The 72,089-nt window shown below is 43.1% G+C and overlaps 1 protein-coding gene and 1 pseudogene across 4 annotated transcripts; one reads left to right on the forward strand and one right to left on the reverse strand.

Moving 5' to 3' along the window:
• Positions 1–13,043: 13,043 nt before the first annotated feature.
• Positions 13,044–42,895, reverse strand: LOC147465387 (uncharacterized). 4 transcript variants are annotated; one of them, XM_086519821.1, is made up of 5 exons: positions 41,539–42,895; positions 14,611–15,446; positions 14,298–14,532; positions 14,022–14,207; positions 13,046–13,450 (listed from the first exon to the last, which is right to left on the reverse strand). In XM_086519821.1, the coding sequence occupies exons 1-5, from the start codon at positions 42,472–42,474 to the stop codon at positions 13,085–13,087; spliced, it is 2,559 nt and encodes an 852-aa protein (XP_086375947.1). In that variant the 5' UTR covers positions 42,475–42,895; the 3' UTR covers positions 13,046–13,084. The 4 variants fall into 4 exon arrangements, with proteins under 4 accessions (XP_086375955.1, XP_086375947.1, XP_086375969.1 ...); XM_086519843.1 differs by having other exon boundaries at positions 13,316–13,450; positions 13,931–14,207; XM_086519829.1 differs by lacking the exon at positions 14,022–14,207 and having other exon boundaries at positions 13,044–13,450.
• A 17,087-nt stretch (positions 42,896–59,982) lies between these two features.
• Positions 59,983–61,442, forward strand: LOC147465388 (uncharacterized; annotated as a pseudogene).
• The last annotated feature ends 10,647 nt before the right edge of the window (positions 61,443–72,089 follow it).

Here is a 72,089-nt window from a genome sequence, read left to right on the forward strand (position 1 = left end):
GAGCCACCATGGCTGCGAGAAAACATACCGCGCACACACCGGGTGGCCGTTGGGGGGAAGACATTGCCTCAAGGCAAGGGAGCTCTCCCCACACGACAAGATCGGTAACCAATGGAAGAGGAAGAATCAGAACAGGTTGCAGAACCAACCCCTAAGCATGTAAACAGACGCACGTCTAAGTTTTTCAAGAAGCCTTCACGCCGCCCACCAGCAAATGTGCAAGTGCCCCCAAGACAACCGCAGCGGCGCCGAAAAATAGCAAGGGCATTTGCAGAAATCCGCCACTACCAGAAAACGACGGAGCTCTTGATTCGACGCGCCCCCTTTGCTCGCACTGTGAAGGAAGTGCTTCAAAGCTATGGAAATCAGTATAGAATGCAAGCAATAGCGCTAGAGGCTATTCAAGAAGCTGCAGAGGCCCACATCATTTCAGTGTTGGAAGATACCAACCTATGTGCCATTCATGCAAATTAAGCGAGTGACAATACAGCCAAAAGATATGCAGCTTGCACGACGATTGCGACGAGACTTCGAGCATTAGCCGAAGTTACCCCTCTTTTTGTATTGCACACCCTTATCTTTGTAATGATTTGACTTTCCAATGACAATATGATCAACAGTTGTGTCTACTCTGTCTATTATCTTTGTAATTTCAAGTTCTGTATGTAATTGTAGTCAATTTCAGTAAATTTGTGCATTTTAAGTAGCCTTAGGGGTAGATGAGCCTACAAGGGGCAGAAAAAGGCCTGGCCACAAGGGCACGCAAATGGCCCATCCAAAACTGATGGATGGGCCATTTGCGCGCCCTTGTGGCCAGGCCTTTTTCTGCCCCTTGTAGGCTTATCTACCCCCAAGGGTACTTAAAATAACCAAATTTACTAAAACCTATTGGTTTTGCATCAATATTTTATATGGATCCTTATGGACACCTTTTTTTGGTCATTTCAAGCTTTGAATTCCTTATAGGATATCAAAACTAATAACATATTGTGAAACCAAGTGTCCAATGTAATTTGACTTTTTGGTACAAGGGTGTAGTAGGTAGAGCTAAAGCAAGTGATAGTTTGCTGGAAACTTCATTTCATAATTGATTTGAGCTTTTCTAGTGTCCTTGAGTGTGAACATATACTGGAATTGCCATAAAAAGGTTGCATTTAAATGAATGATGCAAAACCAATCCATTGCAATAAATTTGTGCTTTTAAGGTACCCTAGGGGGTAGATTGGCTTATAAGGGGCAAAAAAATGCTTGGCCACAAGGGCGCGCAAATGGCCCATCCAAAACTGATGGATGGGCCATTTGCGCGCCCTTGTGGCTAGGCCTTTTTCTGCCCCTTGTAGGCCTTTTTCTGCCCCTTGTAGGCTTATCTACCCCCAAGGGTACTTAAAACAACCAAATTTACTAAAACCTATTGGTTTTGCATCAATATTTTATATGGATCCTTATGGACACCTTTTTTTGGTCATTTCAAGCTTTGAATTCCTTATAGGATATCAAAACAAATAACATATTGGGAAACCAAGTGTCCAATGTAATTTGACTTTTTGGTGCAAGGCTGTAGTAGGTAGAACTAAAGCAAGTGATAGTTTGCTGGAAACTTCATTTCATAATTGATTTGAGCTTTTCTAGTGTCCTTGAGTGTGAACATATACTGGAATTGCCATAAAAAGGTTGCATTTAAATGAATGATGCAAAACCAATCCATTGCAATAAATTTGTGTTTTTTAAGTACCCTAGGGGGTAGATTGGCCTATAAGGGGCAAAAAAATGCCTGGCCACAAGGGCGCGCAAATGGCCCATCCAAAACTGATGGATGGGCCATTTGCGCGCCCTTGTGGCCATGCATTTTTTGCCCGTTATAGGCTAATCTAATCCCTTAGGGTACTTAAAAATCACAATTATACTCAAATTGACTGCAATTACATACCTTGAAATAACAAAGTCAAAAAACAATTCATATCACCAATTGAAACAATTTTCAAGATTGACAAATCAGATTGAAAAGAATTTGCAATATAGAGAGACAATTTCAAATATTTTTTATTCCTTCTAGCACGGTGATTTTACATCATGTATCTGAGGAGTTCAGAATTTTTTTGACCATTTCCTGGCGCCTATTTTGCGCGTAAGGCAACTCCCCAGTCAAGAGGGACTGCGCTATGGCATTTGGGTCAGTTGAGCCAATGGAAGCATGTATCCCTATCTGGGCAAGCACTTTACCACGAAAACCAGTGCCAAACGCTGTGCATACAAGGGATCTACGCACTAGGAACACTTGATGCGCAGTTTGAGCAATGGTACTCAAACACAAAAACTTGCTCAAAGCTTTTAACGAACAAGTCATAAAATGGGCTTGGGGAGTAAATTCATTATGGATAATGGCCACATCGCCAGGGGGGAGTTGTCCGAGGTAATGCGCAAGGGAAGCTTGAGGTCCAAAGCCCGTCCGCTTGCCACTCGTCCTTGCAGCAAAATCATCAACCTCCACAACATCCTGTCATAAACCGATGAAGGTTGAGAAAAAAGACAACGAAGGATAAAATAGTAACATGAAAATTAGGATACAGTTTACCTCCTGCTCCTTGTCATCCTCCTCCCTGTTGCCCTTTGCATCCAAGTCAATGGTCCCATGCACCACAGATACAAGCTTTGGATCATCAGATGGGAGGTTGCATAATGGCATAGGCATCCTAGCAGCCTCAACCCTGACTTGCGTGGCTTGGAAATCTTCATCAGCCACGTGCAACTGCTCTGCTGCCAGGACCTCCGCACATACAACTGCAATAGTGTCAGCAACAGAGTCCCCATCTGGCAAGAGCTTGCTTTCTAGGGCATCTGGCGTATTGTCTAAGGGACATTTGCTGCTATTGCATAGCACGCTTAAGCATTCATCCATGCACAGGCCAAATGCTTTTTCCAAATCATGCAGGAACACAAACTCCTCCCCATCCACTAACACTGAGGAGAAGCGGCTAATTTCTACCTCTGGGATAGCCACATCCGTCAGTGGTAGTGGCACTGGAGTGTCACTAGGGCCAGCCGCAACTATGAATTTCTCAACCACTTCCTCAAGACCCCTAGGGTACTCGAGCTGGTGTGCTTTTCCTTCCGCTGCAGGGTTCATGGGGATAACCTACTGCTCCTTGGTGTCCTTGATAAAGGACCCAACTTGAAGGTGTGGTAAGCGGAGCTCCTCCAAATCAGGTTCCTCGCTCACCAAGAAGATAAATGTTGCGAGCCGAGAAAGGTACTCCACCCCCAACTTGCGCTTCTTGAGCGCTGACACCCCAGGGGCTTGCTCGTCCAGGTAATGGCCTGCATTGGTTGCAATTTCTTGGAATCGTTGCAACTGCTTGGCGAATGGGCGATCACCTTTGTGTATATAGCGCAAAAGATCGCAAGGCACCCAGATCCCTGCATGTGGGGGGATAGATACAGAATATTTTATGATGTGCTCCTCCATGAACGCAGAAATCTCCTCAAATGCATCCATGTGAAGGGCAACTGTGGCGTCAAGGTCAGGGAGACGAGTAAAAAAGGTGTGGAGGTCCAACTTCCCTTTGTATTTGGTGTCCTCGAGGAAGAGGATGAAGCGTGACAAAGGGGTGGATGTGGGTACAGATGTAGAGGCTGTGGCAGCATCCATGTTTAGCCTGGGGTGTGGATAGAGAGTGGAGGAGCTCAGGAGTTGCAAAAGTAAAAATAGTGAACGAGTTAGGTGGCCCCCCTTTTATAATGTACCCTTTTTTTAAGACATTTAAAAAAAAAAGGCACTTTCACCAAAAAATGATTTCTCATCCCAATGCAAAAAATTATATTCAAAAGCATGATTTGCCGAAGCAAATCATGTTGATTACAGCGGGGATCAATATAAAAATTGCAAGAGTTACAAAGTTATAAGATCGATAGCATAGTTCCATCTATCCCCCAGTCCTCCTCGACCTTCAATTTGTCTTCCATTCTCTTCCCAATCTGCGGACATTCATTACAATAAGCATCTAATGATCGACAAACCATGATGTATTGAAAATATGGTGGAAGGATTCTCACCTTGTGACCTTGTAAACGAAATTGTGCTTGTTGAAGGGCCTCAAAACCCATAATAACCAAATGTTCTCGAACATTACTGAGAGTCCAATGCTTGTTCACTTGGACTGCCTCCAAAGCATCGTTGGGCATCTTCACTGCAATGTCAAAGCTTGCAATAGCGCCATCTACACTCTGTAAGGGAGTCCACACTCCAAGCTTGCACATCCAACGATCATAGTGAAATCGTATGTACAAGGAGGTGCGGAATTTCAAATAGCGCATTCCAATACCTGAAGCTCCAACCTTACAACGGTACCGGTCCCCGTTGTGCATGCCCTCCACAAAACCCCAGTCCTCTTCTAAAAGCCTTCCTAATTTCTCGTAATGCGCATCTTTACATACAAGCATTGTGGTAGTCTCCACAAATCCAAACTCTTTAAAAATGTGCACAAAACAATGAATAGGCAAACACCAGCTCAAGCCCACAGACCTAGAAGCTTTAGAGTATTTCAAAGAGTTTTGGACATCCATTATCATCTTTTGCTTGAAAGATGCTATCGACCACAAATCTGGGACCGGCCACTCCATACTTAATAAGGAAGTTACTTTGATGGGTTCAAGCGTTCCAAATGCTTGTGTAGAAGTAGGGACAATATAGGAGGGAGAATAGAAGAAAATCCTTCTTTGAACCAGTTTGGTTGGGCAAAGATGCGCGAACATTATTGCTCCAATATCCGAATGTATAGCATTGAATGTGCCGGAGAGACTATGTAGTGGCTGCTCCTCCACCAACATGGATGGAAATATGACTATAAATGCATGACAAATGTTAAGTATGAATCCATAATAACATTACACTGTGATTTCACACCTAGCTTTGTATTCTCAAAACATGTACTTACAATGTGTTGGAAATCGAGGTGGTTGTTGCAAGTGCATGGTTGACATTGAGAAAACATGTTGCACAATGGCTATGGTCCCCTTGTCTTTGCGGTTCTTGAAGCCAAGGAGCTTTCCTTTCCAATGAAGATCCAAGTTTGCACTATTCCACACACGATAAGGGCCAACAGCAAATGGTTGCATGTATACCCAAGTACCTTTGGTGAACTCTTGTGGCACCCACTCATCATCTACACCTCTAGTGTTGTGGCATGCAAGTGCTGTGACCTCATCCTTTGGTCGCCTTTGCGAAGTAGAGTTGGCCATGGTTGAGCAAAGCAAACTAGGAGGAGGAGAAGAACCTTGCTTGTTGCTACAATGTAGGTGTGATAAAGTGATATGAGAAAATGGTCAACCCTTGTGGCAATGGGAGGAGAAGGTGGACAACCCTTGCTTGGTGCGGCACTGGGAGGAGAAGGTGGATAAGCCTTGCTTGGTGTGGCAATGGAAGGTGGTAGGGGAGGAGAGAGGAGCTTCCTTGCTGCAGCAATGGAGATGGTGTAAAGAGAGAGAGTGTTGGAGTAAAGGATGAGTGTGATGGTTGCAACCAAAGAGGGGTTGGAAAAGGGGTTCTAGAGAGAGAAAATTCCTTTTTGCCTAATAACTAATTTTGGGGGAGCTCTGGATAGCAAAAAAAGATTTTTTTAAAGTTTTTTAAAAATTTTAAATTTTAGGGTTTTTGGATGCACGTTTTGACTTTTTGAGATCAAAAAATGCTTTTTTGACCATAAAATAGTTTTAGGGGGGTTTTCAGAAGATGAAATTTGAGTTTTGAAATTTTTGAAAAATTTCAAATTTTTGGGATTTTTTCAAAACCGGATCAAAAAGGAGGGAAGTTGGAGGTTCCATATGCCCCCCCCCACCCCACCTTCTCACTAGGTAAGAGCCCATTTAAAAAGTGTAAGACTACTTTGTCCCTCTACATTTTTGAGGACATAGAGTGTGTCCACCACCCTCTTCTCATTGGCTGGCCTCTAATTAACCTTAATCCCAAAGGGCCCCTAGAGGGTTCATATTTTTCCTAATGCTTAAGGTCAATAATGAAAACTCTCTCTCTCTCTCTCTCTCTCAAATACTAGCTCCCTCTAGCGAAACAAGTCTAGAGTTCCAAATTGGTTGGATAGCCCATTCACGTTTCTTGGGGTCTTCCTTTTTATTATTGTTCTTTTTCTTATCTCTCCTCGTCGAATAGATATTTAAGATCTTTCGTTGTGTCCAACGCCCAAGTGCTATGACCAACCACCCATTCCACTCGCTATCAGCAAAACACTAGGCAATTTTGTGGCCAATCAAGCTCTCACATGGCAACATTGCTTCACTCATTGTATGTTTTTGTTTGAATCTACCAAGAGTTGATTATGAGGTCTTTAGAGATTTGCTCGATATAGTGGAGAAATATTAAGTACATTGTAGCATAGTCTATTCACAATATATAGTCAAATAATGAGCAATAGATTGTTCATTTTTTAGCACCTTAGAGCGAACCAAATATCGATACCTTAAACAAGCAATGTGTATGGCTTTCTAATCACGAAATCAAATCTCCTAACCTACTCAAAATTGAAGTAGCAAACAAGAGGCATCATGATATCATCTAGCATTGTGCACAACCTCATGCTTGCATGTCACAATTAAGAGCAACTAGAAATTTATCTGATCATCTGCACTATTATTAGTTATTCAAGCATGCCATCTACCACGAAGATTGTGCAGTAAACTGATCCAACAAATTTGTTACACGAGGTGCATATAAATGTTATTTCATACCATACAAGTCATCATAACACTACAAAAATAAATCCGATACATTAAGTGTATGTAATTACTTCATACTACACCCATCATCTTGACATTAACGTGTGCATGAATAAATCAATCCACAAGTGATATAAACATGTATCTAATTGTAACATAGCATTTCAATAAAAGCATTTAAATAAGACATGTTTGAACTACTTACTAATATTTAAAAGTAACAATAAAAGGTGCTTTTCTTCCATCCCAACACAAACATTGTAAAAAAAAAAATCCAGTTGGTTGACGCATGATATGATACTCACATATTGAAAAATAAAATGCATTAGTAGCAAAATTCTCTTCAAAGACTCCCTTGCTTGTTGTCTCTTGGGGGAAGAGTCCCGATAGATTCCCCAAGGGGGAACATACTATATGTGCGCCATAAACACACGTATAACACATAACAATGGTTCGCAAAAATGGATAATTGTATGTATCAAATGCAACCTTGGTGGAAGCTAAGAGAATACAAGTCTTTTTAATTCATACTTACAACATCAAACCTTACCCAACAATTTTGCAATCATATGGGTTTGTCTATACTCCATAATACATAATGCAAAGAGCCGTAATCTAGAGAATGGATTGACTTGCATAGGTCGAACCTCTTTCAATCCCCATCCAATGCTCTTGGGAAATAATGTTAAGTTTCTACTCATTCGACTCCCAATATGTGTGGCTCTATCTTTGATTTGGGCAATATGTGATGAGTCCAAGACCATCACATAAAAGAGAATCATTGTCAATTGCAAAGAATCCACTTAAAAGAGTATGTACAAAGGGGACTACGAGCCAATTGACCTAGCTACCAAAAAACATTGTTGGGATCAAGTATGGACTACATGCAAACTAAAGTCGCTACCAAAGAACATTGTTGGGATCAATTCTCACATGCACTAAGCCTCCAAAGAATGAACCATGAAGTGTTTCTAAAGTACATCCAAACAGAAAGCTTGCACAAAAGACTCTAACTTCACTCATAGACTTACGAAAACTAGAAGGGTCACAAAATGCAAAATTCCATATCATTCCAAGTCTTATCCATTAAGGCAAGATTAAATTTCCTCTTAAAGGGCAAATTGCAAAGGCAAAGCCTACCCTTTAGAAACAATATGGAGGATACTTGTCAATCATAGTAACAAGAAACATATTTTGGGCCAAGCCTACCCTCTTCACAAAGGTCTGAGAGACACATGTCCATGAACAAGAAAAGACTACTACTACTACTATGGGGGAAGAAAGGACATAGTCACAAACGAATAGGAAATTGAACTTGCTTGACCATCCCTACGTAAGCACAACTAAGAGGTGGAATGATGTAGCGACATTAGAGCTACGTAGGGCAACAAGGGAGAGATTAAATCTTGGAGCAGCTAGCTCCATAAAGCAAACTGGCCTTGTTGGAAGTGATATTGAAAAAGGAAAGTGGATTGGAAATAACAGCAAGGTATAAGGGAGAGCTTATACATGCCTTAATATGAAAGTTTAAAGTGAGGGAGGTGAGATGAGAACAACACTTTCTTGCCAAAATAGCAAGCAAGCATAGCTTATGTCACAAGTAGATGACGTGGCATAACCTAGACAAGACCTAAAGAGAGGATCGAGAATCAAGCCGGACTAGCATTGAGGCAAGAGACCAAAAACAATATAGACAAACCCATGATTTGTGGTAGGATTGGAGTCCATTTATTAAAAGCTAAGAGTTTTAGAAAAGTAGAGAATGGCCTTGAGGGAGTTATTTTCACTATGCTGACAGTTGTATCTATGAAGAGCAATGATCAAGAATAAAATGTAAGGGGCACACAATGGGGGGGCAATGCATCCAGGAGTACAACTCCACCACTCCATGTCTCATCTGAAGTGCGAAGCTTTCTTTCTATTTCAAGTGTTTAAAGTGCTGAACTTGTTTCTAGTTGTTATTTTTCTGTTAGCATGTGGTGCCCTTCCCAGTTACAAGGTATAAGAGTGTCAACTGTTTGCTTCTCCGACAAGCTTGCTTTTCAGGCATCTTCAACACAATTTGTCAGTTCTACTACTTGATGCCTTCAGTTATGCCTCCAAGTGTCGAGAGCTTCTTCCCATTGGCAGGCAAATTCTGTTATTCCTCATGGTTGTGTTTTTCATTAGATGGTGGAAAGACCTTCTGTTGCACCACCTTTGCCTTCACCTCCCACATTTCACAATCGGAACCATCATGCTTAACCTATATTATCCTCCACCACCCCCGCCGCCAAAGGATTTCAACTTTCAAGGACGATGGAACTATAGTCAAGTTTGGAAATCTCTTATAGTCAAGTTTGAAAATCTCTTAAACAGACAAACTTGCATTTGAGTGCTGTATAATAGACGTAACTTGAAAATCTGCTATGCAGGTAGACATAGGTCTAAGTACCTTACAGATGTGAATGGAAAATATTATATGCACACACACCTTAGTAAAATTCAGATATGCAAGAGCTTTATGTAGTCATGTTTACATGAATGCATCTATGATATGTAAATTTGTGGTGTTTGGAATTAGCATTAGCATGACATTCTATAGCCTTGTTTAAGCATAGGGTGTGCAGTGTGCACATGCACAGCGTTGAGGTCTACTCCCAGTCAAAAAGAGTTGCATGCCCACTAACACGTCCGCACACCCCTGTACTCCTTCACCATCTTCCCCACCATCGCTATAGGAATGTCACAACTGCATACTAACCATTTGACACCGACAGCCTGCCATTCGCGATGGAAGCTTGCATCTCAATGACAAAAAGTTCCTGATTTTGTGGGCATGCAATCCCGCCATCTTCAATCGGAGCCTGTCGGAGGTTCAAGCTGTGCATGTGCGTCTACCTGCTGTCGATGGAGGCCAAGATACCATCCCCCTTTCAATCGGCTGACTAGGTGCATGTGCGGAGGCTCTCTGAGTGCATCAAAAGTTTCGAGCTAGATGAGATATACTAGATGTGTGGTCTTAAAGCATCAAGACATCTGTGAGAAATCAATGAGATGAAGAGGTGATGACTGAGGTCGTCACTATTCTAGAGCAGCGACAAATGTGATGAGGATGAGATGACTAGATAGATTTCATTGTGGAGCTAGATTTAATGTTGATACATGCTAGAGAATGTACTGTCTAGTGGGGATGATTATTAGCAAATATGCATTGTCTGCTCAAGAATAGAATTGATTTTTACAGGTATAATCACCACAGAGCGTATATCACACCTGGATAACGTGGGCGGAACTGCACCGAACCTGAAGAGAGCCCCAACAATCATCCGGGCCTGACATTGAGGCAACAGAGCAAAAACAATATAGACAGACCTGAGATTTGCAGAAGGATTTGCACCACGTTTTGAACTAAAAACATGGTCTGACATGAGCTAATGTGGCAGTCTTAGAAAAGCAATTGACTTCTTGGAGGGTAGTTATTAACAACTGATTTGTAAAAGCACATGCCAAGTGCCGATAAAAGAACAATCTCGGGGGAGTTACTTTCACTCTGCAATTTGGCGAGTGGCTCACCCCAGCAAATGTGTCTGTGAAGAGCAATCATAAAGAAATATCGTAAATGCGCCTAACTAGGGGTTGGTGTATCTAGAAGTGGAACTCCGTCACTCCGTGTCTCGCCTCAAGCCTGAAGATCTCTTTGCATTTCAAGAGTTTAAAGTGCTGAAGAAACTATTTTCCTCTCGGCGCATGGTGCCCTTCCGGTTACAGCTTAGCAGTGTTAAGAGGCCATATAAAAAGAGGCAATGCATCAGACTCGCACCAAAAAAATCTGTGTATTTGTGAGGATTCTAGGTACTAATCCTCTATTAAGTACTTAAACTCATGAGTAAGACTTAAGAAACTGAAACTGAACTTAGAACAAGACTTAGGAGACTCTGTGCTTGATTGATTGAATGTGTGATACAAGGGCTCCTTATATAGGAGACGAATAGACACAAATGAAAAGACACGTCTCTTGGTGAAGAGACGTGACTTTAGACGTAAAGACACATCCTTTCGGCGAAGAGCTGCAACCATTGGGCGAAGAGTCGCACCCATAGAGCGAAGAGGTGTGACCAGTTGTCGAAGGAGTGTGGCTTTTGGCGAAGAGGCATGTCCTTTGAGCAAAGAGTCGCAACCATCCAAGCGTAGGGGTCCTCCTTGGCATGGCACTTCGCGTATCTGCATCAACGAGTAAGTATTGTAATGTAGTTAAGTCACAAACGTGACATTCCCTCCCTCTTAAAATAAAACTCAAGGTAGTTGTAGAAACTCCGGGAGGAGGAAATGTATTGTTGTTGTGCTTCTGCATCCAAAGCTCTTTTTGTTAATTCCTACGTCATGGCACTATTATTGATCATGACTATTTTGCCAAACTGAAAACTGATCATATCTACAACTTGTCTCATCTTTTTTAAAAGTATCAGTATCACATCTGCAACTTGATTAGTGCTTTTGTCAAAGTCATTTGTAACTTCGAGCTTTGTCCAATAAAAGATTGAATCTGTATCTGCTTCGAGTGAAATTGGTAAACTGACTTGCGTTTTTTGTTGAGTGACGACCAATGGTTGGAAATTTGTAAGATATTCCATTGGTTTGTTTGGAACAGTAAAATCCTCCTGAAGGGATGTTGTAGACTGAGACATAGTAGTGTTTGGAAGTACGTCCATCTGTAAAGGTTTATCTCTGAAACAAGTTGTGTCCAAATATTCAATTGCAGCGACTTAAGTCGTGCTGCAAGATTTTGTATCCGTTTTATCCTTTGTATCATTGAAGGTAAGAATTGGTATCTTCAAGTTTGAAGAATTATCATTCACCACAGCATCAGTTATCTCTTCAGAAACGAAGACTTCATTCTGCAAGGGCGGTGACGAGGCTTTTGTTTTTGCCTGGACCATAATCAAAGAAGTTGTGTGCGTTTGGGATGCCACACATGAACTAAAATCTCTTGAATCTTCAGCTTTATCAGCGGGTATTAAGGCTTCCAGAGTAAGAGGAGCATGGCATGGCTCGCAAGGGGGAACTTGTTCAGCGTTGCGGCGTTCATGACCGAGTACTTGACTAGGGTCGGAAATATGTGCCACTATGTGAGCCCACTTCGAAGAGATTGAATGCTCTTCAAGGGGAGATCTTCCGAAAGCTTCATGTTGCTGCTTTTGCCGATGATCATTTTGAGGTTGAGGCTTGTTATAACAATCATGCTGCAAAGAATGTTGCCTCTGATCATGTTGTTGCTGAAGCAAAGTGAGTTTGTGTTGGGTTGTCTCTGAAGAAACATGCTGAGGGTGAGACATAGATTGCTGAGAAACCTCGAAAATTGTTTGATACCAAAAGGTTGTTGAAATTGTTGCCGGAGAGCCTCCAATTTCACTGTAAGTGAGGAGATGTCTTGTTCCAAGGCGGCTACCCGATGCTTCCACAATGAGAGGTGAGAGTCCATACTCGAGCATGAACCGTTAATGAAAAGGAAGGCTTTGCTCGGACGCCAATGAAAGGGGTTCCTTCTTGTTGAGGGGAATGAAAACTGTTCACCACAGAGGGGGCTGAAAAAGCATGTAGTACTCAAGCATTAGAAAGGGAGATTGATAACCATCACTCCTGGGAGGTAAAAGTGGCGAAGAAGATCATTCGGTGCTGAAAATTGAAGTATTTTGCTACTGTAATTTCTAGACAGCCATGCAAATCCGCCTTCGAGAGCACACCGCGAGCCCACATCACGCGCAAGGAGGGGGGAGGGGACTGGCTGGTGATGAGGCGCACCCAAGGAAGGGAAGGGGGGTTGGTTTCTTGCGCGCAATCGAAGAGGGGAGGGGCTGATATGCTCGCGCGTCAAAGAGGGGGGCTGAAAAAATAAATTATTTTTTTTTCCATTTTTTGAGGTAGGAGAGGGTGCCCAATGGTTAGGTTTTTTAAAAAAAGTCCAGGGTCACTTTTTTTTAAAGAAAAAGGTCATTTCCATGTGAAAGGGCATGTTTTAAAAGTTGTGTCCTTTCGAAGGGGTGCATCACTTGGAGAGGCTCCGAGAGGGTAAAAGGGACATGGGGGGGCTAGTTTGAGTACCTCCACGTGTCACACGGGACAGGGCACCGCCATCAATGCCATGTTGAACCTCCGAGACTTTAAGAGAGCATCTTGCATTACACTAGTGTTGCCCAAAAGTGGTAATTTAACACATGTGCGGGGGAAAAAGAGGGAAAAATCTTGGCAATTTCATTCGTTCTCCTTCTTCCATACAACTCCGAGAAGGAGGGGGGAGAGGGTAGCGACGAGGGTGAGAGGCTCACAACCTTCGGGTCCCGAGAAAAAATTTGCTCTGATACCACCGTGAAGATTCTAGGTACTAATCCTCTATTAAGTACTTCAACTCATGATTAAGACTTAAGAAACTGAAACTGAACTTAGAACAAGACTTAGGAGACTCTGTGTTTGATTGATTGAATGTGTGATACAAGGGCTCTTTATATAGGAGACAAATAGACACAAATGAAAAGACACGTCTCTTGGTGAAGAGACATGACTTTAGACGTAAAGACACATCCTTTCGGCGAAGAGCTGCAACCATTGGACGAAGAGTCGCACCCGTAGAGCGAAGGGGTGTGACCAGTCGTCGAAGGAGTGTGGCTTTTGGCGAAGAGGCATGTCCTTTGAGCGAAGAGTCGCAACCATCCAAGCGTAGGGGTCCTCCTTGGCATGGCACTTCGCGTATCTGCATCAACGAGTAAGTATTGTAATGTAGTTAAGTCACAAACGTGACAATATTAACATTCATAACTCACGAGATCACACATAAGTCTGCACTTGCATCCTTCAGATCCTACCACTTCTTTAGAGATTCATTACAAGAAACCAGGAGGCCACCATCAGCTTTTGTAATAAAACTATAGCTGAAACTGCCTAAAATTGAAAAACTGATTTCCAGGATAAGCCGAGTTGCAATCGGCATGTAGACATCTAATCTGAAGCACCGAGACACATCTATGAAGAAAACAACTAATGCACAAAGTCCTAATCTCTCCAGCACTATGCACAACTATAAAGAGAGCAAACTAATGCTGATAAGGTGGGCTATTTGCAGTAAAAATCTTGCTGTCTGGATAACCCTCAACCCTCATGGTAACCCTCAACCCTCATTGCAAAACCCTCCAAATTCACCAAGATTGTCACCCATGTCTCTGAAGGCATTAACCTGTTTTCAATGGGCTGCATCAGGAGCCTCTGTGCAAAGCAGAAACTTCTTCAGCAAGAGTGAAAGACATCTGTCTCAACTCTTCACTTACAGATGCATTGACATAAACCCTTTGAAGCGATGATAACAGATCAATCAGGACGGATCCATGGACATTGCTCGTTAGCGACTCATTTCCTCTCGATGCACGGATTCCTTTTAGCACACTATAGACCATGTGCAAAACAAGCTCCATTATATCTTTGTTACGTAAGACCAGCTCATCCTCGAGCAAAGCCTGTAAATCAGTGCAGCCAACAACAACATAGCTGAAAGCACAAGCATATTGCTATTCCAGAGAAAAAATAGCATGGAAGGGAGTGCTCACCTCTACCAAGCATGCCGCTCCATGTATATCATGTTCCAAAGCCTTTATGCCAGCCTCGCTGTTCAACTCTTCAAAGTCTTGCATGTATCTTAATAGCTTTGAACCCTCAGGAAATTCAGCACAGCCACTCTTAAGCAGTGACCAAGGGGCGTTCAAGATCATGTGCAAAAGCTTTCCCATGAGTGCAACAACCAGTTTCCAGTTCTCAGCCATTATTAGAAGTCTTGAAAGATACCTGCCATACAAATATAAGAAAGATCGTACGAGGGACTGTTGATTTATAGGAAGAACAAGAAGCTATCTCAAAGCATACATCACATGGCTCCTTGATTGAAAATTTTTTAACTGAAGAACCTCCCAAACCTCTCCCCATTCTTGTGACCACCTCACCACATCCAATGTATGGTCCAGCAGAAAAGGCAAAACACAAGGTAGTGCAGATTCAAGAGGTTGGTGAACCTCAGCCATGACAACATCTGCAAGACACGATATGAGTTCTGAAAGGTTACTCTGATCCTCATAAGCTTGCTCACTGGGGCCACTAAAGCCTAGACCATTGTTCAAAAACCCTTTTCTTACACCCTTCCCTTCTAAAGCTGAAGCATGTTTTGTACTTCCAGGTGAGATTATGGGGCTGCTAGAAGCAAGCTGAAAATGAAGCTTCAGGAGAAGGGGAGCAAAGACTTTTGCTTCGAGCAAAATTGCTTCTCTTGCTGCTAACGATCCTTGGCGGGAACCTGCAGTCAGTAGAACACTAAGCTGCACCAGACTGTCCACCACCTCATTCTCTGATACCAGCAAATCAGTATGTTCCCCATTGGCAGGCTCGAGATTTCCAGCCATATCCATAATCTTCTGCAGGGAGTTCAAAGCTAAAAGTGGTCTCATCATAGATTGAATCAGATATTTTGCAGCAAGCTTGGGTTCCAAAGCAAAAATTTTGCATGTCAACGAAACAGACGTATGAAAGATGTTGTTTAGAGTTGCAAGAGAAATCTCTCCCAACACTGAATCTCTTGGTTTATGCCTGAGAAGAAGAAGTGGAAGCAACTGTGGGCATAAGGCTTTCAAATACTCGTCTGTAGTAGTGACCGACTTGGGCACCTTGGCCAAATGACCTGCCACTTTGTCGTATGATTCAACACTGCCCTGGAAAGACCGAAGAGTTTCAACGCCATTACCAATTTACCACAACAGTGAAAACATTTGTGCAAGGCAGCCAGTTTGTATTCTTGAACGCAAGTTAACAAAGGTTGGGGTGCCTATTGGCACATACTCTTTACCCAAAGTAAGATCAAAACAGAGATACACAATTAAAAAGGGGTTTCTCTTGCATTGCTATCAATAAACAAAAACAAAATGGATCTTCCATTCACAGATAATCATGAAGATTATATTGTTGCACAATTCAAAAGTCTCCTTCTCATCTGTATAATACATAACAATTGCAATAAAATGGATAGTTCCTAACGCAATAGGCAACAAACTGAAATCATCGAAGTCATCAGTAATAAAAAATTGACGGAACCAATGCTTTAGAAGGACATCAAGACGGAACTTGATGGAAATGAATGCTTGAGAAGAAATTCTAACTAGTAGAAGTTTTTGACCTCAGCATTCCAGGAATAACCAACCCAAAAACTTATATACCCCTGCCCCCGCTCCCTCGCGCTCTCCCTGCAAGAGCCCAACCTAGCATAGAGAGAGAGAAGGGGGGGAAACTTCCGTAGAGAGAGAGAAACAGAAAAGCGTAGAGAGAGAAAGAGAGGATTTTTTCAAGCGTAGAGAGAGAGAGAGAGAGAGGTGAGAAGCGTAGAGAGAGAAAGAGAGATTTAGCCGCGTAGAGAGAGAGAGAGAGAGAGAGAGAGAGAGAGAGAGAGAGCCGCGTAGAGAGAGAAAGAGAGACTTAGCCATGTAGAGAGAGAAAAAAAAAAAAAACGGGGAGACTTTCTACCTCTAATGAGGCGGCCTTCCGACCATGAGGAAGCAGAGTGACAAAGATGACCCGGTGGAGGATGCCATCCAAAAATGCAAAGAAGAACTGAGCGAGTCCATTAGCATGATCAACCGCCACCTCCTAGGTACTATCAACATACTTAACGCGCACATGGCAACACAGGAAAACATGATAAATACACTCGAGGATCACGTGAAGGCTCAAGAGGAGGAAATCGCACTACTCAAGAAAGAGCTTGCCGAGGTGCGATCGCAGAATGTCCTCGAAGAGGGAGAGCTTCAACCCTCAGTAATTGAAGAGCTTAACACGATTAAAGAACAAGTGCAGGCCATTGTCAAAGGTGGGGAGCAACAAAAAGAAATGACGACCTCGTGGGTAGATGTCATCACAAAGACCCAACAAAAAGCAAAAAAGGCCGAAAAATGGATCGAGATTGTCAAGAAAGGGAAAGGTGAGGAAATAACCCCCACCCCCACACCAACCATCATCAACTTGACACTAGAAGAGGAGCAAAGGAGACGTGTGCGGGCCTTACACGTAAGGATATGTGGCCTCAAAGACCAAGATAATGTGGAGGAAGAGGTGAAAGAACTCATGGCTCTGATGGGGGTCAACGAATAGACGCATACGAGGGCCTGGAGAGTGGGCACAAAGAAAAGCGGAAGCAACGGGGAAACCTCGAAGGAAAGGGCACTCATTCTCCGTCAGGGTTGTTCTCGTCCGTCGTACGGCTCGTCCCGTCCGGTGTCGTCCCGTCCGTTCCGTCCGGCCTTTTTTTTTTAAGTCTGTTTGACCGGCTTAAAAAACGTTGACTGCGCTTTTGACTGCAAGGAATTTACGTGACGAGGAGGGAAATCTCCTTAGTGAGGGAGATTATGACACACCACAATCCGATTCATGTGAGGATGAAGATGACATCGATGAGCATAGCTCACAAGAGGAAGATGATGATGATGATGAGAGCGGAGAAAGCTCTTAGACTTTAGTGTCTCTCATATCTTTTTTGACCCTACTTCCACTTTTTGCACGATTGAGGCTTAAAAGGCTTACTTTTTTGTATCATCTCGATTATCAAATCTCAACTTAGCTTTTTGATTTATGACATATGTAATGCGAATCGCAGTTCATACCCATTGTGTCTCATTGTCTTGATTCTCAACTCTTGAGTGTTGGCACTTGGCACTTGCAAGTTGCATTCTTGTCCAATGTGATAATCAATTGTCTATTTGTCGTAAGTGTAAAATCTAGGGTTAAGAATTGCGTGTTTTTATTTTTGAACGTACGTAACCATGTCGTACGACATAAAATTTTCTAGTTCGATGAGTACCGTACGTCTTCGTACGTGGACAAAACGTACGTGACCGTACGAGACCACCCTGTTCTCCGCTTCCCATCCATGGAAGCGAAGAAGGATTTCTTGAAGAAGAGACCGACTCTAAAGAAGACTGGCATCTTTCTTGGAGATGACCTCACCCTCTCGCAGACTGCTCATATGCAAGAAGTAATGCCAGAAATTAGAGCAGCAAGGGAAAAGGGGAAGATTTCTTTTTACAGAGATGGAAAGGTGTGATATTGGAGCGACGTCCCGCATGACGGTGCGAGACCCATGGGACCACACTAAAGATGGCAACCTGAAATTGTAACGGTTCACTTCGTCTTGATGTAGGGGCCTTTGAGGATAGCTTCACAGGGAGAGACATCATCTTCTACTCGGAGACGCATCAAGCCCCTGGGCAATCCATGCCACAGGTGAGCGGATATAGGTGGGGGGCAGCCTCCAGACAAGAGACCAGATCGGAGCATCGAGGACGAGGCTCAGGGGGAGTGGCAGTTTTATTTAGGGAGGAGTTGCAACCATTGATATATATAGCGCGCAGGGATGAGCATGCTCGGTACATGTGGGTGAGGCTCAGGGCAAAGACGGGAAAATACCTCTACATTGCTATCTGTTACTTTCCTCCTAGTACGTCAGTATATGCATCACCTAGGGGACAATCTCCCCTTGCTATTTTGGATAATGACATATGGGAGTTTTCTAAGGATGGTGGCATTATCATACTTGGGGATTTCAATGCTAGGACTGCCCACCACCAGACAATATTTTATGATACGTCCGAGGAAATGCTTAGAGAGCTGGACGATACAGAGATGGGTCTATCCAGATTATCACAAGATGAGGAATACACGGAATATGGCAGATACTTGATAGATATGGGAACCGCACATAGATTGGCCATTTTAAATGGCCTACAAAGATTTTCGACAGCTGGAGGTTTTACTTGCTTTCCACACCGACATGGTGCCAGCACAGTGGATTATGTTATGACCCAGCCAAGTCTCATTCCATTCTTTCAAGATTTCATGGTGGGCACTAGGCCATTTGGAGTAGCAGTTGATCATGCTATCTTGTCCTTCACCCTGACGTTTCAGTTCAGCACAGCTCCATTAGGAGAGGTCCCTACACACATCCAGTATACCTTCAGGGGGACGGACTCTGTGTATATGGATGAGATACACACGAAGCTATGCACCCAGGAACCAAGACGGCCACTAGATGAACTCACTCAGATACTGACAGAGACGCTCCATGATGGAGCATCCGAAGCATACCCCCACAACCAGCCTACACGGAGACGATCTGGAAAAATGCCCCAGAACAGTTGGTATGATGAGGAGTGTAGAGAGATGAGGATCAAGTTACAGAGGGAAGTGTTCATGGGTATTACCACACATAGACAGTCACGGATTATCTTTCGCCGCCTAGTGCGACGAAAGAAAAGGGCTTATTTATCCCAGCTAGAGCAAGATCTGTATCAGTTATTTATAAGTCAAGACTCGGGGGAAGCATGGAGGCTATTCCACGAACATTCACCACCACCAGCGGTCACCTCCACCGAGACATGGGGGGAATATGCCACATCTCTCTACACAGCACCAGGACAACCACCTCTACCGGACCCACTAGAGACATGCCCGGAGACATGTTCTTTCTTTACTGCTGAGAGGGTAAGGAAAGCTATTGACAAGATGAAGACAAGGAGAACGCATGATCGTGATGGTCTGGTAGCAGAGCACTTCATCCATGCCAAGGATATGCTCGCAGAGCTCCTAGCTATGATGTTTAATCGAGCCATGTATGAAGGCTTCCCTGAGACTTGGAGTATGTCCACGATTGTGCCTATTTTTAAGTCAGGAGATCCCATGATTCCCGGGAATTATCGCACCATCATGGTTGGGCACACATTAGCTAGGCTGTATGCATCCATTCTTGAACAAGAGCTGAGTAGATGGGCAGAGCGAGAGGGCATAAGAGCACCAAGGCAAGCAGGTTTCAAGAGAGGTTTCTCCACTCTTGACCAGATTCTGACACTCAGAGCTATTATTGAGGAGGGTAGACACCATGGCAAGAAGATCTATTGTTGCTTTGTGGATTTCCGCAAAGCTTTCGACACAGTGCCGAGAGCCAGACTCAAACGCAGATTACAGGGCATGGGTGTGCCTACAGAGCTGATTTGGGGGATTCTGACTCTATACAGGACAGTGATGGGGCGGGTACACACCACTAAGGGAATGTCGGACATGGTTCTCTCCAATATTGGAGTAAAGCAAGGATGCCCCCTATCCCCGACTCTTTTTGGGATGTATGTGGATGAGTTTTCGGACTATGTAGAGCGTCAGGGGGACAGGGGGGCTCAACTAGCAGGGACATGGATTCCGCTGTTACTATATGCTGATGATATTGTGCTGATCTCTGACTCACCAGAGGGGATGCAGCGTCACTTGGATGCTCTGCATACATTTGCTCGTGACAGTGGATTGTCTGTCAATCTAGGGAAAACCAAGGTTATGGTGTTCAACACCACACCACAGTGGGTCAGGAGGTCGGCACCCACATTTATGTATGGCCAGGAGACTGTGGAGTACACAGATGCATATACTTATCTTGGGGTAGTCTTCGGTGGACCTATGTTTTCACTAAGGAGAGCATCAGAGACTAGACTGACGAGAGCATATGCAGCTTTGGGAGGACTGGAGAGGATGTGTTCGCAGGTTCAGTTTCAGGAACCGCGAACAAAGCTTTGGCTTTTTGACACTCTAGTGACTCCAGCTATGCTCTATGGAGTTCAGGTATGTATGGGGACCCTCAGTATACCACCATGGGAGATCTGGCAACACAGATGGATGGAGATGTATGGAGAGGCCTCTAGTCTCTATGATCGCTCAGATGATTTGGGCTAAGGCCTCAGTACCACATGAGATTATCCGAGCCAAGCTAGCCGCCCCCCCCCCCCCTCGTGGTGGAGGCGTTGACGAGATCAGTTTCTTTTATGCACGGTCTATGGGATCTCCCAAGGACAGATACGCTCGGCTTGCCTTGGAGTCATCTCGACAACTAGCTCTACAAGGCGATACAGCATGTTGGTATGGACAGATGACAGCATGGTTTCAGTCGCATGGTCTCAAGATGGATAGATTACCTCCGCTTCAATACTCTCTGGATGCACCCTCCCTATCTCTCACACGGACAGAGATCACCAGACTCATACGTCAGGATCTGATTCAGCTAAATACCAGGAGCACATGGATACAGCCGACACAAGAGTTGGACACGAAGATGGCCTTCTATAGAGAGCATCTTCTCCAACTCACGGAGGACGGCTTTGTGACTAGGCCTGCATACATGGACACACACTTATCTCATGGGATAAGATGCGCTATTGGACAGATACGCACATCCTCACATCAGCTCCAAATCGAGACTGGCCGATTTCGAGGGGTGCCGGCAAAAGCTAGGATATGTCACCTATGCAACTTAGAGCCAGAGACAGAGCTGCACTACACATGTCACTGCCCGGCATACTATGAGATATGCGGCCGATTCCACTGCCTGTTCAGAGAAGGGTTTGGACCTTTTTCTAGAGTCATGAGATACAAGGATCAGAGGTGTCTCGGATTGTTCCTGCTAGAGCTGCGCAAACTTAGGGAGAGCTTGCTAAGAACATCAGAGGAAAGACAGTCTCATAGACGAATCACAGATTTCTTTACACCAGCCACAGGAGAGCCAACGGAGCAGTCATTACAACAAATCTCAGAGCCTACTCATACTAGAGGTTACACTACCTGATCGAGCCACCGAACTTGGCAGATCTAGACGTTCACGATCTCGGGGGGTCTCCCACTACAGACGAAGGCTGCAACAAAAGATACAGATCACTCTAGCTCGACATGCAAGACGCCCTACCAGAGTATTGACCATGGAGGAGGTCGATGAGATCCGACAGCGACCAATGAGAAATTTCATCTGAACCCACAAACACCCCCCCCCCCCCCCCCCCCCCCCCAATTTCCTTTCTCCTTAGCGTCTAAGTGTTAGTTCTTTGTACCTCAGTAATTTCCGTACTCAGACATGGTATCAGATTCACCAATCGTAACTTTTTTAGTCTCATAGGCCATTTTGGCCTTTTGCAGACGTTAATATAACATTTCATTTCATTTCTCTCTCTCTCTCTACACACACACACACGGAGCGCTTTATTATATATCTATATATATAGACACACACACACACATAGAGAGGGAGAGAGAGAGAGAGAGAGAGAGAGAGAGCTTTATTAACATCTTCTAAAGACTAAATTCTACCTATAGGATAGAATGGTCGATACGTGTGTGCTCTCTAGGTATCCTGAAAAAAGGACAAACTGTTGATAATATAACAAGCTACAATATGAATCAGACTGTCATAGGAGTTTGAATACATTTGTAGGAGGGATAAGAAGGATGGAGCTCTAGCTCTAATGGATGTGAAACTATATGTACAAGGGAGTATAGCAATGAAATGCAAAAGTTTAGCTAAGTCCATCCAAGACCAAACTAGGTGTAGAATGGTATGCATACGTGGGTAGGGTGTTAGGTGCAGCGGAATGAATGTTTGCGCTTTGCTCAAGATGAGTGCTCCAAACTGTGCTCAAGCCTCAAGGTTCCTTTTGTTCTTATGGAAGGTAGAGCCTTCCGTTCTTAATGAGAGAATGCTATGATCACAAACAAAGTGAATGGACACTGCGTGCAAGTGAATGAGACTGAGAGATAGAGAGAGAAGAGAGATACGACACCAGAGACAACGTAAAACCCTCCTCCGAAGGCCCCACTCTCGTCGGCGAGAGTGGTCTACTATTGATTGCACAAAGTGGTACAACGATGATGCATGGAAACTGATGCAACTTGGAACTATGCCGGTGACGACGACGGGAATGACGACGACAACTTAAGGGCTGAAATCTGTGGTCTTCTATCTGCTGTCCATAAAAACGCTATGGCTGAAAATAGGGGACTGATTCGGGCTGCTCAAAACGCTGGCTTTGGCTGCGTTTTGAGAGGCTGAAAATGATGATCTTCTGCAATGTCTAGGGCTGAATTTGCTGCTGTTCACGAATGCTGAAAACGCTGGTATAATGGCTTCACCGAAGGCTGAAAATGAAAACGCTGAACTTGACTTGTAGCGTTAGTGAAAACGCCAGACCTGTGGGAATGTTGGCGATGAAGCAAAGCTGAAAACGCCAGGCTAGGGAAAGGTGATGGTGATGACCAAAACGCTAGGCTGATGCTTGGGGAAAACGCCAAGGCTTGTGGGTGTTGAGGGGTTCTTGCTGAGAGAGAAGGAGTACCTGCTGCCTGAGGGCCTGTTGTGCTCCTTGCTCATCTGCCCAAGAGTGCTACCTTTGGTTTGCTTATATATTTTCTTAGCAAAATTGTCCTACGTACTTTTGTTGGAAAGTCACTTAAATTAATAAGTGAAAAATGTCAAAAATAGGGAAAATAGGTTAAATGCACTGTAAAATTCCCCTGATGGAATCTGATGGATTCTGATGGGAATACTGATGATCATGTTGTGTGCAACCAAAGGATATGCATCTATACTAAGTGACTGGGCATGCACGGTCTACGAATAGACTCACAAAAGTGCCAGATAACTTCTAATCTAGACTGACTGGACTGACTGAACCCTAATCATGCTATAGCTTGTCCACGGACACATAAGGTTGGATGTGTCACGTGACATCCCCTCCTTTTCAAAGTGAGGTACTGGTACCAAACTGTATGGCGTCGAGGGAGATCGCCAATAGCATCCGGAATCCTGGAAGGGACTCTTCGCCGGCCCACTCTGATGTGTGGGTCGTGCGGTACTTGAACTTCATAAAGGTCTGCAACGCTTGCTTCTTTGGGCCGCGCCGAAAGTGACACAAAGTCTTCTGTGACTCCTTCAATGCTTCAACTTCGTCGAGAGTCATGCGTCTTTCTTCTTCAAGAATCTCCATGGCTGAAAATTCCTAAAACCATTTCCAACACAAACCCATGAACATACCTATGCCATGTAAAGTGACTAGAAAAAATCTTGTCTTCCTCAAAGACTGTGCATACAATGTAGATGAACAAATAGACGGAGTGCCAAACCGTTTACCACACACACGTAAACAATGAGATCGAATCTTTCTCTTATGATCTAGAGCAATCAATTGTGGCAAAACACAATGGAAATGTCCACGCTTGGTGCTCAGACTTTCATGTGCTCGTTCGGCAACTCGTTGGGTTAGACGAATACATCAAGTTTGATGTCGAAGTCTTTGACCCCGCGGATCTCAATAAGGCGGTAGCGATCGCTCTCTCCCAAGAGATGAAGCACAACAAGGAAAAGCCTAAGGAAAACAAGTCTTCTCAAGGGACCTCTCAGTTTTCTCAGAACCCTCAGAACGGTAAGAATGGTAAGAATGGTAACTCTTCTAACCAATCTTCCAACAGTCTCTCAGAAAAGAATTCTTCCAATGAATCTAAGGGTAAGGCTAACACAATTACTAAACCTAAGCTTACTCTAGATGAAAAGGTAGCACAAGGAATGATAGGAGGATACATCACATCGGAAGAGCAAAGCACTTATTCTTAGGAAGGTCATTGTTTTCATTGTCACATAAAAAGAACATGTCCTAAGCTTGAATCGAATGAATCTAAAGAATCCACAGAACCCACTTCCTCTATCAATGCTATTAATGATAACACGAGTGTGTCCCAAGTTTCTCATGACCCTCCCATTGATTATTCTCTCATTAAATGTTATGGTCGTACGTCGGGGCAGCGTTTTGTCATATTGTTTGACCCAGGTAGTATGCATGATGTGATCAGTCCCTCTCTTGTTGAGAGAGCCCGCCTCGAAGTTAGTCAGAGATCTCCTATCGAGGTCTCTGGCTTTCTTCCCGGTATGGACGCTCACATCACGGAGGAGTGCCTTGATGTGTTGTTTGCAATTCAAAAAGCCGCCTTTACTAGAAGATTTGTTGTCTCTCCTCTATCAGGATGTGATACGATTTTGGGCATTCGATGGTTTCGTGATACTAACCCTCTCATTGATTGGGAGGCTAACACTTTCACTCTCAATGCCAAAAGTGATTCTCCCATTGTCATTCATGGAGAGGACATTGTTTATTCTCCATCTCTCATTGCTAATATGCTGGACAATATTGCACGGATTCATGAGAAGGAGACTCTCTCAGTCTCTTCTTCTCCAAAGCATGACACACAGGATTTACATGATTGTGATCAACATGATGATTTGGATGATAAAGACAAGCATGAGGATTTGCATGATCAAGATGTGATTTCTCACAAGCATGATGAGTTGCAGGAAGAAGATGTGATTGTTCACAAGGATGAGGTGTTAGTTGATGCTTTTTCTAGCGAAGCTAACCTCGTTGCAGATTCGATTATTCACGAAGGATCGATCTTGGCTCTCGAGCTTAGATGCAAAGAATCCTCACAGGAAGTATTATGTGTTAGCATGATTGATACGCACCCATTGTTCGAATGTTTCATTCGTGATCGTTTCCTATATTTTAGTCAGCATCGTTGTGATCCTTTTTCCTAGGCATGACATATTGTATGTTGAGCACGTTTCTCTCATGGATGAGCACGAATGTATGCGGATTTTTCATGAAAAGCTGAAAAGTATGTATGTAAGGAAGTCACATTCCATGTCTCTTCCTTGGCATGACACAGTTGCCGAACGAGCACATGAAAGTCTGAGCACCAAGCGTGGACATTTCCATTGTGTTTTGCCACAATTGATTGCTCTAGATCATAAGAGAAAGATTCGATCTCATTGTTTACGTGTGTGTGGTAAACGGTTTGGCACTCCGTCTATTTGTTCATCCGATTTGCGTAATTGAGTACCTAGCTGCAAAACACGATTAGAAAAAGACATAACCGGCATACCATTTTGCTTGAGAGCACACCAATTGTCCTTCAATCGTGCGAGGTACTGAGGTGGCATAAACCACGCCTTAAGCTTGTCTTGGAAATCAGCCCAATTAAAGGAAAGGGGCGTGAATTCGTCGGCTTCCTCTAGGTGCGCGGCTAGCTATGCCTCTTGCCATGCGTGGTACCAATTGACGGCATCATCGGCAAGGTACATAGCTGCCGTCAAAACCTTGCTATTTCCTGTCTTCTTAGTTGTCGCAAAATAAGCATTAGATTGATGCAACCAAGAATGAATAACCGTAGCATCCATCTTACCATCATACTTACTGAAAGTCAACTTCTCTGTGACTGGATGGTTGGAATCTGCATCGTGGCTTGTGCCACTTGAGGAACTTCCACGATCTTTGGGTGGTTCAGACTTCGAGGCTAGCACTTGTCGAAGCAATTCTTGAGTGCGTAGCTCTCTTTGAGCTTCACGCTCGGCCTCCCTTTCTGCTTTTCGTTCATTTCGTTCATCGCGCTCGCGTTCGAAAGCAAGGCGATTTGTTTCTTGTTGTGCCAACACAACTCGATTCGCTTCTTGTTGTTGTATTGTATTTCTTTCATTGCGTTCCAAAATAATGCGAGTCGCTTCTTGTTGTGTCAGCATCATGTCCATCATTGACTTGACCATCATATCATTGACTTGACCATCATCTCCATAGAAGTTAGTACAACTCGTGGCGTAGATGGCGAAGGGGGAGGGTCGAAAAAATCTCCTGGTGGGGAAAATTCTTTCTCGCCTCTCTCATGCTCATCACCTGTATGCGAAGTATCCATTCCGCTTCGGGTGACGACCATGCACTAGGATCTTTGGTTCGTAAGTTCACGAGGAACTTGGATTCTTGAGGGTCTTGGGTTCTTGGGTTCTTGAGGATCTTGAGGTTCTTGAGGTTTCTTTTCGCTTGCAAACCGTGTTTGAGAAGGATCTTCTCTTTACCCGAGTTCTACTCCTTTCTACGGGCGCACCCCTTGGCGGCCTTGCGCTCACACCAAGGTTGCTTTTTCCCACCTCACGTCAATTGGCCGGCCGCTAAGTACACGGTCCGCTCTCAATGAGTGAAAAGAGACACAAGGGGAGGCTGGACAAGCCCTTCTTTCCTTGGATTCCTGTCACTCTTCAAAAACACGATTAGGAATCGACACGCCCAAGCGAACTTAGGTTCGTGCGACCACAACAGGCAAAAAAAATCTTGTGATTCTTGTGGTTCTTTCCTTGAGTGATACAGAACACTGTCAAAGCTCTGATACCAATGTTAGGTGCAACAGAATGAATGTTTGTGCTTTGCTCAAGATGAGTGCTCCGAACTGTGCTCAAGCCTCAAGGTTCCTTTTGTTCTTATGGAAGGTAGAGCCTTCCGTTCTTAGTGAGAGAATGCTATGATCACAAACAAAGTGAATGGACATTGTGCGTGCAAGTGAATGAGACTGAGAGATAGAGAGAGAAGAGAGATACGACACCAGAGACAACGTAAAACCCTCCTCCGAAGGCCCCACTCTCGTCGGTGAGAGTGGTCTACTATTGATTGCACAAAGTGGTACAACAATGATGCATGGAAACTGATGCAACTTGGAACTATGCCGGTGACGACGACGGGAATGACGACGACAACTTAAGGGCTGAAATCTGCGGTCTTCTATCTGATGTCCATAAAAACCCTATGGTTGAAAATAGGGGACTGATTCGGGCTGCTGAAAACGCTGGCTTTGGCTGCGTTTTGAGAGGCTGAAAATGACGATCTTCTGCAATGTCTAGGGCTGAATCTGCTGCTGTTCATGAATGCTGAAAACGCTGGTATAATGGCTTCACCGAAGGCTGAAAATGAAAACGTTCAACTTGACTTGTAGCGTTAGTGAAAACGCCAGACCTGTGGGGATGTTGGCGATGAAACAAAGCTGAAAACGCCAGGCTAGGGAGCGGTGATGGTGATGACCAAAACGCTAGGCTGATGCTTGGGGGAAACGCCAAGGCTTGTGGGTGCTGAGGGGTTCTTGCTGAGAGAGAGAGAGAGTACCTGCTACCAGAGGGCCTGTTGTGCTCCTTGCTCATCTGCCCAAGAGTGCTAGCTTTGGTTTGCTTATATATTTTCTTAGCAAAATTGCCCTACCTACTTTTGTTGGAAAGTCACTTACTATAATAAGTGAAAAATGTCAAAAATAGGGAAAATAGGCTAAATGCACTGTAAAATTCCCCTGATGGATTCTGATGGGATCATGCTGTGTGCAACCAGGAGATGCATCTATACTAAGTGACTGGGCATGCACGGTCTACGAATAGACTCACAAAAGTGCCAGATCACTTCTAATCTAGACCGACAGGACTGACTGAACCCTGATCATGCTATAGCTTGTCCACGGACACATAGGGTTGGATGTGTCACGTGACATAGGGAGTGAAGAGTCCTTGTAGCATAGCAGCAACTTGCAAGGTCTAAGAACCCTGGTATCCTAGTGCTCTAAGGCATCGAGGGATTCTCCAAAGTTAACCAAAACACAAAACGAACGGCGACGGGACCCCCGCGAAACGGAGGAACAGCAGAGGGGCCCAGAATGGGAACGGCACCGAACAAAAGGCATAAAAACACCCAAATAATACAATTTTTAGTTGTGTGTGAACTCAAGTAGTATTAGAGACCTTTGACTCTGATACTCACAAAAACCTCAATTCAAAGACCATTCAACCTCCCTATGACTTGAATGCGTCATGCGGTGATGTGTGGTCATAGACAACACACAGAATGCTCATACACATGCATTTACAGATTAAAGTTCTCAAATAACTGCAAGAGTAGAATTTAAGAGACAACACTTGAGTCATAACATTGAGCAAAATTTAGTTTTCCATATATTTTGGCTGACAAGGCTTGCCCGGGCATTACAAAAAAGAGACTCAAGAGACTAGAGAAATATAGAGTGCCAAGGCCAAAAACAATATACCAAAGTCTAATGTAACACAAAAAAAAACCAAACGTGGCATACACCATAAAGAGACAACAAAGGGGTCAATACAAAAAAGTATGAAAGTCTGCCACTAGCCTGAGTAGCCTCCCAATTAGTAGTAGTCAGTTGCATGTCATGCACATCCTCCCATGCCTCATCATTGAGCTCTGGCTCCTCGACCTTGGCCATGAAGGAAGTATCTTGTGTTTGTGCCTCTGTACCTCCACCTGCCTGAGGAGCCTCTTGCTCCATCTACCACCGTGTAAAAGGATCTGTCCTCTTGCAAAGCATTTTCAAGTTTGGGCTAACAAAAACAAGACATTTGACTTCTCTACTCCAAGCCAATTCCTCTTCTTAGAAGCAATGTGGCTAAAGATACTCCACATAAAGCTTATCGAGCCGCAACAAAAGGAATGTGATCGTGGTAGAAGAATCAAGCAACGAAAGCATCCACCTCTTTTTTCTTTTTTGGGTCCCAAGAGGTGGCAAGAGTCCTTTGGCGACGGGTGGGGCCATAGGAAGTGCCAGATGTCATGTATTTGCGCATATCGACGACGGATAAAGAGCCACTGTGTAGAGTGGAAGAGGGGACAATGAGGGTGCCTTTGGGTCAATAACTTTGCATGCTTGGAGAATTTAGGGTTGAATAGCCAATCCTTTTCCTCGAGCTCCTTCTTCTTCTCGGCGCTTATGTTTGGTGCAAAATCTCACCTCATGCCCTGGCACTTGAAGTATGTCCTCGCTTTGTCGTGGCCCCCTTTCCAATGGTAAGAGCATGGCTTGCATGCCCATGCGCAAGCATCTCCCGCCACTGACAAGGTGCCCTCCGAAGTAACCTCCTCCCACCATGACTATTCCGTTGGCTGTTTGGTGTTGCCCGCATGGATGGAATGAGTCGTACTAGAGAAGGCCATGGATGATGGGGAGGATCGATGGAGAAAGAGAGAGAGCTTTGAGGAAAAGGACTCCACTCTCAAGCAATGAAACCTTGAGAGGGAGAGAGACGAAGGAAAGGGAGAGAGCTTGAGAGAGAGAGAGAGCTTGTAGGCTTGAGAGCTTGAAAAAGGCTAGACCTTGAGAGGGTAGAGCTTGAAAGCTTGTGTGTACTATGAAGGTAAGGGGTGGGCGGAACGAGGCAATTTTTATAATCTGCCCGTTTTCACTATTGGCCAAAAATATGGCTATTAAATCCACTTCGAACGTCCGGCCAGCTGCCTGGTAGTCCGAGTGTTCCATGCCATTTCTTGGCGTTCTTACCGTTCCGGTATCACTTGCAACTCTCAAACGTTTGGCCATTCCGGCACATTCCCGGTAACGCTGATTCTAACATCTTTACCTAAAGAACTTTGTGGGGGGGGGGGGGGGGGGGGGGGGGGGGGGGGAGAGAGAGAGAGAGAGAGAGAGAGAGAGAGCTTGTAGGCTTGAGAGCTTGAAAAAGGGCTAGACCTTGAGAGGGTAGAGCTTAAAAGCTTGTGTGTATTGTGAAGGTAAGGGGTGGGGAAAGGAGCATTTTATAAGGGGGAGTCTCACTATAAAAAAAAAAGGCAATTTTAAAATCTGCCCATTTTTCACTATTGGCCACAAATATGGCTGTAAAATCCATTTCGATCGTCCGGCTAGCTGCCTGGTAGTCTCGACTTTCCGGGCCGTTTCTTGGCGTTCTCACCGTTCCGGTATCACTTGCAGCTCTTGAACGTTTGGCCATTCCGACACGTTCCCGGTAACGTTGATTCTAACAATCTTTACCTAAAGAACTCTGTAGGTTGTGACTATCACCCTCCAATGGTTTGTGCGGGTGACTACTTCCCTACGTCTTTCAATCTCTAGTAAGAAGTGACCGTATGCTCTCATATGTTGGACATCTACATACCAAGTGCTCTCATTCTCCAACCCAACCCCACATACTTTGCATCTCCTCAATTTGTGCCTTCCACCCAATCTCCATCTCGACTAGGTGAGACAAGACTCTTATCTACCAAATGTCCGCTTTAGCATTGATTGGCATATATGTGTCCATATATCCAAGCCATTGGATGAACCCATCCTCTCAAATAGTCATAAAGTTTCATCTGCAAGATGAAGCCATCGTCTAGAATAGTCATGGAGAGAAATGAAATGAAATGATATATTAACGTCTAAAAAAGGCCAAAATGACCTATGAGACCAAACTGATTACAATGGTGAGTCTAGTACCAAGTCTGGGTACAAACAAAGAAAACTACAAACTAAAAACTGAGATAGGAGTATTACCGACTCCTATGGGTGGCTGGTAAGCTGAGCAATGGTATAATGCCACAAAGGTACAAAGTGGGGATAAGTGTCACCATTAGCATGAAGCCTATCGTGATCGACACTCTAGGTGTCGTGCTAGAATCCTATGGATCCTCTGCCGCAATCTCCGTCGGTGCTGCGTGGCTCCCCTCCTCATTCCTGGTCTTGATCTCCCCAACTATAGGGCTCGATCAATGAGAGTACCACTGGTGTGTGTATGGGTGGGAACCGAGCTCTATGGTGGTGGTGGCCCCTCTGCCTCTGTGGTACTCGGACTGAAGAAATCTGAGATGCGTCTCTAGGACTGTCTCTGTCTATGCCCTCTCAATAGAGAGTTTCTATGTCTCTGTATCTCAAGTAGAAATAATCCGAGACATCTCTTATCCTGATATCTCATGACTCTATCTAACAAGTCAAAACCATCTCTTGATAAACAGTGAAAGCGTCCCCGAATCTCATAGTAGACTGTGCAGTGACATATGAAGTGAAACTCTGTCTCTGGCTCTACATGGCATAACTGACATATCCTCTTGTCTGCTGGTATGCCTCTGAACCTACTTGTCTCAATCCCAAGCTGGTGTGAAGATGTGCGATCTGGCCTATGGCACATCGTAACCCATGAGATAGACGTGTGTCCATCTAGCTGGGCTGTGTGACAAATCTGTCTGTCGTGAGTTGGAGCAGATGCTCTCTATAGAAAGCCCTCTTCGTACCCAACTCACGTGATGGCTATATCCATGTCCTCCTAGTATCAAGCTGGATAAGATCCTGCCGAATGAGCCTAGTAATCTCCATCCGTGTAAGAGCCAAAGATGGTGAATCAAGAGAATACTGGAAAGGGGGCAAACTGTCCATGTTGAAACCATGCCTCTGAAACCATGAGCTCATTTGTGCATACCAACATGATGTATCTCCTTGTAATGCCAGCTGTCTGGATGACTCAAGAGCAAGCCTAGCATATCTGTCCCTGGTGGAGAGAGAGAGAGAGAGAGAGAGAGAGAGAGAGAGAGAGAGAGAGAGAGAGAAATGAAATGAAATGAAATGCCCAGTATCGGGCATTGTTCAAGAAAGTATTGCATCGGTTGCTAAAGAGCTTCGTCAATGTCCGCCTCTATAAATAGTCGTATTGGGCGTCTCCCATGTTGTGCTAAAATAGTCATGATCCTCTGATGGAGCCTCCATCGATGTCGTATAGACATGGGCATCTAGCTCTCCCGAGCTCAATGGCTTTGTCAACTAATATACCTCTGATATAAGTGGGCTTTGAAGTCTACAGTGAAGCATGCTCATCTACCTGTTGAGTCCTTACTCTGAAGAAAACAGTAATCTCCCTCTGTGAATGTCTCCCATTGCCTGATCTCCTCAAGAGACTCTCCCTATGTCTGCGCACCTCTAGCAAAACAACTCGAGGCATCTCTAATCCTGATATCTAGCCAATGGTCCAAAGCCCTCTCTGAATAGATGTCCATGTACACATAGGGTTGGATCATTGATGAAGCTGAAGTCATGGAGCCGGAGTAAGTATTGTTGCATCGGTTTCGCCATGGTTCAAATAAGCAAGTGAGACAATACTTTTTAAAGTTCAAAGATCGCAGAACCCACGAAGCAGTGTGGGTAGACGAAGAGTTGTTGTAGCGGAAATGAATGTTGTTCTTTCTCAAGATGAGTGATCCGATCGTGCTCAAGGTTCCTTTTACTTACGGAAGGGAGAGCCTTCCGTTCCCTTAATGAGAGAGTGCAAGTGATCACAAACAAGTGAATAGACACTGTGCGTGAAGGTGTTGAGACTGAGAGATAGAGAGAGAAGAATACGACACCAACAAGTTGTCAAACCCTCCTCCGAAGGCCCTCCTCTTGATGGCGAGAGAAGTCTATGCTATTGATTGCACAAATCTGGTACAAGTGCCGATGCAAATCTAAGTGATGCTAAAAACTGAATGCTGCGAGGACGACGGGGCCGACGATGACGACGCTATCTGCTGTTGTGACTTTGCATGCTGAAAACGCTGTTTTTCTTGCTACCAAAACGCTGGTTCTCTTGCTTGGAATCGCTGGTTTTACTGGCTGTCTTTACTTGCACTGGAAATGTTGAAGAACTTGCTGGTTTGACTGAGCCTGCAAGCGATATTGAGTGGGGCTGCTGGAGGTGGATGCTGAAAATGCCAGGTATGGGCTGAAAACGCTGGAGTTTTATTGTTGAAAGCGCCATGCTTAAGGGGGGTGGTTCTTGCTTGAGAGGGGGAGAGAGATGCATGTTGCAAGTGGATTGCCTGGTGCACTTTCTCCTCTTCTGCCAAATTGTACTAGCGCTAGGTTTGCTTATATATTCTCTTAGCAAATTTGCTGTCACAAAAATACAGAAGCGTAAACTGACGTTTAATTGCACTTCAAATACTCAAGAGAATTAGAGGGAGAGAGAAAACTTGACACTCCATTGGGGACCAGAAGATGGGCTGGTCCCCCCCCCCATAAAGAGAATATCTTTATTACTAAAGGAGAGTCTTTACAAGCACAGGAACGGGGCATACGCCCGTCCTCTATTCTTTCTTCTGTTCTGTTCTGACTACTGACTGAGAAAGTGTTTCCACTTTCTTTCTGCTTAGGGGATTTCCCCTCTTCTGCGAAATTGGTTGGACGCTCTCGAAAAGAGAGTCTATCTTCCAAAACAGCTCATCGGAAGCTCTCACAAAGGAGAGTCCATCTTCCGTTATGTGTTGCCTTCATGCTCATTCATTCATGCATCGAACACAAAAGAGAAACAAGCAAAATGCACACGCACATGCTTGCTGTAATTTTCTGCACATAACCTGAAATTCTTACCTGTGCACAACCCTACGCCGAAACAAAGGTCTTCTTCGCGATGGAATCGCGCCAAACTTGATGTAGACTTAGGATAAGGAGAGAGAAGAGAATTTCTATGGCTGGTCTGCTGAAAACAGCCCTAATCGAGGTGATTAGGGGTTGAAGACGGAGAATTACAGCAGCCGCACTCTACTAAGAGAGCGTCTACGACAGCTTCTCGCGATGAAACTTCACCAGAAGGTGTCTATGACTGTGAGATCCCTTGTTCTTGACAATGGGAGCACAAGGCTACCACATATGTCGCAAGGGGTTGCTCTCAAGCTTCAATGGAGGGCTCCACCGCATAGAGCACGCTCACATTAGGGGGGATAGGTGCATTGCCAACCCTGAAAATGAGGGAGGGGGGGCTCCTAAATAGCCATCAGGGAGAGGGGGCGCTAGGAAGAGAGAGGGTGAGAGTGAGAGAGAGAGAGTTAGTTTGCATTGGTAAGTGTGCCACTTGGCACACTTACTTTAAAAACTTAAGAACCATTCAACTTTTGACTTTAAAAACTTCTAGCTCATTAATTAAAAATGTGCAACTAACTAACAAATGCTGCCAATGATTCTTTTATGAGAACACCAAAGGTCTGCCGGCACAATGCCGCACTGGCACTGCATCGCCTTTACCTGTTCACACTTGCCCGGCCGCCTGCCCGGGCACGGACCGTTAAATTTAATTTAACGAAACTTACCCTAAGGTTTTATTAACTTTATTAGCCTTAGGGTCACTGTTCTAAGGACCCCATGTCATTCATGTGCTTGTACTGACGCGCGTATTTTTCCTGAGCCTAAAATCTGAGGCTACTGCTTACCCCTTTCTGAAGACCCGATTTCCCAATCACTAGGGCTTCAGGGTAATTTCTGCTAAGGTCCCTCTGAGGTGTTGTGGCCCGCATTTAGGCTCACCTGAGGCCTTAGAACTGCTAGGTCTATTCTGGTGTACACGCAACTAATTAGATGATTCTGTTCTCGTAAATAAATTAATTATTTACAAAGTCTGACTTAGTTACATCCCTCTTGGTTCTAAACAGTTGACCTCAACTGTAGAGCGTCAACATAATTGTGCAAGATGTTAGGGTAGTCCTTAAGATCGGACTCAGTCATCCACTTGGCATCTAAAGGAGTGTAATTCTTGAACTTGACTAAATACTTTCGATGTAGACTCCCCGACTTGAGTTGTCTCTCCGAGTGGTGTATTATCTGTTCAGGTTGAAGGATTTCCTCGGTCTCTTCGACTTCTGGAGGATCTTCTTGTACGGGCGCCACTAGAGGAGGTCCAACATATGGTCGGAGGAGACTGACATGAAAAGCATTGTGGATGCGCCAGTTAAAAGGCAAATCCAATCTGAAAGTCACATCATTGACTTTATCTACAATTTTAAAAGGACCGTAAAATCTATGGGAAAGTTTGACAACTTTCCCTTTGCCGACCCGCTTTTTCAATCTAGCTTTCTCAAACCAAAGCAGGATATATTGTCCTTTTTCAAGATTGAGATTCCTTCTGTGCTTGTCTGCTTTTCTCTTCTGTTGCTCTTGAGTACGAAGAATCGCTTGCTTTACTTGTTGATGGGCAATATCAATATTGCGCACAAATTCATCTGCGGCGAAGATGTTTTCTTTGGTCACTATAATAGGAAGTAAGAGTGGCTTCCCATAAATAATTTCGAAAGGGGCTTTACCAGTTGAGGAATATATGATATTATTATACGCAAACTCAACTATTGGTAAGTAAGTACTGTTCCCATTCGGATTGTCGTTCCGAAACATAGCACTTGAGGAGATCTAAAACAGTGGCATTAGCGATTTCGCTTTGACCATCTGTTTGAGGATGATAAGCTGATGAAAAATCAAGCTTAGTTCCCAAGTTTTCGAACAATGCCTGCCAAAATAGACTAGTCATGCGGGGATCTCTGTCGCTCACAATAGTCTTTGGCAATCCATGGTGTTTAAAAATCTGAGCTAGAAATATTCTAGCCATGTGATCAGCTTTGATCGTCTTCTTTACTGGAAGAAAATGGGCTTGCTTACTGAATCTGTCTACTATAGTCCAGATTGCATCATTTCCATTCTTGGATCGAGGAAGATCCGTAATAAAATCCATGGCAATACTTTCCCATGGCGTGTTAGGCACAGGGAGCGGCTGAAGCTTGCCATAAACTTTATGTCTGTCATATTTTACCTTTTGGCAGACTAAACACTCATGTACATGTTTTTCAATGTCCGCACGGAGTGTTGGCCAAAAGAAATACCTTTCGAGGGCACTAGTGGTGGAAGCAATTCCCCGATGCCCGGCATAAGGAGAATTATGTGCTTCATCCATCACCTTTTGTCGTATGGGCTGAGCTATGCATATTGCTTGTTGACGATAGAGTGTATTATCCCTGATAGAATAAGGTGGCTTTGAGTGACCAACTTGAAGATCTGCCCAAATTGTGGCGAAGTCTGGATCTTGAGGATACATCTCGCTGAGAGATTCTAGTTCCTCATGATAAATTGTTGTTAGTGCATTGATCTTTGGACGCCTGGAGAGAGCATCTGCAACTGCATTCTTTGTTCCAGACGTGTGTAAAATCTGAAAATGAAACATTGAAAGAAAGTTGGCCCATCTCATCTGCTTTTCTGATAACTTTCTCTATGTGAGAAAGTAGCGAAGACTTTGATGATCTGTCTTGATAATAAAATCAGCTCCTAATAGATAGTGTTTCCAAATGGAAAGAGCATGAATTACTGCCATTAGCTCTTTTTCGTATATGGAGGCATGCAACTCTGCATCTTTAAGGCGTCGACTTTCATAGGCTATCGCGTGACCCTCTTGGTTCAAAACTGCTTCTACACAATCTCCAGATGCATCGAAGTATACCTCGAAAGGTTTGCGAAGATCAGGGACGGTGAGAACAGGTCCGTGACTGAGTAGATACTTAAGCTTTTCGAAAGCTTGTTTTTGTCAAGACCCCCAATGGAATGGAATCCGCTTCTTTGTCAGGTCATGGAGGGGACCTGCTATCGCGGCAAAAGCTCGAATGAAACGCCGATAATAAGAACAGAGGCCAAGGAAACTTCATACATCATGTACCGTAGTTGGCGTAGGCCATTCTACAACTGCTTGAATCTTATCAGGGTCCATTCTCACCTGGTTGTGAGATACTATATGGCCCAAATAGTGGATTTCTTTTAGAAAGAACTCACTCTTCTTAGCATTCACAAAAAATTTGTGTTTGTGTAATTCTTCAAACACTAAGGCGAGATGCTTATAGTGTTCGTCTTCCGTCTCTGAGAAGATTAAGACGTCATCAAAGAAAACGCCTGTAAAGCTTCTGTATGAGTGGAAGATTCTATCCATCATTCTGTTGAATGTAGCTGGTACATTAGTGAGCCCAAAAGGCATCACTAGAAATTCATACAACCCGAAGGTTGTTCTAAATGAAGTCTTATGCACATCCTGAGGAGCTATGCGGATTTGATGATAACCGCTCTTCAAGTCTATACGACTAAAGACACTGGCTCCTTGTAACTTATCAAGAATGTCGTCAATCCGAGGGATTGGAAATCGATTCTTGATTGTGATCTTGTTTAGAGATCTATAGTCTATGCACATGCGGAATGTGCCATCCTTTTTCTGTACTAGCAAGACAGGTGAACAATATGGAGAAGTACTAGGCCTTATTAAGCCCTTCTCCAAAAGTTCGTTAACCTGCTTGAGAATTTCCTCTTGCTGCATTATACTGACTCGATAAGGGGCTGATTTGGAGGAGAACTTCCTGGGATCAAATCAATTGTATGATCCTCAGGTCGCGAAGGTGGGAGTTCATTTGGAAGTTCATCTGCAAAAAAATCTTTATATCTTTCTATTAACTTAAGTCTTTTTTGCTCTAAAGAGAAAGAAAGTTGTGAAACAGACACATCTCTCTCTCTTGCAAAAATCAAGTACGCTGAAACACACTTTTTCATTTCTTTCTTGATGGCAATGTGATTGGTCTCACTCTATCTCTCTCTCTCTATCTATTTCTCTCTGTTTCCTCTGGCTTCAGTATTAAGTGATAAATTCTGTTTATCCGAGTGTATTTTATATTGTTATGCGCTCCCGTTTGTGACACAAACCAACGATGAAGTCCATGGAATTACTCTGCCACTTGGCATCTGAGATTTCCAATGGATGTAGCAGGCCAGCTTTCCTAAGGCGCTCTGCCTTATTGACCTGACACTGAACGCATCTCTTCACATAGCTCTCTATGTAAGAGCACATCCTTGGCCAATAGAAATATCGCTTGACCAAACCCAAAGCTCTTTGAATGCCTGGGTGCCCAGCGCTAGAAACATCGTGGCATTCGCACAAAATCCTTTGTCGAACCTCATCGATTTCCGGCACGTAGACTTTACCATTTTTGAACAATAGTCCACCTCTAATGGAATATTGTCGCTGTCTCGTCTCTCCAGCACGACTCACTTGGGTCTCCGGATCACCCAAGCCTGCACACGAGTCATGCCCCGCTTTTACCTCGTTCCATATCCTGCCAAAATGGCCATCGAAACGACATAGCCCTCGGGGAGAGAGAGAGAGAGAGAGAGAGAGAGAGAGAGAGAGAGAGAGAGAGAGAGAGAGAAATGAAATGATATATTTACGTCTACAAAGGGCCAAAATGACCTATGAGACCATCACGGTTACAAAATGGTGTATCTGATACACTGTCTCTAGAACTGAAGAGAGAGAGAGAGAGAGAGAGAGAGAGAGAGAGAGAGAGAGAGAGAGAAATCCGTCGAGATTTCAGCCATAGACAAGGCATTAACCTCAAGAATCCTGCTAAGTGCATCGGCAACTTGATTGCTAGATCCTTCTCTATAACAAATCTCAAAGTCAAACTCTTACATAAGTTCAACCCATCTAGCCTTCCGGCCTCTGAGATCACCCTGATTACCGACATAGCGCAAGGAGTGGTGATTTGTCCATGCAACAAACGTAGAGCCATACAAGTAGTGCCGCCACTTCCTCAGGGCGTGGACTACAGCGTAAAGCTCCTTCTCATATGTTGGTTAACGCATCTCAGCATCAGAAAGTTTCTTACTTTCAAATGCAACAGGACGTCCATCCTGGTATAAGGCCACACCAATGGCATAATCAATAGCATCCGTTTCAACCACAAACGATTTGCTAGGATCCACAATGTGCAGTTTTTGGTGCAGTAGTCACCAATACTGCTTTAGTGTATGAAAGCTCTCATCGAGACACTCATTCCAGACAACAGGGGAAGTCTTCGGCCCTTTCACCCCCCCTTTTAAAAGTTGCGTAAGCGGAGCAACAACTTTAGAGTAATCCTTGATAAATTTGTGAAAGAATCCTGTAAAGCCTAAAAAGAACTTTACTTTGCGCACATTCTTCAGAATGGGCCAATTTCGCACATTATTCAACTTTTCAGGGTCGACGCGAATTCCATCGCGAGTAATGATGTGACCCAAGTACAGAAGCTCTTTCTTAAAGAATTCACACTTACAAGCTTTAGCATAAAGCTTCTCAGTTCTCAGTACTTCGAGAACAGCGCGTATATGCGCTAAGTGCTCAGACAAACTTCGGTTGTAGATCAAGATGTCATCGAGAAATACAACAACGAAGTTGCCTAGAAACAGTCTCAGCAGCTCATTCATCATTTGCTCAAACGTAGCTGGAGCATTGGTCAAACCAAAAGGCAAGACCAAAAACTCATAGTGACCATAACGCGTATGGAAACCTCTCTTAGGAATATCTTCCAGTTTGATCCGTATCTGGTGATAGCCTGAATATGAGTTTGAACGCCACCATCATAGGGTTGAGAGTAACAGCCCTAATGTGGCACCTTGCTAGCAAGTCACGGCCACCATGGTGCTATGCAAAACCGCTCTAAGGCTAACTGTCGGTGCAATAGATGTGCCACTACACAACCACTCCTAGGGCTACCAAAAACCAAACCCTAGTTAGATTAGTGCTAGGCAAAGGGCTTGTATCTGCTGCCACAAGGGGCCAATACAGCTGCCCTAATGTTAATATGAGCTGCTTCATTTGCTTCAGTGTCTGCTGCACACCCTAATGAGCAGTAGCTCCCAGAATGGCCTCCGCATTGAGCTTAGTCACGCCCCTACTTATATCTTCGATTAACTAGAGAAAAACCATTTGAAATTTTAAACATAGTCTCAAAAAACGGCTGTCACAATCAAAAGTCCACTATTGTTGTCACCCGAATATATTACTTCCCCATTGGGAGTGATTTTTTGGACATTTCCTAATCACCAAACTCCCAGCCAAACAACTATAATTGAGGGTGCAACTATATTGTAAGGTGCAGCGGAATGAATGTTGTATTTTCTCAAGATTAGTGATCTTTATTGCTCAAGGTTCCTTTTAGTTCTTTAGGGAAAGAGAGAGCTTTCCGTCTTGTAGAGTGTTTTGGTCACGAACAAAGTGAGTGGATATTGTGCGTGCAAGTGAATGAGACTGAGAGAAGGAGAGAGAAGAGATACGACACCCGAGAGGTTGTAAAACCCTCCTCCGAAGGCCCCACTCTCGTCGGCGAGAGTGGTCTACTTTGATTGCACAAATGTGTACAATGCGAATGCAATGGACTGATGCAACTTGGACTATGCCGATGACGACGACGGTGGTGACGACGACGACTCGATGCCTGAAATCTGAGATCTTTTATCTGCTGATTTTCATGGTCTTCTTAGTGGCTGAAAATGACTGTTTTGGCTGCGTTTTTCGAGGCTAAACTTGGGGGAACATCTGCAACCGTCTAAGGGCTGATCTGCTACTGCGTCTATGGCTGAATTCCTGCGTTTTGTCACTGCTGAATTGCAAGTTTCCTAGCGTTAGTAGTTGGGGCTGAAAACGCTGGAAAGGCTGAGGTCTTGCTGTTGGTTTGGGCTGAGGATAAAAAACGTTGGATGGCTATGTCTCTTGTCAAAACGCCAAGCTAATCTACATCTTCAAAGCAAAAACGCTGGCATGGCTGAACTGTGGGAAAAACGCTAATGCTGATGATCTTTGCGATAGCAACAACCTGCTAACGCTAGTGTGTTGAGGGTGATGGCGAGGACTGCTAATGAGGAAAACGCCAAAGATGGGGGTTTACTGCTGGGAACAGAAACACTAGGGGTCCTTGAGGGGGGTACTGCTGAGAAGTTGCCTGTTGAGCGGGACGCTCCTGCTGCCTCTTCTGCCAGAAAGTGCTAAACTTGGGTTTGCTTATATATTAACTTAGCAAAATTGCCCTACCTACTTTTGTTGGAAAGTCACTTAAAAATAATAAGTGAAAATAACCAATAAATAGGAAAATAGGCTAAATGCACTCGAAAATTCCCCTAACTGATGCTAATGGATTCTGATGGGAATTCCGATGATCATGTTGTGTGCAACCGGAGGATATGCATCTATGCTAAGTGACTGGGCATGCACGGTCTACGAATAGACTCACAAAAGTGCCAGATCACTGCTATTCTAGACTTGACTTGACTGACGGGAACCCTGCTATGGTGTAGCTTGTCCACGGACACATAGGGTTGGGATGTGTCACTTGACATATATAGTGCTCTTGAGGACAAACATCAAAGCCACCTACAGGTGTGCTCAATTGCCATGTAGCTTTTGCTAACTTTAGCTTCCACACACTAGAATCTCACGGTACCATTCAACCAATAGCTTCTCTAATACAAATCTTATGGTGGATTTTAATCATAACAATTCTATTCATTCACAGCTCGAGAGTGTTCTCTAAGATCCTATTGTGGTATTGGAAACTTGACCAAAAACTTAATGATAACAACAGCGTATAATAAAAAATGAACTCCAAGATTGGCATATAAGGCAAATTCAAGACATGCTATGTGTTCATTCTTTAGATGCAACATTAACATTCTCCCTATTCTTAGTTAGAGCTCCACAAAAGGTCAAAACAATTGAAAAAAAACAAAAAGGGTATGTACCTTAGGTACTCGACCCACCAACTCCTGTAAAATGGTGACCAATCCTTCTTTTCGCATAACAAGATTTGAAAGCTGTTTTCCAAGTTCGGCCCTTATCCATGGTGGGGGCGTAGGCGAATCACGATTGAGTAGCACAAATGAAGCCACAACCATCTGTTCCACAGGAGCATGTTCCACCATGTATTTCAGTCGGACTCTAGCTTGGTGACTGATGTCTTCATCCGTTTCACAAGAACCGAAGCCTAATTGTAAGTATGCAGACATGAGATCCCACAAGAAGAACTTCATGGCAAGCTGTCTGGTAGAAGGAATTTGCAGAAACTGAATTTCATCCTGTAAATTTCCCGCCATAGGTGGACATGTGATGTCAAGCGGTGATGTCTTGGTCCCATCTAGCCTTTGCTCTATGGGAGATCCAAAGGTGTCAGATTCACGAATCAATGTTTCTGCTGACTTTCTGTGTGTTGTATATATCAATGTCGCACAGGTACTGCTCATCCAAAAAAAGGAAGCAAGAACTTCTGCACACAAGAAAAGGAGAGGCATGCCTGAAAGAGGTGCTGCAGACGAGCTTTGCAACCAAGCGGTGGAAATGGAGAGGCCTGACAAGTGGAAGGAAATGTTGCTGCAATCATCTTGATGTTTGTCTCTTAGGATGCCGACGCCCGGACTGAGATGAGGAGAAATGCCCAGCCTTATGAGGAGCTCAAGCAGGGCCTTCAATGTTTTCCACTCTGAGGAGGAAGGGTCCAAAGGGAACGTCTCCCTCACAAGACAACGTTGCAAATTTTGCAGCAGATGGATGGCGCAGCAAAGAGTTTCTGCTGCTTGCTCGGTATTTTGAAAAATATTACCCTTGAGCTTCCTGCTGTTAATGCTAGCGAGAAGGGACCTCGCTCTGCTCAAAAAATCTTCTTTGCTGCCGCTGGCTGCCATAATTCCTCGCTAGAATGTCTGGACGATTTTTTAAAAATCGTTGAAAATTGGTGGAAAATGGAAATCTGCCTGCGTGCTTTCCCGCCCACCGATAAGTTGCGGTGGGCCGTCTCCTCGTAGCTCTGGAGGGTTCTGGAGTGCGCTAACCGACCCCTCTCTCCTCTTATGTCCTCGGGCCTCGACGCACTCTCTCAGCTGGCTGAAGGGGCGAATTGCAGGCAGTGGGACATAAGACGGACGCAGCTCACTCTGTGTCTTGCAGCAAGGTGAGCTCTCTCTCTCTCTCTCTCTCTCTCTCTCTCTCTCTCTCTCCGTGTGTGTGTGTGTGTGTGTGTGTGTGTGTGTGTGTGTGTGCGCGCGCGCGCGCGCAGGGCGCTCTTTATAAGCTGTTGACCCGCAGGCTCAACAGAGGGACGAGGCAGTGTTGGAAAAAAATTAGAAAAAAACCCGGGTTTAGGTAGCGTATTTTAACCGGCTGAAATTATAAAATCCCGGTTAGAGTTTGAGCTTGCCTTTAAGAAAACCGGCAAATTTACACTAGTTTTAGTGTAATTACGGGCAAAAGCTTCAAATTTTGACCTGAAAACCGGGAGAACTTCAAGTGTCCCCTTATTTTGTTCGGTTGGTAAAAATGTGTTTTTCTAGCCCTGGCCCGATGAGAAGGCAAGGGGGCATGTGGGCGAGGCAAGGGAGGTGGGGGGAGTTTGCAGAAGGGGAAGCAGGTAGAGGTTCGAGGCAGGTCGAACAAGGGTGGATGCGCCGCAGAGGGGCAGGGGAGTGAGGGCACATTTGGGTTTTCGCGGGGGGGGGGGGGGGGGGGGGGGGGGAGGAATATTATCAGGTATCTATATTAAAAATGGTTTTTTAATTAATTGTGCCAGTGTAGAAAGTTCCCATTATAATACTCAAAGCCACATTCAGGAGGCTGTTAAGAATCTACGGTCAAGATCAGTCGTACATCTACTAGCCTTTCCTGGTCGAAATTTAGAGCTATAGCCGCTAGATCCAAGACAACTTATACAAGTCAGCACTTGGAATCCAAAGCTTGAGCGTTCAATCAAACATTGGCAAGTCTCAGCATTGGGAACTCACTTACACCTCTGCAGCTGGAATAAATGGATATGCCTCTGCCTACTGCCTACCTCTCTTCGGATGGCATGGCTCCAAGTCAGCAGACAGAATTTGTTTCATGCACACTTGATCACTGATCTCTGGTCGCTTTCTTGATTGATTGCTTTCTTCACTGGCATATGGCTTGCTTCCTGCATGCATGTTCTCTGCATTGCAACTATCCTTCATCTGCAGTTGTCGGTAGTGTTGGCCCCCCTAACGCCGGTCGCCATGCAGTCACCTGCATTACAAGGAATGGTCACTTGGTGACCATGCCCTACACCATAAAACTCTCCCTCAAAGCAGCCACAATACACATACACCAGATAGTGATGGTTTATAGGACCTTCCAAATTAAAAAATGTGTTCTCATAGACCTTCCACAGTGCATTAAAGTGACAAGTGGGACTTCCATCGCCTCCAACGATGGTATTGCCTACGGCAGCAACAACCAAGAAATGTACAAAGCCATGAACATTTGTGTGCAAGGAATTATGTTTCTATTGTCGATCTTCTATAGCTTTCTCTACCTTTGAACCCTTGACTTGGGTATTGATCAATGTAGCCAACACAATGCTTGATTTTGGCATGTTCAATAGTTTCCTTTGTTTGCAATAGCGGCCAAGGCTGGCCATTATCGCAAATGGTATTGCCAATGACAACAACAACCAAGAAATGTACAAAGCCATGAACACTTGTTTCAACCAATTTTGTTTCTATTGCCTAGCTTTCTCGACCCTTGACTTGGGTATTGATCAATATAGCCAACACAATGCTTGATTTTGATATGTTTAATAGTGTCATTTTTTCGCAATAGTGGTCGAGATTGGCCACTATTGCAAACGGTACTGCCTACATCAACAACAAACAAGAAATTACAAAGCCATGAACATTTGTTTCAACCAATTTTTTTTATATTGCTTATCTTCTCTAGCTTTCTCCATCTTTGAACCCTTGACTTGGGTATTGATCAATGAAGCTGACATAATGCTTGATTTTGGCATGTTTAATATTGTCCTTTGTTTGCAATAGTGACTGAGACTGGCCACTATTGCAACAGTACTGCCTACGACAGCAACAACCAAGAAATGTATAAAGCCATGAACATTTGTTGCAATCAATTCTGTTAATATTGCCTATCTTCTCTAGCTTTCTCTATCTTTGAACCCGAGACTTGGGTATTGATCAATGTAGCCAACACAATGCTTGATTTTGGCATGTTTAATAGTGTCCTTTGTTTGCAATAGTGGTTGAGACTAGACACTATTGCAAACAGTAATGTCTATGGCAGCAACAACCAACAAATGGACAAAGCCATGAACACTTGTTTCAACCAATTTTGTTTCTATTGCCTATCTTCTCTAGCTTTCTCTATCTTTGAACCCAAGACTTGAGTATTGATCAGTGTAGCAACTTTGATTTTGGCATGTTTAATAGTGTCCTTTGTTTGTCATAGTGGTCGAGATTGGTCTACCGAACTGTCTATCCCACTCTACCACCTTCAAAAGGAACAATTTCTACAAAATGAAGATCTCTCATATCTCCATACAATGATTGAATATGCTTGCAAAATAGAACTCTATGTAAAGAAAAAAAGATCGACCGACTTGCATTCATCAACACCATTAATATCTCTTTACTTCATATTGAATAGATCAGCTAACCACCATATCTACCATGCCTCTTATCAGTAGTCAATTACATATATCATAAGAAATGTTAGATATATACATCCTGTTTACCATCAACAAATGTACCAAGGAATAATAGTAGCAACAATGGTCCCTATGCAAATGCTTAATGAGGCTAGCAATATAGTGTAAAAGATGAGCAAGCAAGGTACATCTCTGAACAATGTCAAAGGCACATACATAGGGAATGGCTACATTTGATAGCTAGTGGGGATGTTTAATGGGTTGATAGTAGCAGCAATGGTCCCTATCAAATGCTTAATGAGGCTAGCAATATAGTGTAAAGGATAAGCAAGCAAGGTACATCGAGGAACAATATTAAATGCACATGCATATGGAATGGTTGCATTTCGTGTCATAATAATCAATATCTAATTCTCCTAAATGATTTTCTCATATTAAACTGATCATTTAATGTGGGGAAGTGCCAGGGGAGAAAAAGCTAGAATATTGGTTAAGCTAGCAGACCGGCCACAATAGGGATCCAAAGGAGGGAAAATAGGGATCTAAAGGGGGGGCCATCTGCAAAAGAGCCATGTGCAACAATGGGCTAAAAAGACCCTAAGGTTCAGCCCATTAAGACTTCCAAAATGCTAAGGTTCCAAAATTCAAAGGTTGTGCCCAAAGGGTTAAAGCTTAGGGGGAATTGGATGCTTTGTGTGCTCTCCAAAGTCAATGCACATCCCTACATGGGAGGGGGCGAGCCCTTCTTCTAGGGGATGAGAGAGAAAGCCACACACACACACACACAAGCCCCTTTACACAAAGGGAATTAGGGACACATGTCAGCTCCCTAGCCCAGATGCCCACAAGGTGTGCCCAATTCCTATTGGATGACCCTTGAAGTGGACCAATGAGAATTAAGCTAGAGTAAATCTAGTTTAATTAATTTAAAAACATTTAATAAAAGAAACCAATAAGAATTAAGTCTCCTAGAAGACTATTGGGCAGTCTCCCAAAGGGTCCAATGAGCATTCAAGAGCCCCATGGCTTGGAGGCAAAGGGGTCCAATGAGAGTTTAGTTTAATTATTTAATTACCTAAAGCTCTCACAAAAGGGGAAAGGGGGGACACATGTCAGAAGGCTATCACTTATGCTGCTTAATTGTGATTGGCTTGACTTGGGGAGGGCCAATGAGGCTGCAGGAAGAGCAAATGGCAAGGGGGCTCGCCCAAGAGAGAGAGGGGGCTGATTTTTGCAAGGCATTATCACACACACACTCACACAATCTCATGTGTGAAGAAAGAGAAGACTATCTCTTCCCAAGCTTTAATGGAGAACTCATCACCTACTCCAAGCTTGTGAGATAGAAGCCTACATCAACACTCTCTTGGCATGTGGATGCAAATCCAACCAAGAGCCAAGCTTCAATGCATGCTCATCTCCTCTACCAAGCTAATTACTAAGCTAAGCTATGCTAATATGAGTGATTATGTGAGGAGATGTACATCTTTCTCGTAAGATACTCCTTCCTCTCAATCTACTCTGATACCCTGCTAGCTCTCACCATCTTAGAAGGTGTGTGAGGTCTTGGGTCTGAGAACGGGGATAATTCAAGTTGTGTTTGCTAAGTGTTTTGCTTAGTGCATGAAGCTTTCATCTTCATTGCACTAGCTAGTCTTGAAGGAACACAAAGAATTGTATTGTACAATGTCTCTCTTGATGGGAGAAACCATAATACAAAGCCTTTTGGAGGGGGGACCGGCTCCATGCAAATCTGGTCCTCAACTGTTGTCATTAGCTTAATTTCTCTCTCTTTTGAAAGTATTGTCGATGCTATCTAACTAGGTGTTATGCTTTTTGTTGCTCTCTCCACCCAAGTACTCTTGTAATTCTCATTAGGAATCTATTCTAATGAAATGCCCACTATGTTCATGCTAATTTCCGCTACACATAAGATATTAGGCCATTAAATGTTACATTTGGTATCCAGTGGGAATGTTTAATGGGTTTATATTGTAAGGGTAAGGAATATGGGCCAGCCTGTCGTCGGCGTGGGACACTTATTTAAAGAGACTTTTCCTTACCCAAATTCCTTGTGGATGCATGTCCTCTCCGATACAAACTGTTCACAACTATAATCAAAGGGAAGAAGCTAGCATTGCGCCTTTTAAATCCATCATATGCTCTCGAGCTCTTAGTTCTAGGCATCCACTTCCCATCCACCTGCGAGAGCACTCCAATTGAACACATTGAATATGCAACTCAGCTAGTGGTTGTCTCTTGCAAGTTGTTGAAACTTGGAATGGCCATAGGGTTGCTACAACAACTTGAGTTTGAATTGCAAATGCTACTCATTAGTTGGGAATGTTAGAGCTTATGCTTCAATGCCCAATCAATCTAAAGAAGAGTAGCACATAACGATTTGGTGATGCATGCTCACTTCTACTAAAGATATACTTGGCATTATCATCATCATCTTGACACTACCATGAATAGCATGGTCATCCATACTATGTGTATGCACATGTGATCTCAAGGGTGACTAATCCATGTTCTGAAATTCAGCTCCCATCTACTATTGAAAGCATAGAATATGTGATTTCTTGTAGATGTTACCATATATATGTGGTAGTGATGTGTGTGAACACACTTAGGCCTCACTAGGGTCCTTTTTTCCCCATGCATTGTATATGCGCCCATCATTTTAGGGCTAACTTATCTTTCCATTGTGCACTAAGCAATACATACTCTTTGTTGTGTGCCTTGAGCTTCTTCATCTACAACCATATTTCCAACTATTGGTATTTGAGTAGGTTGCATCCTCCCAGGCATAGTCGTCAACTTTGCCAGCACCTGCCTACTCACTTTCTCCAAATTGGGTGAGCTTTGGTGAGCGTCAGCTGGTCAAAAAATACTTTGGGCAAGTTCATCGGGGTTGGTCTGCTCAAATTTTTGATTCTGGCTCATTTCGGCCTCCGTTTCCAATACAGTCGATACTACGCATGCAATTTTGTCCTTTCGTGTAGAACTTTTGCCAATGTGCTTTTTTGTATAGCAGGTCCTTACAGTCTTCTTTGGGTTGTGCTATATTTCACATGTTAGTCTTGTCTAGTTTCTCCTCTTTTTGAACAGTTTTCACATCAGGTGCAAGCACTTGACATGGTTGACAACAACACATATGTATTCAAGATGTTCGTTGCTGAGGATAAACTGGATGGGGATAATTATCCAATGTGGGCTTAAGATGTTGCTGCTAGAATTGTCTTGCCTGCGGCTAAGCAGTCTCATTGGATGTTTAGTTTATGCTTTGATGCCACTAACGCAATGCAGAAAATTAGATGATAAGGCTGTCAAATGCATTTTTGTTGGTTGCAGTATTAAAAGAAAAGGTTATAGGTTATACCATATGCAAACAAAGAGTATCTTGGTTTTACGAGATGTTGTGTATGTGGAATATTTTGTTCAGTCTTTGTTGACATGTACTACAAACATTAATGTAAGCTAACAAGACATTTATGACAGTTTGTTGCCTCTTTCTAATGGTGGAAACTTGAATGTAGATTCCAATGAGGCAAATGTACAGCCTATGGGGGTTTCTCAAAATGCTATGGATCAACCTGTTATACTGATGTAGATGTACATGATGTACATGATGTGGAAAGGGCTAAGAGAGGTATGCCAAAATGGTTGGTGCATACTTTGCATGATAGTAAGCTCAATGCACCTTTGTTTAGTCATACTCGCTTAGGATCTCTCCATGCATCTTATGCATCGACAGATTGTTATGCTTTGGTTGTTTCTAGTTTATGTGATGTGGATGAACCTCTTTCTTTTGATGAAGCACAAAATTCAAAAAATTGTACGGCTACCATGCAATCAAAATATGATGCACTCATAGAAAATGACTCATGGATTTTATTTTACAAAGTGTATATTTGGAAGGGGGCAGAAGCATTCTTTGATTGGGCATTCGAGCATTTTGATGTTCTCTTATGGAGTCGTTGTGGAGAACAAGAATCAAAATCCTTGCTTGTCCATTGCTTCCGATGGCTATGTAAGGGGTTCAAGGAAGTTATTGGCCAGGAGAGGTGTCTAGTATATCCACAACATTAGATTCCTAGAACTGAAGAGTGTGTCATGTTCAAGCCATCGACTGACTTTTGGACATGGCATCTAGAGTACACTTCCAGGAACACAATCATGGTCAATGACACTACTTACAAGATGTTAAAAAATGAGAGATCCAATTGCCTGATTGCCCCAAAGATTAAAAGCCTCTCAGATGAGGAGGATGTAGAGTACCTAACAACTACGATGCCAACATGGATGCGGCTATGTGCTAAACATTGGCAGAAGTACACCTTTAACACATCTCTAAAGTGTCCCCCTGGATGAAATTAGTTGGATTTGGGTAGCACTCGATCGGTAATGCGACTAATTGAGTGTCGTTTGTTAGAAGCGTTTGTTTTTGCATAAATATGGTGTTCAGGTCGTTAATCCGGTCGTACAAACATCATATAATTTGTATATGCATGTACGATTTCTTTTTTAAAGTATTAAGTATATGAAATATTTGGTCAATAACGCGGCCTTGAAGAGCATTTCATATACAAATGTTTGAATTGTCTTATATTGTTGTTTTTAAGCGTTCTTATGAAAATATATACTATCTAATTGTATTCAAAAGAATGATTTATTCATCAATTATCGTTGCTATTTAAATGCTACATTTACATAAGTAATATTCACAGTATATTATTTATCTGTTTCTACAAATAGCTAATATACTTTCAATTTAAAAAAGTATATGCACACATTTTTCATGTAAAACATTCATTTTAATCTTTTTAAAGAGCAAGACGTTCTTTGCAATTTATGAGTGGTCTGTATACTTTCAATGTTTTAAAATGAGCTAAAATGAAATTAGCAATATGTACATCACGATGCATATATCTTCTATTGGCAAAATTTTTTGTAGTGATAACGTGCAAAATATAAACTCGTGTCATTTGTTCTATCAAAATATTTTGACATGTTTTGGGTTTTTAACTTGTTTTGTTAGGTCTAGATGATTTTCTCAGCAGTTACTTATTTTTATTGTATTTTACACGATTAAACATAGCATTTTAAAGTCAAAATGATTATAAACAAAAATGAATATAATCTTGCACAATTTTTTGAAGTCTTTAAGTCCGAGTATGGTTTTTTTGAACGAGTGTGAGAGTGCAACATGCAAAATATAAACTCGTGTCTTGTGGTTTCCAGAGAATATATGTTGAAATGTTTCAGGTTTTTAATCTGTATTGTTTGATCGGGATGGTTTTCTAAAAAGTTTTTTTTAAAATTATTTTACACGAGTAAACATAGCATTTCAAAGTGAGAATGGTTTTCAATGTGTACCAATATAGTCGTGCACATTTTTTAAAGTCTTCAAGTCACGGATATGATTTGTCTGAACTAGTGTGAGAGTGTCACTGCACCCATAAAGTTGTATTTGATATGTTGTTTTTTATTGTCTAGTGTAAAATGACACCAGATCAAAAGAAAATTATTATGAATGCCATTAAAAAAGAATGTATTTTGGCAATATCATCATGTGCAGATGGTCGCATACAACAGATTAGTGAAAGTGATGTCTTCATTAAACACCTCACTAGCGTTGGGAGAACACAAAGCGTAGGCTGCGAGGTGAAGGCCAATATGAGTTGTTGATTCCAACAAGATCCGAGAATTTGACCCCCACCACAAGGTCAGGACCATGTTGGGCAATATGAAAGTCTGTGTTGCAGAGACTTAAAAGAAGATATCCCTCCCACCTGCAATATGGCAAAAATAGCGCTCTGGGACAAAATTATGGAAGGAAGAGAAGGTCAAGATGAAGCGGGTGAAAGCTCAGGACCAAGATTCCTTACCCAAGAGATTGAAGATGGCCCAAGATGTGCAAGCGGCTGTGGGTGGCCGATCAAATGCGAGCGGCATCGGCACAATCATGCGCATGGTATTGAAGGCCAAGTGCGCTCATCTGATCGGCATTCCCCACAAGGCCCTGGTGGAAGGTACAAGGGTTGGAGCAGGCTCTTTTGGTGTGTGCACATTATACACCATTAAAGGCATCTCTTTCTTTTCAGAGCACATTACATATGTAGGAAAATGCTACAAGGGAGGGAGTGAGATAAAATTTGATAGCCTTTAGACAGAGCAATCAATGCAAACACTTCACCCCTCCATTGTAAGATGCATTAACTCTACCACCAAGGCTCCCTGGATCACAATCTTTCCATACTGCAATGGGGGCACCTTGGGGAACATGATATGCCACTTGCCATTTGCCCACGTAGCGTTCAAATGATACATGCACATGCTACAACATGGTTGGAGGTCGTTGCCACCAGCAAATTAGCACTTACCAGAGATAGAGACTGCACGGATCAAAGCAGTGATTGAGCAGATGCCAACAATCTTACATGCTTTAATTGATGGCATTGCGTGAGAGTTGTGTCACTTCAATACGAGTTGAGTTGGCATTGATAGGTGAAGGGGTCGACATACAATTAAAAAAGGAGAAATATAGTTACGCGACACAAACAGACAGAGAAAGATGCAAAAATAACATGACTTTCTATAGCCGCCCAAACATCCCAAGCATCCGAGGTCGAATGGAGAAAAGTATTCATCGCTTAAGCCAGGATGTTCAGAATTTGACACAGCAAGTGAATCCTCCGCCTATACAAGGGACACACATTAGTCACCTCGTCCTGCATCTAGAGTTGGTCCACGCGTCACAATCAGATGCATCACCTAGTGTTCAGTTTGCTATCAAAACTTTGATGGATGCGGTGGATACAAGACATTGGCATGTTGTCATTATTATCACTTCGTGTGTTTAATTCGTTTAATGCAAAATAGTAGCCGATGCGCAATTTGTTCACAATATATTTCACAAGGAATATATTATATGTTTAGCATGGCAAATGAGTATAAATTCAAGCAAGCCTGCCAAACACCCGTAACACAATCAAAAATCTATTTGGTAACAAAGATGTAGGTTCTGAGCATAACAATTGAGATCAATAGATTATATATAATTGCTACTATGAAGCATTGTATATGATCAAAACAAGTTGAATACAAGCTCTTTTATGACACAATTTTTATTAAACTCTCAAGCTATATTGGATATGTGAAGTTGTTATCTAATTCTGAGTCCGAGTGTTGTGGGTCTTCTTGTAATTCAACTTTTATATCCATTATCAGATTCTCTTCTATTTCGTCTATATTGCATTGAGATACACCGACATTGAATTCTTCTTTGTCTTCATTTTGACAATCATACAACCAAACTGGCATTTCCTCCTCGTAGCCAGCACTTTCAATGCGATGCAATATCTTTTTGTTGCAAAATATATACACTAATTTTTTTGCTATGTTTGCTAATAATCTGTTGCGAATAGTGCTATGAACATACTTGTACATACTCCAATTTCTCTCCGAACTTGAGTTTGCTGCACATTGCGCTAGTACTTTCATTGCAAGGGGACGTAAGTTTGAGTAATGCTCTCCATTCATCATCCACCACTTCCATGCTGGTTGCTCTTTTGTCATTGATGTACAAAATCATTCGCAAAAGGACCTTCTTTTAGTCTAAATACACTCATTTCTTTAATACAATCAATTTGGTCATAAACATTGGAGTAGAACGTGTTGACCATGTGATAGAAATCGCGGATCACCTCTGTATTGGACATCATATCTAAATCCCAATACTTCGGATCCAGCATGTAAGACACACTATGGAATGGACTATGAGTGCTCTTCCATCTTGCATGAAAATACTTGGCCAAGATTCTTCGTTGTTTGAGAGAGAATGGTAGTCACCACTCCTTCTCTACTACAAAATCTTTTAGCTCCTCACGATTTTCAAGACTTTGTTGGATTGACCACCATGTCATCCACAATTTGGTCATATTTGGCGCCTTCTAATCAAGGTTGCAAATCGCGAACATAACGGGCATCATTACATGGTATGCATCCATTGCACTCCTCCACCAAGCAGTCTTGTTTATGGACCACGTAGACATGTAATTTTCACTTTTGATTTTTCTTTCAAGCTTCCATTTGTCAAAGACCGTGCAATTGAAAGTGTCAATCACAGCGCACTTATTGTGGAGAAGTGATTCCAATGTATAAAAATGCATGCAAAACCGAGTTTCAGCAAGAAGTTTCAATATCATTGACATGCGTGTTTTGTAGAAATCGAGCACTCTTTGTCGTTTCAAGATAAAATTCACAACTTGTTGTGCTATGTCAATTATTTGGGTGAACCATGTGGTTTTTTCACTAGTGTACCAATCCTTCAACACCAAGTTTAAGCTGTGCGTATTACAACCATTGGTGAAAATGTGTGGAAAGCACTTCTTTATTAATTTTCTAGTGTTTTTATAGTTCTTTGCATTGTCTATGACAACTTGAACGACATGTTCAGTTCCGATTCCTTTAATTACATTAATCAAGACCTTAAAAATGTTTTTGCCACTTTTAATTGCACCGAAACTATCAATTGCCTTTATGAACGTTTCTCCCCTTGGAAAAATTAGCATTACATTGATCAATGGTCTTCTTTGAACATTAGACCAACCACCACTCACAATTGTGCATCCTGAAAGCAAAATAAACATGCTTGCCTGAGATGCTTGTGGGAATATACCCTAGTCCAAGTGCTTAGTCATGCTTGATGACTAAGGTGCTTGAGCACCAAAAGTCAAAAGATCCCTACAAGAGGGGAGGCGAGCCCTTTTCCTAGGGGCTAGAGAGAAAACACACACTCACACACACAAGGAAGGCCCAAGCTTGAAGAGGCAGCAAGGACACATGTCAGGCCCCTACCTATGTTACCTTCATGAGATGCCTGAAGCCTATTGGTTGGCCACCCAAGGGGTCCAATAGTAATTTAGGAGATTTAATTAATTAATTTAGCATTTATCTAGCTCTCTCTCTCGAAAGGGAAAGGGGGACACTTGTCTCAAGGCTACCCCTACTGCTTGTAATGCCTCCTGCTTATGATTGGCTAGGCCTGGAGGGGTCCAATGAGCTTCAAGCATGAGCTACAAGGGGGGGTCGACCCAAGCTAGCTAGGGGGTTGCTTAGGGGGTAGACTCACCCACACACACTCGCAAACACTCTCATTGTGTGCTATGCAAAGTGCAAGAGCTCCCTCTCCTTCTCCAAGCAAGTAGAGGTTGAGAGCCTACACCAACACTCTTGGCTATGGAGTGCAAATCCAACCAAGAGCCATGCTTCAATGCTTAAGCTTGCCATCTCCTTCTTCTTCATTACTATTCTATTATGTATGCTAGCAACAAGAGTATGATAAGTGAGGAACTAATTCTTTCTCCTACGAAATGTTTCTTCTTCCTCTGCCCTACCCTCATTCCCTGCTAGCTCTCTCCACCTTCGAAGGTGTTTGAGGTCTTGGGACTGAGGCTTGGGATAGTTAAAGCTTTCTTCAAGTTTATGTTATGTTTGTGATGCATGAAGCTTTCCATCTTCATTGCATCACCTAGGTCACAAGGAACACAAAGACTGTATTGTAACAAGTCTCTCTTAATGGGAGAAATCATAATACTAATGCCTATTGGAGGGGGGGACCGGCTCCACATAAATCCGGTCCTCAATTGTTGTCATGTTCTCTAAATTCTCTCTCTTGCAAAAGTATTGTTCATGCCAAGTTAACTAATTGCAATGATTATGTTGCTATCTTCAATTATGTTCACCCGTTATGCTCACAAAGTTATTTCTCAAAAGTACTCTCATTAATTTCCGCTACTCTCAAGTTAAATAGGCCAATTTCATTACAATATTTATTGCAAAGCCTATGGCCATTTATGGAACAACTATGGTATTCGAATTCATCATTTTAAGAAGGGAAAAGATTTATCAGTGGTAGCATTCACCAATGCTGAACCAGTAAGAGTAGAAACTACCAGTGTTTCTCAAGAGGAGAAACCAGTGGCAAGTGGTACTGGAGCAAGGCGTGGTAGATACCAAGCGGGTACCAGCCGAGGTTGAGGTCGTGGTAATTTTCAGAATCAAAGCCTGAATTGTTAAACATGTGGTAAGTATGGGCATTTCGCGCGCAGCTCACTGTCCAGAAACACTTGAAGCTATGGATACCGGGACGAAGGTTCCAGAACCGGTTCCTGTACGAGCAGTTACACGAAGCAAAGAAGTGGTGATTGACGAAACTCCAGACAGACCAGCAAAACCAGTCAATCCTGAAAGTAGCAAATGGGCTCAGCAGAGAGAGGTATGGAAGGCCAAGGGTAAAGAAAATGTGGTTGATGAATGGCAGGAGCAAAGAGCATTAGCGACGAAAATCACTGAGGATTTAGCCAAGAAGCTGCTAGAGCAACCAGAGAGTTTTGATGCCCGGGTCATTCATAAGATACCTACCCAGTTGTCTAAGACAACACAACCAAAGCAATCGAAGACTGGGATGCCTAAGACCAGGTTGGCTGCAGTACAAGGGTTGATGGAAGAGTTGGGAACTGCTAAAGGAGCTGGAAGCACTGAACCAAAGGAATGGTATTCTGAAGATAATACCAGTTCTTCAAGTTCTGACAACAACTTTGAGCATGAGAAAGAGGAAATTCATGTCAAGATTTGTGACAGAATTTAGAAACTACTATGGAGTTAGAGGACATTAGAAAAACTCTACGTGAAGCAGCGAAATTCATCAGACAACGAATGAAGGTTGAGGGGGAGGCCAGATCAGTCGACTTGACAGAGATGATGAAGTGCCATTGATTCAGGTGGACTGCAAAGTGAGGAAACAGTGGGAACCACTCTCAAGCGTTATACTAGATGGAGGAGCAGGGGTAAATATTTTGGGAGTACATCTTCAGCAAAGGATGGGAATTACTAACCTGAAACCAGCACCTTTCAAAGTCCGAATGGCGGATCATCGAGTGGTGCAAGCAACTGGAATGGTAGAGAATATGCAAATACGAGTGGGCAAAGCAAAGCTCAAAGCCAATTTCCTAGTACTGGATGTGCAAGGAGCTTATGGGATGCTACTGGGACGCCCATGGCGAACGGCACAGGCTATTCATGACTATGCTAGCCAGATTTTGACAATATAGGGGGCTGGTAGCAAAATCCAGACTCAGACGAATAACACTAGAAGTTGGAGAAAGGAACTGAGACTCAAGGAGCTCTGCCAGAAGTACAAGGTGAAGAAAATTGAGAAAATGTTGGCAGCTATGAATATTTTTCCATTAACAGAGATAGATCTCAAGCAGTCTTAATAAACAAAGATGAAGCTGAAAAACAAAAGAAACAATTCCCAGAACAGTTCACTGAACTGAATTCAGGAGAACGTTCAGTGAGATTAACTGGAAGACCAGAAGAACCGGTTGAGTTCAGCACACCAAAAGAACCACTATGCTCTGGAGTAGCTACTGGAAATCAGAATGATAATTCAAAGCTCAGAGGATCGTCCCGGGATTATGCTGAGAAATCAACCAAGAGAAAGGGCGGAGGGCCTAACTGGTTGCTTTAACACCACTACATCCACTGGGTGTTTTCATGAAATGGGGTTTGGATTTTATGGGACCTTTCAAGAAGGTTACTCCTAGGGAGAATAGGTATATCTTGATGGCTACCTGTTATGTAACCAAGTGGGTAGAAGCTAAGGCTCTTTCTGACAATACAACAAAATCTACTGCAAGGTTTTTATTTGAGAACATTGTATGCCTCTATGGATGTCCTGTGGAGATTGTGTCAGACCAAGGGACACACTTCATAAATGACACTATGGATATCCTCATGGATATGCTTTCAATCAAGCATCGGAAATCCACACCATATTATCCTAGATGCAATGGGCAGGCTGAAAGCAGCAACAAGACCATTAAGACTATCCTCACAAAGATTGTGCAGAAAAAGCCAGAACAGTGGGACTTGAAGCTTCAGACTGCTCTATGGGCATATAGAACAGCTTATAAGGTCACTATGGGATTAACACCATTCAGAATGGTGTATGGCATTGAAGCTATTGTCCCTATGAAATTTGTTATACCGAGTCTCAGAATGGCTGTAGAGTATGGTTTAGATTTTCATCACAATCTGAACAACAGACTGGAAGAGCTAACTCAATTAGATGAGCTGAGACAGAGGGCTGTGTTGGAACAAGAAATTGTTTAGCAAAGAAGGAAACACTGGCATGGCAGATGAATTAAGGTTCGAGAGTTTCAAAAAGGTGATATGATTCTATTATATCAGTCCAAATTAGGCCCTAAGAAATCAAACTTAAAGATACCCTGGGCAGGACCATGGGTGTTCTCAAAAGGCACGGTACGGTTGAAAGATATGTCTGGATTATTGTTGCCAGGGGTATATAATGGAGCTAAAATCAAGCTCTATTATTCAGAAGCCAGGGGAACGTGCATTGATGGTTTGGGAGCTGAAGACCAGGCGAATCCGGAATCAGCTATTTTAGGTCTTTTCCATGTACAACCAGTTCCAAAAACAGTCAAAAAGCCAGAACATCACCAGTGTGATAAAACCCTGTCCAGACTAGAACCAGAAAAGTATGGACACCAATATCAGTTTTTGGGGGACCAACGGTCAGATGGAATATCAATAGTAATCATTTCAAAGACGAGCAAAATTCTTGTCCAATGCATGTCTGCCACGTCACTTGCAATGCACAGAACTCTAGGAACAATAAGTGGTGGAGCTTTTATGGCGCGAACGCGTATAACAGTAAGGCGAGTAAGCGTTTTTTCTCGCAAATCTCCTGCGCGACGCTTACCTTCTGTTGTCCATTCCCCATCGCCAAGCTCCGAAGCTTCCTCACTGCAGCCGCAAACCTCTTCTTCTGAGGAGACTGTGGATTGTCGCTTATCCTTGCCAACCACACCTGGATACGGTGGTGCACCCAAGTTTTGTCGACCGAAGAAAAAGCCAATATCAGGTATGTGAAAATTAGCAGGTTGATGGTGGTACTCTTGAGCGTGTGCTTGATGCAGGGTACAACAAGCATGGTTGGGATGTGTATGCCAAATGTGGCTTTTAGCAGGGTAGGGACGACTTTCCACTCATTGGTTGGGATACATAGAAGTGATGGAGATTGGTGAATATCATCAGATACAATGTTATATTGTGTATGAAAATTTAGGAGGACCGGATCAATTGTTTCAGGGGCTTTCATGTGCTAGACAGCACGTATCTCCTAGCTCATCAATCGGGTTATCCGACAGGTTTGTGACTCAGATTGATGGCAGTCGTCAAAGTGGTTGGAGTTCCTCCCATGGGTATGGTGCCTTTTATGGTAAGCTAAACAAAATTAAAGTGGAGTTCGGACATGAGGCATAAGCTGGGGCATAATCAGTTCAACATGAGCTTTTTTTTTTTGGCAGCTATGGTCAAGGGCATGCATGGCGGTGTGAAGGGCCGCTTAAGTGCATTTTTTTTAAAGCATGCAAAAAAAGAGGAGCAAAGAGGGGGTGGCGTGGAGTAGTAGAGAGGGGGGCCGCCATCTGGAGGGCATGCAAGACCGGGGAGTGCATGAGAGGAGGCTGCAGTGGGCCGAGGGTGGCACCATGGAGGAAGGCCAGAGCAAGGGAGCATGGCGGGCTGCCATATCCAGTAGCAGGCAGAGGAGGATGGGCCTTCAAGGGCGCTGCAGGAGGGTCACCTGGAGGTGATTAGGTGGCAAGTCATGAGGGCAAGCTGGTTGAGGGACTGCCTGAAGTCGCGAGGAAGGGCCAAGAGGGCCAGCAGGAAGTTGCTTCATTCAATAGCGCAGTGAGCATTGGATGCTTCAGGGTGGAAAGTTGAGTGTTGAAGGGGGTTAAAGGTTGGAATGCAGAGCCGCCATCAGTATCCAAAGCAACAGTTATTGGTTTCCACACAGTCATAGCGCAGAGAGTGGGCCTACCAGCTTGGTAGCGCTATAGTTAAAAGCTCGTAAGTAGGCTTGCATACTGGGAGTCAACGCCGCAATCTTCGTCGCCCTTGCGGATGCAATAAGAGGAGCTCGGAGTATGAAAGGAAGGAACGTGTTGTAGAGGCCGATCAGGATCAAGAGAAAGAAAAGGTGTTATATGGTAGGTAATGTTTGGGTGTTCAAGCAAGGGAATACAGGGTAGTCGCAACTTGCATGGAATGGAGGACAGGTCGACCCAAAGGCTATGGTGATTGTGAAGCAAAGGCCGATGACAATTTTTCCTTGAAACCCATCGTTATAATATTCACCCCCATTTGGAAGTTATTGTAGTGATATTTGCCAATATGTCTCTCCAAATTGTGTCAATCTCCTCCCTCACTCTCATGATTAACTGTTTGCCCAAGTATGTGTGTGCGAGGGCGGGTGGTATATGCAAAAGAGATTGGAATTGGCTATAAAGCTAGTGCCTATTGTAGGCTTTGAAAGTTCAAGGAAATATTGGTGTCTTCCAGAGATGTTGCAAGTGATGGTGTGTGAGTCAATATTGAATAGCATGAATCTAGGTGAGGGTGAGGTGCTTGGTGCTAGGATTGTATGCAATTAAGGTTGGTTGGGAAGGAGCAAGGACAATAGTCGTTGCTAGATTGTGAGTCTCGGTGTGTGTTTACTAGGGGATAGGGGTGCTGTGGAATCACTGGGTTATATAGAGGTAGTCAGATTATGTGCTCGGTGTTTTCCCATTTCTCCCTTTCCATCTTGTGGTGCCCGCACAGAGGATCCACTGATTGCTTCCTAACAAGGTGTTCGTGAGTCAAGATGAAGCAGGAGTTTGGTCCGGTGTTCAAAGGAGATGAAGATGCTGATGATTGGATTGCAGATTTTGAGTTATTCATGCTGACAGTATTGCAGATGCCAGGTGATGAAGCAAAGCTCCAGACTCTACCTTTGGTGCTGTGAGGTAAAGCAAAATCTTGGTTCGATGGCTTAGAAGATGTGCACAAGCAGAACTGGATCGGATTTCGCGAGCAATTTCTACAAAGGTATAGAAAGGTGGTGTCGGCTTCGGAAGCAGATGCAAAGATTAAAGGTTTGCAACAGGACGTAAGTGCAAATTTCGATACTTTTGTCGATAAATTTGAAGCTTATTGGGGGGATTTTGCGACTACTACCCAAGCAACCAATGTGGGGTATTTTAAGCTAGAAAAGTTTCTATCTTGCTTGCATCCCTATGTTTGTGAGAGAGTGGACTATGAAGATCCAAGGACTTAGACGAAGCTGTCAGAGCCGCCAGAGCAAAGAGTCGAAAGATGAAGAAGAAGATGGAGGCAGGATTGCTACAGTCGGCAATCACGGTAGCCAGTGGACCTAGGCCCAAACAGATTGATGGATATCAAGAGGTAAAAGCCCTGTCTTTTATTGATATGCATTTGATCAAAGCACATGAAACTGATGCCAGGATAGAAGAGGTAGAACAAGTGCCAACCAGGTCTCAAAAGATACAGAGAGGCATATTCAAAATGCCACCTAGTTTGCTTCCTCAAGAGGACGAGGTGATAGAAGATCTTAAAGAAGAGGTGTCAGTTCTAGAGCCAGCAACGAGGCTGACAATAAAAGTGCAAGAACCGACAAGATGAGAAGAGGAGTCCAACAGTTCTCATAGCTCCAACAGCAGTTTGGACACAGATAGCATATGGGAGACAGAATCCATCTCTTCTAGGTATGAAAGTTATGATGTTTTTCATGTAGATGAAGTGGAGCAAGATATATGCGAGTTGCCAGCCAGCCAGCTAAAGGTCGAAGAGAAGTAAAGTGTTGCACCTTGTGGGAGCCAGCCAGTCGAGCAGCCCTATCTTGTGTCTCGTGATGATGAGTCCCTATTGGAGGAAGAGGTATGGTTTGATTGTGCATCCGACTTAATTGAAGAGCATGCTTTTGAGGATGACTTACAGGAGCTAGGAACAGAAGCAGTGGGAGGTCAAGTTGATTTGTCTATGCTGGGGGTGGGGAAACTTTGCCTTGGTGGACATGTCGAGGTGCACTTTGACGTTTTGGAGTTTGTGTGTGGTCGTGGAGAGCTAGCTCCGGCAGATGACTCTAAGGAAACTGATACAGGTGCAGCCTATAAGAGTGAGGCTCCATGCAAAGAGGAAGGTGCCACCAACCTTGTAGGTGATGAGGTATTTGAAGAACAGGTTGAAGCTTGAGCAGGTTATGCTCTTGGGTACGAAAAGGTGGCCTTGGAGCCATTTATAGAGAGTGTGGATACAGGTTTGTAAGGAAAACATATTTGATTGGCTATGCAGCAAGTGGAGGCAAATGGCAAGGTTTGGCTACATTATGCTATGCTATTGATAGCTATGTTGTTCCAGGTTGCTTTGCAAGGTGTACTATGTTGGGGTATAAAGCCCAATGTGGTCGCCTAGGTAAGTGCGCGAGCCTCCAGGTATGTACACATATTCTTTTGTAAAAACCTAATAAGAACTCACTATGCTCTACACATTACAGTAGAGCGAGTTCACCATATCGTCGTCTTCTTCTTGCACTCTCTCTCGCGTCGCACTTCCGCTCGTACTCCTTCAACTGGTATCAGAGCTCAGATCGAGGCTCGGGGCAGCATTTGCAGGTAGCCAGAGTCACCTGCTCAGATTGGAGTGAGATTCGACAGGTGAAGACATGGCCCCAATTCCTGTGGGAACACCCGGATGGCTCGGTGTACTCAAAATTTCATTCTGAGGTCATCTCGGCCACCGTTCGGCTTCAACAAAGATCTGCGCATGCCATTTTCGACTACGTGATCTCGGCGGGTGCAGATCCGACTCTACAATTTTGGGGTTTCGACCTACGACTGCAAGTGCTGAGGATATCTGCACTTCCAGAGTGCTGATTTGTGGCTATCTACACAATGAAGGACGGCTTACAGTTCTTGGAGGCGTGTCACATACGACATGGGCGCACCTACACACAGACTGTAGGCGACATCCACTAGTTCATCAGGTAGCTTGTATTTGCTGCTTGATATTTCAGATTTCATCCTGACATTGCAGGTACTTACACATGGGATGTATTGTCAGAGATGATGTATGTCTGTTGAGGGTTTGCTGGCTGTGAGTCACGCAGCAAACAACCGCCGCAGCGGTTACAACATACAGTGGGAAATTTGTGGATGTATGACTTTGTGGGAAGTCTATGTAGTGTCAGATTTACTGCAGCCTTTGTTGAGGGTCGAGTGAGGTTTTATTGAGCTGGGGGATTCTCGAATGTTGAGATCCTTTCGGTGATACAGGTCTTGGAGCGATCCCTCGAGCACCCTTAGATAGGCAGCTAGGATGTGTTGACTGTGAGTTAGACAGTTGGGATTGCATCTTTGCTTTACTGCCGTTGAGGCATTGTCACAGTCTATGCTAACAGGACAGTGACAAGACAATGAGAGACATTACAGGTGCATGACAGGTTTACCCACAGCTTACAGTGTTAGAGAGACAGTGGTTTTTTGAGTTGTTTCTGGTCTGTTTTTTGAGTACACCAGAGCCATTTTACAAAGGAGACTGCCGAAATTTCTGCAGAATCTGAAGCTTTATTGGTTCATTTGACAGGTTGATATTGGTTCAGAGGACAGTTTATAGGGGAAACTCTGCCGAATTTTTCCCAGGAAAGTAAACTACTGTGAAGCGTAGTTATGGCTGGATCACAGGACACTGCTCTTTACAATATCAAGAAGCTGGATGGAACTAATTTCCCATTGTGGAAGAAGCAGATTTGGCATGTGTTGGTACAAAAGAAGCAGATAAAACCTATAAAGCTCAAGGGGATAAAACTAGAAGATATGGACGAAGATGAATGGAGCGAAATGGATGAATTGACACTTTCTACCATTATGCTGACTTTGGCAGAAAGCGTTTACTTCAATGTAGCAGACGAGATGTCGGCTTATCAAGCATGGACAAAGCTGAGTGATCTTTATGAGAAGCAGAGTGCAGCTTCACAGGTATACTGGCTTAAGAAGCTTGTTGACTTGAAGATGAAAGAAGGGACACCTATGTCCAATCATCTGAATGAATTCAACACCATCTACAGTCAGTTGTCAGCTCAAGGTGTCAAGTTTGATGAACCTGTCAGAGCTATGTTCCTGTTGATCACATTGCTGGAAAGTTGGGACACTTTTCGCACAGCTTTGAGTAATTCTACACCTTCATATGGTTTGACCATAGCAGGTGTAGAAAGCAATCTACTGAAGAAACCAACAGAAAGACAATGGAAAAAGGCAAAGGAATAGCCTTAGTTGTCAGGGGAAGGACCAAAGAAAAGTACAAAGGTGGAAAGAGGGATCAGTCTCGTAGCAAGTCCCGCATTGCTAAAGGCAAGAGTGACATAGAATGCTACAAATGTGGCAAGAAGGGTCACATGAAAAGAGACTGTAGAGAATGGAAAGTAGAAAAAGGCAAAGAGAAAGCAGAAGACCATGGTGAGAAGAACAAGTACTCAGTGAAGATTCAAGAAATAAATGTGACAAACACTGTTGCAGAGGATGACAGTCTAGTGTCAGGAGATATCTACTTCTTGAAAAATACAATGGACTCAGCTCTTCTTACATCATCTGATGGAAATGCACCGAGTGACTGGATTATAGACTCAGGGGCATCACTTCATGTGTCTCCAAACAAGGAGTGGTTTACCTCTTATGTGACCACTAAAGATCATGTTCGGCTAGGCAATGGGCAGACATGTGAGATCTTAGGTGTTGGAGATGTTCAATTGAAGTTTCAGAATGGCTCTTCTTTCACGCTGAAGAATGTGAGACATGTTCCCGCAATTACAAAGAGCTTGATCAGCACAGGTTTACTTGATGATGCTGGGTACGTCACCACTTTTGGACAGAATATGTGGAAGATATCCAAGGGTTCTATGACAGTAGCACATGGAGTAAAGTCTGGAGGACTTTACATGATTTATGTATCAAATGTCTCTAAAAATGTAATCAATGTAACCGAGCAGCCGAACGTTTCTTTGTGGCATAGCCGGTTAGGACATATGTCCAAGAAGGGAATAGAAATCTTGTCTCTTTCTGGTTATTTGCCTGGCTTGTCATTTAATGATTTTGAATTCTGTGAACATTGTCTGTATGGTAAGCAAACACAACAGCCACATAAGCATAAAAGCAGTAGAAGAGATACACAGTTGGCACTTGTTCATAGTGATTTGTGTGGACCTATGCCTAACCTATCTCTAGGGGGAGCTTCTTACTTTATGACATTTATAGATGATTACTCGAGGAAAGTATGGGTTTACTTTCTCAAGCACAAGGATGAAGCGTTTAGTGTTTTCAAAACGTTTGTGACACTTGTGGAGAATCAGAGTGGTAAGAAGCTTAAATGCTTACGCACTGACAATGGTGGAGAGTATGTTTCAAAGGCCTTTGGGGACTTTTGCGAGTCAAAAGGTATAAAATGTGAACTTACTGCTCCTTACAATCCTCCTTAAAATGGTGTTGCTGAGAGGATGAATAGGACCATACAAGAGAAGGTCAGAAGTATGTTGTCTAATGCACAATTGCCTTACCCTACCTGGCTCCTGTCTGGTCTATGAGCCAACTGACTTTGATCTAGCAATAGTTAAAGATGGTTGTTCTGTGCTTATTCATTCATCATTGAACACTATTGTCAATTGCATGGGACAAATGCTGGATACTGCAGGGTCAGAAGATGAACTAACTAAGGTAAAGACTGAACTAAGGGAGGCTGAGGACTAGAGTGAAAAGCTGGAGCAAGGGAGAGCAGCCCAAAACCTGCACCACAGTATCCTTGAAGCTCGGTCAGCTAGGACTATTCAGCAGTTACAAAGTAAGATTGACAAGGTGGAGTCTGAGATATGGACCATACGGGAAGAAAAGGCAGGAGATGAAAGAACTGTTGATAGGTTTGAAACTATGCTCAGAATGAAGAGAGTTAAGTTCAATTCTTACTGACTAGCCACACTACTCTGAAGGCCACACTAACAGAAAGGTATATCTATAATAATCTGGCCGAGATCTTGAATCCAGAAGGGAATGCTGTTTTCGACATGGATAACTTGAGGGCTCTTATGGAGACAATGCAGAGTGATTTGCAAGATAAATTTTTTGAATATAACAGTGCTCTGGCAAATCAAGCTATCCTTGATTATATTGAACACCAGAAGGATGATGATAAGGAGGAAGAAGAAGCAAAGAAGGAGGGTGAACCAGAAGAAGAGCATAATGATGATGATGATGACTCACCAAAACTTGATATTGGTGGTGCAGGGACAACAGGAGGAAATGATCAGTCTCAGGTAGACCAACCAGACCAGCCTGAAGGACAGCAGTCAAGCGATCAGCAGCTGGGAAAGCAACAACCCAGCAACACTGGAAAATCAACAGCACACCAGTCACAACACAGTAGGGATGCTAAAGGGAAAGGTAAAGCTGTGACTGAGGGTTTAGCAGGTGATGAGCAACATTCATTACAGCTCATCACGCTAAATAAAAAATTACGACATCAACAGGCTCCTATAACCAGACGATATTTGGAGAATGATGATCTTATCTCTGATCTAGAGTGATTTCAGTGACTGTATGTCGGCGCCAGGGAAATGGTTGAGCATTGAAAATTAGTTGTTTTCCATGATCAGGAGGTTTGTCAACTGCCTGAGCATCCTAGTACAATACAACTATTAGAAAGGGTGCCTAAATGGATATTGACTGCTGATGAGAGAGTATCTAATCGACATTGACAACGGCATTCTACTGCAGATTGTTGCTCCCTAGCTATGGAATTAGAACTTCTACTGGGAAACAAGCCAACGTATAGATGCATGAAGGATGTCAGGAGTCAATTAAAAGAGGTCTTAGTCCAAATGCAGATCGCTAGGGGAGTTTTGGATCAAAGAGTGTGAGCTATTCTTGAAGATCAAACTGCCACCAGCAAGGGACCTCAAACTCGAATGTCAGTAGGAGAACATGCCACTGCTCTTCGGCGACTGTTTCAGCTGATTAAGGTAACCAGAAAGATGATGCAGCAAGAGAACCACGTTGTCCTTAATTTCTTAGAATTTGTGCATGATTCCCCAGTTCTCCTGTATGCTTTACTAGCAAGAGAGGCAGAGTTGCCAAGATTTTTTCCAGCACTCTATCCTCAACACACAGAACCAGTAGATCGGCTCACATACTTCAAGATTACTGATGATCTTCATGATTGGTATGAGCGATCGACTGTAGAATGGAAGACCTGGAAAACACTTTTCAATGACGCTCTCCAACTGAATGATTTTCAAGAGCTGAGAGATGAGGTGGAGAGGATCAAACTGTGTATGGCACAGTGGAAAATTTAGCTCAGAGGTCTCACTAAGATCACCAACCAACTGCTGCAACGCACTGTTGAGTCCTCTAAAGTACCTGAAAAGGACATTACGGCTGAACCAGGTCTAGGAGCCAATACAGGGAGACGGCTGAGATTCTTTTTGAAGCTAGGATCAGAACTAATCAGCCTCTTCCAGAAGGATGGATCCATACAGCCTCGCATTGTCACAAATTGGCCAGAACTCATCTCACAAAAGGCAAACACACGCTCTATGATCCCGACACCAAAATTTATCATCCTCTCATGCCTTATGAAGTAGAAACGACCATAGAGAGGTGGGATCAGCTTGAGCAGGAGGCCATTTACAGACTCATTCAGAAGGACAATGCTGGCACTGGGACTTTGAAGACACCATCCAGACCTAAGGGCAAAAGGAAGCGGGTTCAATGAAAGAATACTGGGTAGTTCCATCTTGGTATTTGATGGAGGAATTTTCCAGCCGTCTTAGAATCAGACGGTGGATTTTTCTCAGCTAGGTGTGGACATCTCTTTGGCTGACACCCATGGAATTACAACTATAGGGAGTGTCAAGCACTCAACAAAGCATGAAGTATGGCATAAAGCCATGTTTCAGAAGGATCAGACAGTGGAATATTTCGGTGATGGCCATGAAAATTTTGGTTTTCGACGAGTGATTTTTCTTCACGCACGATGACTTCTCATAACGCGGTGTAGATGGCGGAGGCAATTTCACTAGGTGGGAACCAGCTCTTGGAAATCCGAGCAGCGGATCATTCAGTAACTCCAAAGAGCTATAAATAGGACCCGTTACATTGTAATCGGGTTGGTAATTGTTGGCTGTACTTTTGGTTTGGTTTGTTTTATCCTTTAACTTCCTACTCTTAGTGTGTGATTGTAGTCATGAAGCTGTTCCTAGGCTACATTATTCCACTTGTACTCTTACTCTGTAATTCCTAATACAGTAGTCAAGTACACTTCAACCAAATATGCTTTGTATCCATTTTCTTTGAATTTGAATTTGAATATGAATCCTGTCATTCAGCTTGTCTAATTCTTAGTAGATGTATTCTAGTTTATATAACTGTTCTAGCTCAGTTTCTATTTTTCCTCCAGTTCTACTGATTGAACTAATGAATCACCAGTAGTTGTAAACTCAAACACTGGAATTAGCTATCTAAAGAGATCAGCTTCAATTCCAGAACGGGGGCCTTACAAATGTGCACTTTTAATACAGAAAATTACAAGGGGTAAATCAGGCTTTATACTTAAAAATCTCCCACTTGGAGACTGATCTCCACACCAAACCTGTGACTGCTTTCCATCTTGGCTTCTTATCCTTGAATGCCGATTGAAGATGAGCACAAGCTCAGCTTCTCCTTGTTGACCACCTTTGTAAATATGTCTGCAGGAATTTCACTTGTATGCACCTTTTTTAGCTTTAGCTGTCCCTCTTCCAAAAGTGTGCGTATGAACTGATATCTCACCTTAATGTGCTTTGTCCTTGCATGAAAGGCTTTCTTCGCAAGATGGATAGGGCTTTGGCTATCACTGTACAAGACACAATTGTCTTGTTTGAATCCAAGCTCTTTAAGAATATGTGAAGCCACAGAACTTCTTTGCTTGCCTCTGTCATTGCTACATACTCTGCTTCAGTGGTAGAAAGTGAGACCACTTTCTACAGCTCTGAAGCTTAGCTTATTGTTGTGCCTCCAACCGTGAAGACATAGCCAGTAGTGCTCTTTCAAGTATCTTTGTCACCTGCCATATCTGCATCAGCATACCCTTGAAGAAAAATATCAGTTCCTTCAAAATACAAAGCGTAGACCTCCAAAAAGGTTTAATCCTTCCTTAAACCATCTCTTGATCTCAGATTCTGGAGAAGCGGAATCATACAAGGAAGCTATGCAACATGGATCCAAAGAAGAATGGATAAAGAGCATGCAAGTGGAGATGGACTCATTACATCGCAACCAACATGGGAGTTGGTTGAGTTGCCTAAAGGTAAGCAGACACTTCAGAACAAATGGGTGTACAAGCTGAAAGAAGAAGAAGGCGTGAAGAAAAGGTACAAGTCTAGGCTTGTGGTAAAAGGGTTTTCTCAAAAGAAAGATATTGACTTCAATGAAATATTTTTTCCTGTTGTAAAAATGAACTCAATTAGACTTGTCTTAAACCTTCTGGTTGCTCATGATTTGAATCTCAAGCAAATGGATATAAATACGGCATTCCCTCATGGTGACTTAGAGGAGGAAATTTACATTCTTCAACCAAAGGGTTATGAAGTAAGGGGTAAGGAAAAAATGGTTTGTAGAGATTAAAGAAAAGCTTGTATGGTTTAACGCAAGCATCAAGAAAATGGTACTTGAAGTTCAATCGATGGATGCTGGATCATGGATTCAGAAGATGCAACTCAGATCATTGCATCTACACGAATAATTTGGGAGATGGGAAGTTCATCATCCTAATGTTGTGTGTTGATGACATGATGATTGAAAGTGCTAACATGCAAGACATCAAAGACCTAAAAGAGAATCTGTTTAAATCTTTTTCAACGAAAGATTTCGGTGCTGCAAAGAGGATACTTGGTATGAAGATATCAAGGGACATGACAAAGAACACATTAAAGTTATGTCAAGAGTATTACATCAAGAAGGTACTAGAAAGGTTTGCAATGCAAAATGCAAAAACGATTTCTACACCTTTGGCTGGTCACTTTAAACTAACCAAGGATATGTGTCCAAAGACACAAGAGGAGATAGCCTATATGTCTAAAGTTCCATATGCTGCACCGGTAGGTTCTCTTATGTATGCTATGGTCTTGACAAGGCCAGACATTGCACATGCAGTGGGAGTTGTAAGTAGGTTCATGGACAACTAGGTAAAGAGCACTGGCAAGCTATAAAGTGGATACTTAGGTATCTGAAAGGGACAACCAAAGAGGCTCCTCATTTGGTTGACGTTGTTGTACATTGTCACTATTTACACTCCTTGAGTCTTCAGCTCCATGTACTCATCACCCGTTTCTTTTGTTTGTTTTTTTTCCAAGTAATCTTTGTACATATTTTGTTCATTGAAAATTACATCCCTACTTCTAAATATTTTACCATCTTTAGGATTCCATAGGCGATACCCAAAGTCACCTTCTCCATAGCCAATGAAGAAACACTTTTTAGACTTTGCATCTTCCTTTAATCTTAAGCTTCTATCTATGTGCATGAAAGCCTCACACGCAAATACTTTGAGAAACGAATAATTCACCGGTTTCTCTGCCGATGCCTCCTCTGGAACTTCCCCATCCAATGCCGTTGAGGATGACCGGTTGATCAAATACACAGACGTACTTACTGCTTCCACCCAAAGCTCAAGCGATAAGCTTGCATGTAGCCGCATGCTACGTGCTTGCTCCATGATTGTTGTGTTCATCCTTTCGGAAATTCCATTTTGTTGAGGTGTCCTTGGTGTTGTCCTTTGCCTCTGAATGCCATTGCTTACACAAAAGATTTCAAAAGCTTGGCTGCAATATTCGCCTCCATTGTCAGATCTGAGGCATTTAACTTTGATACCTACTTCATTCTCCACAAAGGCTTTCCAAATTTGAAATATGAAAACCACATCACATTTTATTCTTCATGACAAAAACCCATGTTTTTCTAGTTTCATCGTCTATGAATGTTACATAGTACACTGAACCACCAAGGGATGGTGTACTCACAGGACCCCAAACATCAAAATGAACCAATTCAAGGTTTTATTTTGATTCTTTCATTTTCTGCTTTTAGAAATTTTACTCTCTTTTGTTTACCATAAACACAATCTTCACAGAACTCTAAGTCCACTTCTTTCAAACCTGGTAAAAGCTTCTTTGATTGAAGGATTTGCATTCCTTTCGCACTCATATGTCCAAGCCGATAGTGCCACACCGCACTATCAACTTCTATCGCTATTGCACAAGTTGAAGATTGCGTGCTAATAGTACACAAGTAAAGTGTACCGACCTTTTTTCCCTTGGCAACCACCAACGATCCCTTTGAGATCTTGCACCCTTTGTTTCCAAATGCAATGTTGTGACCTTCATCGTCCAATTGCCTTGTAGAGATCAAATTTTTGCGAAGAGAAGGAACATGCCTAACATCTTTAAGCTTCCATTCATTTTCATTAGCAATTTTAACACAAACTGTACCTTTGTCGATAATTTCACAAGCTTCATCATCTCCCAAGTATACACACCCAAAATCACCTTTGGTGTAATCTTGGAACTGTTGCTATGGAATGAAGCCCCGAAATCTACTATCCAGGAATTAGACACATTGGCTAATGAGAGATTTAGAGCATCTTTTTCTACTTTACCTGCCACATTAGCTTTCGATGTTGGCATGTTGTCTTGAGACTCCGACTCCTTCTTCTTCTTGGATCAACAATCCTTCTTGATGTGGCCCTTCTTACTGCAGTTCCGACATTCAAGAACTGAATTTGTGTACTCGCTCCATCTTGAGCGATCACGACCCTTTTGGTTTTTGAACATCTTCTTAGGCCTTCCTCTTGTTTCCACTGACAGTGCAACACTTGATGATTCTGCTGTGCTTCTCCTCTCTCTTAGGAGAACATCCACAACATCATCAAATTATTTGAAGAGTATGAAAATGAATTTCTAGGTGCTATATATCCACAAAGTTGCCTATGAGCTGAAAAAAACTTAGCATTTTTTTGGAGTATCGATCTCACCATTAACCTTACTCTTGCAGAACATTTTTGAACCTAAACTGTGTGAAAAACGGGTCCTGTTTTTGGTTTTTTTTTCACATTTTGGCAACTATACCACTCTAAACTTGATTTTTGTGAGGTTTAGATGGCTAGAGGTTAGGCCTTCATAGTTCTCAACATGTTTTGATGCTTGTAGGGAGAGCTAAGTGTTAAAATTGAAAGTTATGACCAATTTACAAGAATTGCATAATCCTGTTTTTTTTGGCCAAAATTAGCACTTTTATGATTTTTTTGGTGGCTTTCTTGATATCCAAATTCAATTTTGATTGTGTAAGTGTGATGTATAACATAAAGCTAATCTTCCTTGAGTTTTGGGGGACCTAATATGCTATATAGCATAGTATATGATGATGGTTGAGTTTTTTGATTGCTGAAGAATACGATACATTTTAGAGTAGCAAGTATAAATTTCTCAATATTGCTAGTTTCGTAGGCTCATTGTGTGTATTTTGTAGTTAATAACCATATCTAATCATAGATATTGAGTAGTTTCTATGGGTTTCTAGAGGTCATAATGTTAAACCCAGCTTTTTCATGTTTGCTGTATTTAGCACTTTATCATTGCCCCCAAGGTTCCAACTGTAAGAGATCCATTATCCTTTTGACATGCTCCATGGCTCCTTTTGAATCCAAGGGCCCAAAGGGAACTAAGAAAACATGTATATAGTATCTGTATTGAGCGTTACTATAGAAACTTTGATAATAGGTCCGCAGAATGGCAAAAATGCAACTTTCTTGTACGTATTTTTTTTGCCAAAAAAAAAAGTGAGGTAAAAGCAACCATATGTTTTGGTCACCAACCCATTGAAGTTAACGGGGCATTTTATC

Source organism: Adiantum capillus-veneris, chromosome 1, assembly GCF_014529385.1.
Source record: "Adiantum capillus-veneris isolate H3 chromosome 1, ASM1452938v2, whole genome shotgun sequence".
Lineage (NCBI taxonomy): Eukaryota > Viridiplantae > Streptophyta > Polypodiopsida > Polypodiales > Pteridaceae > Adiantum > Adiantum capillus-veneris.

Excerpts from the sequence above, each read along its gene's own strand:
- LOC147465387 (XM_086519821.1), bottom strand. The coding sequence starts at position 42,474 with ATGGCAGCCAGCGGCAGCAAAGAAGATTTTTTGAGCAGAGCGAGGTCC. Across the intron at positions 14,533-14,610 it reads CAATCAAGGAGCCATGTGAT|GTATCTTTCAAGACTTCTAA; the intron begins GTATGCTTTGAG and ends TTTGTATGGCAG. Across the intron at positions 14,208-14,297 it reads GAGCGGCATGCTTGGTAGAG|GCTTTGCTCGAGGATGAGCT; the intron begins GTGAGCACTCCC and ends ACTGATTTACAG.